The following is a 51,971-nucleotide window of genomic DNA, read 5'->3' as shown; positions in this document are numbered from 1 at the left end:
GGAAATCAATCAGAATGTACTACGTTAGCGGTATCGAGCCACAATGCAAAGCAAAGGGATGACGTGGCGCATTTTGATTTGTCTTTGGACGACATTCAGCATCTTCACAAAATAATTAGTCCTAATATTCATCAATTTCTCTCATTTCTGATCTCGAAGATTATTTTAATTATCTTTTTTATCTAAAATTTTAAAGAAATTTAATGTATATTGAACTTAAACATATATTATTTATAGATAGTTACTCTATAATTTTATGAGTACATGTTTATCTTAATGAAATAGTTCATATTTCTATAAAATAACTTAATAATTTTGTTTTATATAGAACAAAAAATATAGCATGAACACAAATGTATCATAGGAAGCTTTAACTAAAAAAGTTTTATCTCTCACTAATGAAACTATTATATTATCAACATCATCTCTATAAAATGCAAAATAAGCTATCAGTCACACCATATTATTGCACATTAATTATGCTCTTCTTATAATCTAACTATTATTAATTAAAGATGGATTAATTAGTGCCCATATCTCTGAATCTTTTCCTTTTTACATTTGTTTAACACTATGATTTGATTCCACAATGCCCAACTGATCTATATATTATTGCAGAAATTATATTAATTCCTGCATGTTCTTGCGCTTGATTAAGATTTCTATTCTCACTAATCGCACTCGGTGGCCACTAATTAAGCATTATCTAGTTTCATATAATAAAAAATGAAAGCATGCAACTTTAATACATCTGGGAATAATAAATGCTGTATTAATATAAATTTTGTTTAGAGCATTTATTGGTTTGCTTAGTTTGTGCCTGCTGGAGGGGGGTTGGCTGCTCTTGTTTTCTGCAACAGTTGTTGCTGAAGTGCTTGTGGGTTGTCTGGGATTAGGGCCATTGCATGAGAAGGCCACTTCCTTGTTTTCTGTCGCTTGTCTCCATAGGCATGAATCATTGGGTTTCTCAACAAGAGAAGGTTTGGGGGTCAGTTTGTCCCCTTTATCTCATCCAAATAATTCCATTTGAGAATTAATGAGAAGAAGACCTGTTGTTTGGATTTTGCAGGCCTGCTGTGGACTCACATGATTCTCATATTACCTTTGGCTTCTTTGACTTCTCTTCTATTCGTATTCTATCTAGGGGTGCAACCGAGTCGAGCTGACTCGTGAGCTGACTTGGACTCGGCTTGATAACAGGCTCGACGAGTCGAACTTATCGAGTTCGCGAGTCGAGCTCGAACACGATTTATAGCTCGACGGCTTATCAAGCTCGAACAGGCTGCCGCTCGCGGGCGGGAAATCCAAATTGATGTGAGTCGTGAGTGGGAAATCCAAAACGACGAGGAGACGAACGGGAATTTCCGGAGCACGCGGATCTCGACGGCAGAAGAACTCGGGTCTCGGGACGGCGACGGCGGACGCAACTATGAGCTCGGAACGACAATGGTTATGTTCGGGACGACGACGGATGAGCTCGGGATGATATATGGATCTTGACGGCAGACGTGATAACGACCACAGGATGATGGATCTTGACGGCGAAGCTCAGGAAGACGAAGAATGAGCTCGAGACGACGATTCTTGACGGCGGACGTGACTACGAGTTCAGGACGACGGTTCTTGAGGACGAACGACCTCTGGATGATGATGGACCTTGACGACGAATGCTACGACGATGGACGGAACTCGAGATGACAGACTCGAGGAGCCGCTCGACATGAAGACGAGTCGATATCAAGCTCGGATTTTGAGCTCGACTCGAGTTCAAGCTCGAGCTCAGGTTTTAATAGTCGAGCTCAACTCAAACACCCCTTGGCTCGAGCTCAACTCGGCTCGTTTGCACTCCTAATTCTATCTAACTCATTTCTATGCAGCTGATTCCTTCTTTTGTTCTAAAAAAGAAATATTGTTTATATTTTTAATTTTTTTTCAAAAAAAGAAGGCAAAAATTATAAAATTTAATGAGGGAGAATGGTATTAACATTATATATATATATATATATATATAATAGAAATTTGTGTACAATAAAGAAGATTTTAGGGAACTTTTATTACATCTAGTGAACGTACGCTCCTCTACGTTCGGTTTTAGGCAAAAACACGCTTACAACTCGGTACAAGCATTTTTTTTGCCCAAACCGAACGTAGAGGAGCGTATGTTCACTGGATAAAATAAAAGTTCTATTTTAGGACGGGAAGGTGCATGTTCTATGCTTATAAAATCGTCATATATTGTGGCTAGCCGGTGGCCTACCTTTTCATTATCCAGAGGCCTTTTTCATACCGTTCAAAGGCCAGAGAAGCACTATTGCTGAGTATGTTGATGACTTTTCTTTACGAGACTATCATTTGATAATGTGAAGCTGGAGAAAAAGAAACTACCGGACATTTAAGCCATATTGATTAGTTTAATGCACTTGTTTGTTTTTTCACACTTCATTACTGTTTTAGGGACTTCTTAGGGAACTGCAAGCTCTGAATTTCGAACTTTAGCCTAATTAAAAGCGGGGGATTTTCTTTATTTTTTATATAAATAATAGACATGGTTGGATCTAAATTTATCTATTGATGTCATCCGCCTTAAAAGTTGGTTATTGTGTGTTAGAGCTAGAAACTTAAGCGAGGGGGTGAGTATGAGGAGTCAGGTGAGAGCTAAAGTATTTTTCTAAATATTCGCATCTTTACACTTTATATATATAACTGCCAAAAAATAAGGCTATCGTATCACTAAAATAAGTTCTTTCCCGACAATTTTAACTGCCACAAAATATGCAGCAGCGGTTTCAAAATTGTTAGATGACTGTTGTGATTACAATGTGTTGCAATGACATTTCACAATGTTTTAGGAATCAACATGATAGTTTTAGCGAGTGCTGCTTTTCGCAATGGTTTTAACTTTCACATTTCAACATTAATACATCTGAGTTTCAGAACTGTGGCGATTATAACCAAGCTCTCTTTAATGTTCAACCAAGCTCTCTTCATGTAGTGATTACATGTAAATTTATAGCTGTTTTTTTAGAGTGACATTTTGATAAATCTGATAAATTCTCAAAACACTTCATTAAATGGTCCGTATTGATTCCCTTGATCACGAGTCATTAATTCAACATTTAAGTGTCTTAACAACCATAAAGTTGAGTAATCTTTGGTTAATTGAATTTCTCTCTTTAAGATGTTCAATTCGATCATAAACATGCAAGATTCAATGATCATTTGCTCATTTAATTAATTTTACAATTTTTTTTTACCATGCTTTGAGTGTTTGATTTGAGCTTATTTGGAGTAGGATCATATCAACTCTAGTATTGATGGGTTCATCTTTTCGAGATGGTCAATTCAGCAAGAAATTTGCTAAAGTTAGAGATAATATATATGATTTTGAATTTAATTATGAAAATTTTCAATTCAAAAATTGTATTAAGATCCATTTTTTTATTATTAATTTTAACTATATTAAGATCCATGTTTGACCGAATGGATATTTGAATGACATATCAATAAGTAATTAATTTATCAAGAACAACAAGAAATTTATCTATGACATGCTTACATGCATTACCTCAAACTCATAGTAATACATTTAAATTAACAGGCCACAACTTAAATGAGAGTGTAAGAACAAACTTTTATGTTCAAACATAAGGCTAGATTTTTAAAAGGTGTGGATTACTCTTTTAATTTAGACTTCATATGAGACGGCTTTTTTATTGATTTTTAAATCAACTTTCTATTAAAAAAATTGAATTTTTTATTAAATAACTATTTTAAAAAGCAATAAAAAAGTCATTTCAAACAAAGCCTCAGTTAAAAGAACATAATGAATATTATTATGCTACTTAATGTTCTATAGCGTTATAGGTTAAATATTTTATTAATAAAAATAATTATATTAAGCAGTTAAATTTTAAAATACAAAATTAATATATAGAAATTCCGGTTTTATTAGAATCCAAAAGAATGTTTTTCAGAAAAATGTTGCCATTGAACAATCTGCATGAAATTTGGTACGATATGTCCACCTAGAACGGATGAGTTAGAACGTGGCTTGACTAGGCTCCATGTCCCTTGCTTTTGGAGATAAAAAAATTTAATAGTCATAGCTTGACGCCATTCAAATTGTTTAACAGCTTCCGTATATGATGTAGGATCGAGAATGCAATTGTAAGAATTTTGATGATGAAAAATGTTTAATCTAATTCTAGGTTTGAGCGAACATGTTTTCTATCTAGTTACCATTCGATAGGAAGGTATAACAGGTTGAGATGGTAGTTGAGATGACGCAATTTGAGTAACCTGATGAGATGAAGAGGAAGTAGAAGTAAAGGTTTGAGTAGGAATAAATACTATGTGAGGTTGTTTGCTGATTTGGTGTTCATCTAAATGAGATGATCAAATTTGTCATGGAATAGGATCGATTACACCGCTTTTGATACCATGTAGAGATATAGAAAACAACTTTTTGGATGCAAGATAGAGAAGAAGAAAAGAAATCTATTTAGATTACTATACATTGGCAAATACATAGAGGACATATGTATATATAGGTAGAGTGAGTGGCCTCTATGCAAGATAACCTATTATCTAATGCCACCTCATATCCACAATCACAATAATAATACATGATTTATTTATTTATATGCTCTAATAGATATAACTAAATATATTTATTTTAATAAATATATATTAGTATAATTTACATAGCTTAAGCTGATATACTTAAATTGATATATAAATAAATATTGAATATATATATATATAGATACATAGATACAATGTATTCAACAACAAAAAAACTCTAAAATCATCTTTAACTAACTTAAAAACTCATTTTTCATTCCAAATATAGTAATACTCAAAAGTACAATAACAACACATTGATCAAACTTACTCTGACTTTAAAGTTGATCTGCCTTCTGAATCTTACTACTGGATGGCGCCTAAAGAGTATGAAGAGAGCGATGCTAGACATATCCTTCTTTTTTTTTTTTTTTTTTTTTTTTTTTTTTTTTTGAGAGAATTTGGGGCATAAGCCCATCTATTAAAATAAAAAGGTTACAAGTAAGAAAATCCAACCCCAAAATTAAAAAAGGGGGGATAAAAGAAAAAAATTACAAGTAAGAGAAAACCTATACCACCCATATCAACCAATAGAGAAAGAAAATGTGGTATACAAAAAAAACTCAGGACTCAGGAAAAAACTGCAGCTAATCTCACGGGTCAATCAGGCAATCAATGAATAACCCCTGGTTGCCATAAATGGCCCTCCAAGGGGTTTTGCTGCAGCGGTCATCATCGTCCTGCAAAAATCGTCAATTATAACTACCAGCCAGGAATATAACTGATCCCGGACGTTCCAAAATTTTTTTTCAGCAATCCAGCCATCCAGCAAACTCCCGACCAAATCAGAAGTTGAACGAATCGGCGTAGTAGAGGAAATGGAGCTTGACCAAGTCAATGATTGACTTGGTCAAATCAGTCAAGAAAGCTAAGGGAGTCATTGGATTAAGCCATGTAAGAGATTGAATTTGATTAAAAGTGATTTGGGCTCTTAATGGGCTATGTGGTCAACCTAGGTTGACTTGGTCAACCGGGTTGACCCAGGGTCCAAGCCCGGGCTCAACAGACTCGACTCGACTCACTGAACCCATTGGAGAGGGTCTTGGGGTCTGGCTTGGTCTATTTGACCAAGTCAACCCTTTGACCAAGGGTCTGGGCAAAATCGAGGTCAACAGATGTTCCCAAAACAAAGTAAATAACCTCAAAGAAGTCAAGCCAATAGGTGTTTGAGATTACAGCCATTTTTCCAATTCTCCAGCTTCAGAAACAGAGCCTTTTTAATTTTAATAGCCACCGTAGTTTGACATTCCAGGATGTTGCCAAAAGTTCTATCATTGCGAGCTCTCCATAAGTAATAAATGGAGGCGTTAATCAGCAGACAATAGAAGTACAACATATCATTAGTCTCAGCAATATCTTCAATAAAATCAAATATCTGATAAAGGTTGGGCCTTAGTAAAAGAGTTTGAGACTGAGGGATGAGCAGGTTCAAAATACCAAAAGAGAAATCACACTCAAAGAAAAGATGAGTGATAGTATCTCTACAGTCATGAAAAAAAATGCAGCGTGGGTTAATCTGAAGACCACGACATATGAGGTTATCAGAGGTTTTTAACCCATTTTTCATAGCAAGCCAACCAAAAGATGAGAATCTTATCGAAGAATGCTTGTGCCAAATGAAACGGTGCCAACTCACCACCGGATGCTGCCTAAAGAATTCTTTAGTAAAATGTTTATTTGATACTTTAGCAGAGTTGTGCCAAAGACAGGAGGTTTCCGTAACCAAAATGGGCACAGAAAGTATCAAATTTTTAATATTAAGAGGCCAACCATCCGGAACAGTCCATTGCCCGTTACATATGATAGTAGATAATGCAGTATATTTAAAAGCCTCCAGCCAACTATAATCAGAATTCGTGTCTCTTAAATCCATAAGAGACTTACCAAAGCACCAAGGATCCCAGATTAAGGAAAAAAAATAGCTCGGCTGAATTTGGAGCTGTAAGCAGTGTTTAATATGGAGGGCAATATGGCTCATATGTTTCCAGTAAGGGGAACATCTTTTTGGAATAGGAAACCAAAGAGAGACATATAAATTTCTCCAGCAAGAAAACAATAACCCTTTATCATTTAAGAATCTCATGATCATGGAACAACTGAAATTAAAAGCTAATGAATCAAGAGAAGGTAATCCCAGCCCACCATTGGCCTTAGGAAGACAAGTATCCTTCCAGGCAATAAGATGAAGTTTCCTGGCAGCAATGTCTCTACCGTATAAGAACCTAGAGCAAAGTTTGTTTAAGATTTTCAGACAAAACTTTGGAAGAATAGAGCCCCTAATCCAATATGCGATAGTGTTGAAGATAGTAAATCTCAGGAATTGGATTCTTCCCCCAAAAGATAACAGTTTGACTTTCCAACCCTCCAAAGCCTTAGTAACCTTCATAATGAGAGGCTGATAATCAGTGTGGGACAGCTGTTTAAAAAATATAGGGAACCCCAGGTATTTTAATAGTCTGTCAGTTTGAGGAATGTTAAGGAGATCAGATATCGCCTCACCCAACTGACAATTCTTGGAAAAGAGTATTGAGCTTTTGGCAGGGTTAATATTGAGACCAGAAGAAGCCGCAAATCTCCCAAGAATTTCTTTCAGACAAGAGGCCTCATCCAGAGAAGCTTTGGAGAAGACAAGTAAGTCATCAGCATATAAGAGATGAGTAGCAGCAAAATTACCCCAAGGGATGCCAGAGAAAAATTTCAGGTTGTTAGCTTCTTCAAAACATTCAGATAAACCATCCATGACAATAGTGAAGAGATAAGGTGATAAAGGACATCCCTGGCGAAGACCTGAAGTGGAGCTGAAAAATCCTTGAAGAGATCCATTAATAGAAACCGAGAAATGAATATCAGAGATGCAAGCTTTAATCCAAGAAATAAAGATAGGAGGAAAACCTTTGGATTAAGAATGATAGGGCAATTCCAATTTCTTTGCTTAAGAATGGATTTAAGCTCCCTAAGTTTATGGTTATGATCACAAATAGGACTGCCAGAGGTCGGGAGGGAAAAAACCTTAAGAACCTCATTCCAAAACGCAGGTAATTTGCTCCAGTAGTTCTTAAACATGAAGCGCTTACTATTGTTAGTGATAGAGTCCAGATTAAGAATGATAGGGCAATGATCAGAAATATCTGGATCACTAACTATATAGTAAGAGTTCGGAAAAGAAGACAATCAATTGTCATTCACAAACACCCTGTCCAACTTAATATGAATAGGATTATCAATCCTCTGATTATGCCAAGTGTAGTAATGCCCAACCGAAGCCAAATCTGACATAGCAACATTAAATACGAAGGTGTTAAGTTCTCCAAGCTTACTGTTAGACAAAGGATGACCCCCAGCTTTATCAGAAGAGAGACGGCAACAATTAAAATCTCCTAAGATAGCCCAGGGCAGAGGGGAAAGATTAACCAAGTTCGAGACATCCTTCCAAAGTTTTTGCCTTTCTTCAACATAATTTGAGGCATAAATAATGGAGATACAACAGACATTTTGAAAACCATCATTAACAACTCCATGAATTACCTGGCTAGAGGTAAAAATAGGAGTAAAAGTGACTTTTTGAGCATTCCACTTAATCCAAATGCGATCAGGAGTGGAATAAGAAAAATTGTTATAGGAACCTTCAACCGGGAAGACAGAGTGAGAGGAGTTAAACCAATTATCAGAGACAGAAGTAGAGGAAACTTTCGCTTCCAAAATAAACACCATATCTAAATTGAATTTAGAAACCAAAGACTTGCACGACAAAACTTTAGAGGGACAGTTAAACCCCCTAATATTCCATGAATCCATGCGAGGATAAGTCATTTATGCTTTGATTTGGAGTTGCCAGCTTTTTTGGCATTCTTGCTTCTGGTATTCTTTGTGCTCGGGATATCTTTGACAGAACTAGTACTAAAACAGGAATTGGAGGTAGTAGGACTATTTTCAGAAGGAAGGACAGAGGAAGCCTTTTGAGGTATCTGTGAAGATTGGTCAGCCAACAAAATAGTGGGATTAGGTGAAGAGGAGGTAGGTTGAGGAGGAGTGGTGGTGTTGGTCTGTAAGGGAGAATTGGTGGTGATTTTGTTTTGTGAGGGAGAATTGGGAAGATCCGTCTCAGGTTCAAGAGATTCGTCCGCATGAGCGGAAAGGAGGTCGAATTTATTGTTAATGGGGAGGAGGACAGGAGGTGGCAAAACCGGCTGGGATTGACCAATGGAAGGAGGGGGGATATCCACAAGCCCCAAGTCACCCGGGGGAGAATTAAGGTTTGGGATATGCAGAGAAGAACAGGAGGCATTGGTAGAAAGCACAGGAGGGTCAGGAGAAGTAGTAGATGGTGGAATTGGAGGTTTTTTAAGAATGGCTGTAGGTGGAGGCTGGGATTTTTTCGGATTTCTGCTTGAGCTACGGCCCCGAGCACGCTGGGTTTGGGTCGAAGGTGGCTGAGGGTTGGGGTTCTTGGAGCATTGTTCTGGGCTATGATAAATAGAACCACAAAAAGAGCAAGGGGATGGCTTCCAGTCATACAGAGAGTGGCATGATCTTACCATCAACAGAAATGAAAATTTCGTCAGGTAGAGGGTTAGAGAACGAAACCTGCACACAAACCCGGGCAAAAGTGAGGCGCGTTTTGGCCGCCGTGAGAGCATCCACCGCCAAAGGTATTCCAACACAGCTCGCAATTTTTGATATCCCTTCCGGGGTCCAACAAGAGAGTGGTAAATTTTTTATTTTTATCCAAAGAGGAATGGTAGCAAAATCTTCACGCATAGGAATGAAGTCCGGCGACCATTTTTGTAGAATGAATGGCTTCCCAAAGAAGAACCATGATCCACCCGACCAAGCCATATCATAATCTTCCGGTGAAGAAAACTTCAATAGAAAGAACCCATCATCAAGCGTTAAAAGAGAAAGCTCCCCTTTTAGTTTCCAAGTCCGCTTGATCACAGACAAAAGGGCTTTGTAGAAGGGTCTTCTGCCAATCGAATATCCGACAAGAGAGAGCGACCACTCCGGAGCTCCAGCATCAAACTGAGATTTAGTGAAATGAGCCGTAAAATTTTTTGTCGGGTGATGAGCTAAAGAGCTCGAGAAATCGTGGGAGACAGGGGATTGAGAAGAAAAAAGAAGCTTCCAGTGTAAAAGGTCTTTGGCAGAGGGTGCCAAAGAGGTGGTAGAGGAAGCCAAAGGAGGGAAGACGGCGGAGGAGGACATCTCGACGAGGCGTCCTCCTCAGGGCGGCGGAGAGAAAAAAAGCACGAGAGGAGAAAATCCTAGCAGAGCAAAATCGCACTAACTTTAACTGATCTCGCTGGAATGATGGGAAAGGAGGCAGAGCTCTAGACATATCCTTCAAAGATGGACAATCTTTGAAAAAAATGACAGACCAATCATTATTCAAAGCTGAAAAGAGACTGATGGAGAAGAGAGACTTTTCAAATTTCAAACCCTAACATTTTTTATATGCCACAATTTAAAAGTGAACGAAGGGACAAAGTGAATGGATAGAACAACGACAAACTTTTTTTTTTTAAGTTATCACAGAATCTGAATACATTATTCTGTGCAAAATCTGAATATATAATTGTGTTTAAATTATACTCACAGTTAGAACATAACTCTGCATCCAACTCCCCCATCAATAATTTCTCTCGAAACTGAACCGGATCATCGGGTCAGGAATTACTATTATTATTTTTTTAATTTCTAAGTCCGGACGGACCTGCGACTCGCAAACGAAGCCTCAGCGAGCAGATAACGATTGATGATGGCGCAGGTCGGTGGTGGCGATCTGGTTGAGAGGCTGCCGCACGCTCTATTGCTTGATATTCTTTCGATGCTCGACGTGGAATCTCTCTGTTCGGCTGCCCCTGTTTGTAGAGCCCTTCGCTCATCGGTTTCTCAAGTCCTCTCATCTCTCTCCACTCTTGACCTCTCCGTAAGCGACATCTCTCCTTTTCATCTTCAGTATTCGTGTGACTGTGTGAGGGATGAGGTGAAAGATTCCGATTGTTATGGTTGATGAAATTTTATGTTTTTTGACGTTTTAAGTCATCCTTTCTTACTTTTTTTGAAGAACTATTGTCTAAGTTTTCGAATTTCCTCCGAGATATCTTGCTTTTGAGTTATTCGGGCAGTTGTACCATATCTATGTTTTCTTGGAGCATTTATGCTTCTTTGGAGCACGTATGATTCTTCAGATGGGTGTGCTTTGAGCGCATTCTGGAATTAAATGAAAAATTGCCCTTGTATTTTTTGGGCATGCTATACTGGTGTTTTTTTGGCGCTGGAAGGTTCGTTCATTTGACCCGCGACTTTAAGATTTTTATGTTTTTTTTTTTTTTTGAAGTAATGTACACATTTTACTTTGCCTTGCTAGTATGGAAAACTGAGCTTGAACAGCTGCTTAGTTGATGCTGATTAGGGCACGTGATGTAGTGGATCGGTGGAAGAGGGATCCATCTGCTCAAAGGAACACCAAAAACAGGAAACAAAGCACAAGCTCAAAAACTTCAAAGGGATATCATATTCTTCATGGCTTCCCTCATTACAGAACAAGGAGATCCATGTCGGGAAGCAGCGAGGTGAAGTTGTGAATGGGGAAGCACAAGATATGGCAAAGGCGGGGAGGTTATGGAGGTCACATGAATGGAGGGATCGTGATTGGTTGGATGCACGGTGGCAGTTCATGTGTTGATGAAAGCTGTAGATATATGGTTCCATGACGGTGAGGGTCATGAAGAGGTTAATGTGGAGTTGGGGTTGGGTGAGTAAGGTAGGGGCTCTTGTAATGTGAGGTCTAGTTGTAGAGCATCCAGTGTGCGGGAGATGGAGGAGAAGTGCATTGGTGTTATTGTGAAATCAATAAGAAGTTAGGTTCTGATACCACTTGATATAATTAGGGCACAAGAAAAAGGGTTTGGGGAGTCAAATCACTGAGAAAACTTGCAATTTGCTTCAATTTTCATAATACCGCAGAACCCTTACATTGCTTTCTTTATTTATAAGAGGATTAACATGTGATAGAATTATAAAAGTATGTAAATTTTTGGTAAGTAATCTAAAGCACATTCCAAATATTAAACCAAAGATTTTTCATATAGGTCTTTTATAAATGATCCTCTAAATATTGTAGCATTCGATTACATCTTTATTACATAAATAATCTTAGCATGGTAGGGGTTTTGGGTGTTGAAATTATCTTTTCATCCATTATTGAGATGTATAAAAGTTGATAGCGTATAGAACTCGGGTAACAATGTATTAAATGCCATGCTGCTATGATATATTTCATTATTTTGAATTATTCACATGTTGAGTGCTATAAGAAGTATCATGTTCATTTGCTCTTTTTTTTTTTGGTGAAAAGAAGTTTAATTTTAAATTTCTACATCAAGCATACAATTTTGCAACTTAATGTATGTAGTTGGGTGTATCACTGTTAATGTACTTTGCTCTTTTTATCTGCATGCAGATTATTTTAAATTCATATTTTATCTGAGCATGAAAGCATGTTTCATTCTGAGGCACCTTATTAGACCTTGCTTATTTTTTAATATTGAGTTTAACCACGGATATTTCAGGGGTTTACTCCTACGACACAGATTCTAAACAGAGTTTTGAGTAATAGTTATGGTCTCCGAAGCCTAACTCTAAATTGTCACCAGCTTGATTATTCTTCAGTCAGCATTTTTACAAAACAACACCTAGAAGAACTTGTGTTACTGAAGGGCTTTCACTTCATCTCTTCTATATTTCGTCAAATTGGTCAAAGTTGCTTAAATTTGAGGTATGGAGACACTATCACTTCAAAGTTGACAACTTTATATTGATCCTTTGTTGAACTTTCGACATTTTTCTACTCCATATCAGGAGATCTGAGTTTAAGTGAGAGACATGTGCGGCAAGACATTTTATCATATAATATCCCTATTATGCAATCATTGCTAGCAAATTATTTATTTTCAAAGGCTACTATAGGAAGTGCTTTCAAAAATGGGTTCAAAGCTTGTTTTTTTGGATTTCTGTTCTGTTAGATATGCTTGATTGCTCGTTGCACTTATTCATGGTTTTATAGCAAGGCGATCCTTCATCTTATATTAGACACAGGAACATATACTTGTGATTAGTCATATTTCATATACTTGTGATTAGTCATATTTTTGGTGATTGAAGAAACAATGATGACACAATGGAGAAAAATGATTCATGTAGCCGACCTCACATAATGTCATAAAGGCTTGATGTTGTTGATGTTGAAGAAACAATGATGACAATTTTTATTCTTCATGATCATCTGGAAAGGTTTAGAAAACTGACTGTGTTGCGATGCTTTAATGTGTTAAATTATAGTGTATTTTATTTATTATCATAATCTTATATAAAAAACTTTTTGGAGTTTGCTTTAAGAATCATCATTTTTCATTTATTTTTGTTCATTTTTGTTGAGCATTGCATGAGGTGTTGAACATATTTTGAGGAAATACTCTGCACTATTTTATTCATGTTATCTTCAATCTACCTCTTTGTTTCCTAATACTTTGACATTAGTTTTTTTCTATTTTATTATTGCATTTTTTACCCTTCAATGTACATGTACAAATCACCTAATTATATTTTTCACTGGCTTATCTTCAGTAGATGTTGCTCCAATTTCTCCATTTGTCTATCATAATTGTTTATCATAATTTTATCGTACTTCCATCTTAACTCTCATTTCATACTAAGCTCAATTTAGGGTATCTTAGTTAAATACACATTAATTAAATGTATAATGTAACTAGAAAAATCATTTTGATTGGACCATGTTCAACTAACTTGATCTTGAACAAGTAATTTCCCAACAGATCATTCTCTTAAAGCTGGGCTTAAAAGCTCCATTTACAGTTTGGGAAAGTGATGAAAGTAAATGCTTATCCATCATGCTCCTGTAGCTAAAAGTAGAATAGTATGATAGAGGTTTGAATTTAACAAAATTTGGAAAGCATTTCAGCAAGGCGTGCCCAAGTTACTGTTAGCAAGCTTGGATGAATTCTTATAAATGTGGAAAGCCCTACAAATTCGGAATATGACTTGATTTTTCTTTTCAAGTTACATCTTGTGAGGGCCATAGTACTGATTAAAGACACGACCAATGGCAAATCCAACTAGTAAATATGGTCTCTTGATTGCTCTAGTTATTGGTGATTTTACTATTTTTCAAGAGGTTGCCAGTTCCTAAAAAGAAAATCTTTGAAGGAAAACTAAAGATAAGCAAGTCATAAGATCAAGCTCTTATTTTGTAATGCTAGATGTTGATAAAATTTTACATTTACTTTTTTCTCATTTTCATATTCAATAGCGTTATCCTAACTGTTAAGGATGTTGACCCAATTTCTTACATGCCTTTGAATTGCTCCAAAGTAGGTAGATTTTTGAAGAAAACTATAAAGAATATCTGGTACGTGTTTGAAGAATTCTTTAGCTTAGCTGGCATTAAAAAAAAAAAAGAAGGTTTTCTTCAAAAAATGGACTACATGCAAAAGGCTCTGTTTATGTACGATACGTTATCTCTTTTTGAATGATCATGGCTTATATGGTAATGGAGGAATCCTTTTTGGATGAAAAAAAAAAAAAAACATGAAAGCACTAATTAAGTGTTACATCTTATATTCCTACAAGTCAATTTGATACAAATATGGAAAATATATTAGTGAATACCAAGGTACATTGCTACCAAGTGTGCTAGATTTCACAAAAGAATGATAATGTAAATTAGGATAATTTTATTGAATTAAATTGAGTGGTTAAAATGAAAAATTTTCTAAGATTTCATGTGATATAAAAATATTATGTAGAAGGTAAATTTTATAAATGGCAGTATGGTTGGGTTATGTTCTATGATTTTGAGTATTGTTCTAGAAAAAAAAAATAACGAGCAAGGGCTTTGTGGTGTGAGCTTGAGTAATGGAGAGTAAGATGCATTAATAGCGTGGGTTGGTAGAATTAATTTATGGAATCTCAAGGAGAAAGCAGTAGACTAGAGGTTATGTGGTTGGAAATGGTAAAAAAGTTAGTTTAAATTAGAATTAGTCTTGCTTGTGACATTCTACAAGGATTAATATAGACAGTGGATTTATAAAGAAAATCTCAAAAAAGATGGATGATGACGATGATGATTCTTGAAAAGGGTTTAGAATTATAAGAACAAAGATTCAGTGTATAATGTTCAATATTATTAGGTATGATATAAATAATTATCAATCAATATTACTAGAATATATATATATATATATATATATATATATGCGAATGAGTATACATAGTAAGTTCATTTGGAGTATCACGACTTAATATATTGTTATGGAGACTTATATATAACAAAAAGTTATCCATATCAAAGTTATGGGTTGCAAAAATGATAATACTAAGTTTGTTACATGATGAAAGTAGGTATGTAGGATAGATTGGGGAATGATTTTATTGGAGAGATAATAGTAATATCATCATTAGAAGATGTTTAGTCGAGAATATCACTAGGATTCATTCTTAAATCATCTCTTGCCATTTAAGATGTGGCATGTGTCCTATAGCCAGCATTTTACCGTCAAATGACACCACATGTAAATGGTTATGATCGGGTGATTTTGCCGCCAAATGGTATCACTAAATTACGGTTAGGACCAGAGGCTATATGTTTCCAACGGCTTTAAATCCTTGAGTAATGAAGCAGTAAGGTATAATCGATAGGTTGCAAATTCCTTTGTTAGCTAAGATGGACTTAAATATGTCTTCTTAGACAAACATTTATCCCAAGTCTATATGGTACAATTGTATAAATCAATCCATGACTGTTGACAAAGATCATTCGGTCAGGTCGGATCGACTACGTCCTTTGATTAAGTAGACTAGGGATCATGATGACCCGGGACGATGAAACCATGATATCTTGATTGGGTTCATCATCATTCCCCCCACCCCCAAACCACTTTAAGTGATCAATGATAAAATTAATTTTCAATATCAAATTATGTTGCTACTATACGTTGGATACTAAGTATTTGTTCAACATCTAGCCTTAATCGAAAGTTCTCTCTCGTTATCGTAAAACCCAATCTGCCTTATAAAAATTTACCCCGAAACATAAACTCGTTAAAACTCTCCTCGACTGAAATAAAAAAAAAAAGGGGTCGCAGAGAGGCTGGGCGCGATTTTCGGAGCCCACAACTTGGTCTTTATTTTCTTGCGGTGATTCTTCTACTAGCTAAATAACTTAAAAGTTGAGACAATTTGATGCAATATGATTGAGCCCAAAACATTTGATAAGTTGGCTCTTATTAGTGATGGTACTTGCTTTTGTTGTTCTTAGTTGTGTGAGATTGTCAAACGGAACATTTTGGGGTGGGAAACAATTCATCCCTTCACAAGCTTCATTGTCAGTTTTGTATGGTAACCTATGGTTCTTGCACTCATCTCGGTGGAAAGCAATTGTTATATGGTTGTTTCTGCACCCTTGAGACTAGCTTGTCAACATTAAAAAAAAAATTTATAATATTGTTGCAATTACACCACTAAATGGAAGCATTCTTTTTTAATTTAGTGTAAAACTTAACTCACCTACCAATTATTGCTTCCTTATAATCAAAGATACACTAGAACACTTGTAATCGATCAATAAAATAATCTAGATTTAACCTGCCTTCAAAATTTGAAATATATTGCTTCCCCTGTGATCTTGATACCATTTTCTTGGAAATCTTATGTAAGATTCCTTTTTTTTTTAATGATTCTTGGAACACTTGATAGAAGGGTTCTCTATCTCCCACTTTTTCTTTCTTGTCATCAGAGTTGAGAGCATGCACCTCACGTTCCCACCTCTCACATACTGCAAGATGCAATTGATGCATTTCTCTTTCCAAGTTTGCTATGATGATTTCTTAGGCCGGACGGTTCTGATACCATTTTATATCCATATATTAACAAAGCACTTCCCAAATTCATGTTGTAAGCAGGGGCGGAGCCACGGTGGGGGCACTGGGGGCATGTGCCCCCACTGGCCCGCCATAAAGTGAAGAGAGCCACACAAATGGCTTGGTCAGCTGAACGGAAGGAAGAAGAACAGTGATAAAGGGGTTCGGCTTCCTGGACGGCAGCGGCAACTGTGCAGTGGTTGGCACCTAGACCTGCTTGGCGATGTGAGCATAGTAGGATGGTGATGAAGAAGACGTTGACTAATAGGAAGGAGAGCTGAAGTGTTTTGAGGAAAAGGGCATTGCAGAGGATGAGCATTTCACACTCATGATTAAAATTCTCTGCGCTCTCTGTCCTTCAATCTCACCTTTTGGCTGAGCTCATCTACACCGTCCAAGCCATCTTTCTTTAGGACTATTTTACTGATATATATACACGTGTAGTTGCTTTTAATGAATATATAGTACTGTTTAATGCTTATTCTACTTAGTTTCCTTTTCATTACCTTTGGCTTTATCAGCCTTCATCTATACAACTTGTAAGTCTAGATCTAATATACTTGATTTCTGACTAACATGACAAGTACTACGAGAGACTTGAACTAGAATTTAAAACAATTCAAGAACCTTCGCCAACCATAGCCTCTTGTGACTTGAATAGAAATTTTACACTTAAAAACCTAACTTAAGATCCCACCTTGCTATGAATTTCCTTTAATAAAGATGTTCTTGATCCCTTGATCCTTGATGTTCTAGTGAATCCGGTCCAATATTCACTTGCTATAAATTTCAATGTATTCTTTGTTCGGTACATCACATGCCTACTCCCTGACCGCCGACCATGATTAGGCTTTTGATGATTGTGAAGATTGTTTAGCTTAATGCAATCATCCATTCAATTTTCTTGCATCTACTGTGCGCGTACGGATGGATTCAGATATATTATCGTCTGCTTCATTTCAGAACACTAAGTTTGGAATTGGTATATGGTGATGAATCTGTCTTTGTTCGTAACTGCAACAAGTCCTTGGAAAATATGTTCAAGGGATGCCCGCACTTAGAGGTAAATTTCAGAAAATTCATTAGAACTGCTTCTATGAAATTATGATTTATTAATTTGTTTGCTTATGTTACTGTGTTCAGTCTCTAAGTATAAAGTTCTATACCCCATATAATCTCCATGGTCGATCTGACACCATCCAGCTTCTTCTTCCAAAAACTCTCAAAGCTTTGCTATTACAACCTGTCACTAACTGGGAAGCTACAACGCTCATTTTGATGAACCAACTTGGTTTTGTTGAAAATCTCCCTTTATCAATCGATGTTCAGCCTTCTTGTCTTATGCTGCAGTCACTGACTCTTGTTCTGGATGTTATTACTGATGAACTTGTTGCAGCCATCACAAATTATCTGCATTATTTGACTGTTCTGTGTCTGGAAGACAATCCATTAGAAAAACTATCACCGTATAATGACTTTTCAAATGCTGGGCTTCAGTTACTAAGCTCCAGAAAAAATCTGAGACGTCTCTCTCTCTCAAGGAGCCGACCAAATGTTTTCGGGAGAGTAACTGATATTGGTATTCTAGTCCTGACCGAGGGATTGAGAGGACTTGAATCAATAAGGCTGGAAGGATTCTCCAAAGTGACAGATGCTGGTTATATATCCATTCTACAGTCCTTCAAAAACCTGAAAAGGTTTGAAGTCATCAACGGCTATTTATTGTCGGATTTGGCTTTTCATGATCTTTCCTTTTTATCAGGCTCTCTTGTTGAGGTAGTGTTGATATCCTGCCATCTTCTAACCAGCGAAACTGCAGAATCTTTATCATTGTGCAAGAACTTGGAGTTGCTGGACCTTGGGGGTTGCAAAAGCATTGCTGATCGTGGGTTGAATTCAATTTCAATTCTTCGTAAGCTCACTTCCCTTGATCTCAGTGGAGCTGATATTACTGATAGTGGTTTGTCAGCCCTCGGCCTCGGTCGATCTCCAATTGTTACTTTGTGTCTTCGCGGCTGCAGAAGGGTTGGCGACCGAGGCTTCAAAAAGCTTTTTAAAAAGGGTAGTGTTATCACTGAAACTCTGTCGAAGCTTGACTTGGGTTACTTGCCTGGTGTATCAGATGAAACAGTAGCTCGGATTGTGAAGATGTGCAGGGAAATTACAAATCTCTGCATCAGGAGCTGTTTCTTTGTTACTGATGCATCTATCAGAGCTCTTGGCTTGATGCCAGATATAGAAGGCAGAAGAAGATCAATCAAAAGACTTGATATTTATGGATGCAGTCGATTGTCAAGTGATTCAATTGAGCTTTTTTCCCATCCCTACTTTCAGGGCCTTCGATGGCTTGGCTTTGGGAAAACCAAGTTGCATGCACAGGAAGGAGTAAGAATGATGGAGCTTTTGAGTAAAAGAAGATGTATGAGCACTTGTTCTTATGGTTGTGAAATGGACTGTAAAGATGGTTGGTTTCTTCATTAAGGATCTGATACTAATGGAGAGAGACTTCCATTCGATGGCTTGACTTTGGAAAGAGGAAGTGTGACAATAGATTAGTCACTTTTATAAATTGTATTTTAGATCATTCTCACAATCTTTTGGTTTCTTCTGTAATATTTTGTTCAAATTCTATTTCTGTATTGTTTTATCTATTTGCACTAAAAGGTTCTAAAACAAATTTTCAAGCATTCTCAAAATTTCAAAACTCGAATCCAATTTTTGCAGCAAGATTATAGCCCATCTTATTAACTTTTGTGTACAATAATGATATATCACATTTTAGGCCATCATAAATATATAAATTATTGTTCAGATTAAGACCATCTCAAGCATATTTTATCCATCTGGTTAAGAGTATATTTTTCTTGAGGGAAAATATATTATTATGGATAAATTTTTTACGTAGTGCAGATACTCTAAAAAATTTTATATAAATGTACTAATTTTGTCTCTGTAGCATCTTCTCTACTTGACCAAAATATGAAAAAAAAAAGGTGATGATTAGCATAGCATTTGAATTGTCTATGTATACCCATATCTGTGTAGTACTCATAAATATCTCGCTTCAGAATGTTGTTGCTAATTTTTCACAAAATTTCTATAATTCCTAAAATATTAATTCAATTATTCGTAATTAATTGAATTCATCAATTAATTTTATGGAATATAATTTTATTAAGTTTAGGGTTTAGGGTTGAGTTTACTGCTCTTGTTAAGTATGCTTCTCACTTGATCTCCATTGCTAAAGAAAAGTTCTATAAGTTTCTACAATGGTTGAACAAGGAGATGTGATATATCCATTAGCGCCTTAGTGGATTCAAATATTTTATGAGTTAGTGGATTGAGCCAAATTAATAGAGATTGATTTGACAGTACCCACATTTAGAGCTCCATGTACAATGTCAGTAGGAGGACTAGAGATGAAATAAGTATGGACAGCGAAATGCTAGTAATAAGAAAAATAGATGCAATGATTCGAGGGAATCGATAACATCTACTGGAAGCTACAGTGCCTGTATTCATTATGGAAAGAGGCATGAAGGTCAGTGCTATCTTATGACAGGGCAATCTTTTTGATGTAGACAGTTGATTGTGCACAGATAGGAAGAACTAATTTAAGAGCAAGATAGTCGAGGAAGATTGAAGGGCAGGGGACTATATGAGCAATACTATATAGTGCTAGTTGTAGTGTTTGATCTTTGATTAATATATTGAGGATGTACTCTAGGTTTTTGACTCATGCTACGACCATTTGGAGGACGAACTATAAGAGAAGTTGTGTATGGTTTAGAAGGACACATGACAAGAAGTTGAGCAAGAGAATGACAACTTTCACACTGGGAATGCCTCCATTAGTATTGAATATTCAGGTTCATAATTTTCCCCGATAGAGAAATAGGAATCCCATCCGAATATGATGTTTTATTCATGACCTAAATACATACACGCACATATGTGAGGCAAGATTTATTTGTTATGAGAGCATCAACATGAAGGGGACTTCCAATTTTACTTGCAATCCTAAAAATTCCTTCTAAGGATCAACAACAAAAGGGGAGATCATGAATTTTCAACCATTTGGGAACGAATATGAAATCATCGCATTTGGACTGAAAATGAGGGTTCCACCTTTGGAGGGTAAATAACTTACCAAGGAAAAACCAGACACCCCTAGACCATGTCATATCAAATTTTTCGGCGTGGAAAACTTGAGTAGGAAAAAATAAACACTAAAGGACAAGAGTAGCTAGAAGGACTTCATAGTAAGGCCTACGCCCAATCAAATAGGCAACCAATGAAAGGTTCTAATATTCTGAAACAACATAAACTTCTTTCTGAGAAAATAAGATAACCTCCTGATGAGAAGGGAAGGAGGAAAGGGGAAGGTCATTTGCGAAAGAAATTCAAGAGTAAAGGAGACATTTTCAGTTAAAAGAAGAGAAATTAGGTCACGAAGTATTCGGGGCTGAGTTTGAAAGAATGGGAAATTCATAGTTACGAAGGATCCATGGGATAGTAAAGGAAGAGCTCCTTGGCAACGCCGAAGGAGGAGAGAGAGCAAGGGATCCAGAGAGGGGAGGTGGATAGGGCATCCTCATCATGAGATTTGAGATATTTACACAATTCTAAATCCAATCTTATTTATAAGCATGGGGCGATAAATTTTTTTGATTATTTTTGCGTTCATAAGCGTTGTTTGGGACTATTTTTTTGTTGCTTCTTGAAACAACTTTTGAATGTAAAAAATTAATTTTTATACTAAAAAAATTGCTTTAATAATAATAAGAAAACCTACCCAAAGAAGCCTTAACACCAATATTATGGATTATGAGAAGTGCCTATGGTCTAGTAGATTTACCCCGAATAGGGGTGTCAATAGGGGTGCCAAAATGAATTTTCAGGTTCGGTTCATGTCAAACTTGGAATTGACCACTCTAAATGAGTTGACTCGAACCCAACCTGCTTTTTATAAATGGGTTAGAATTTCAGATTTAGACCCGACCCACCAAGTTACTTGGTTGACCTGACCCGTGAAGCTGAACTCGAGCGCGGTACGACGGAGATTGGGTGCTGGATTGCATTTTGTAGGCGTGGCGGGTGGACTAAGGTGCAGGCAGGGTTTGGACTCGAGGCGAAGCGGGGTCTAGACATGAGGCGAGCGCGCCAACGCAATGCGGATTCCGAACTTGAGGTGAACGCACCAGCGTGGTGGATGCTGGCTGTCTGGGAGGTTGCCTACTAGGTGCAGACTGTGGAATCCAGGAACAACGCGGGCAGGGTGCGAGTTTCTGGGTCAACTAGGATTGATTTCAAATTTTTTGAGTCAACCCGAACCCAACATGATTTTACAAACGGTTTGAAAAATGAAATCCGAATCTTATCCATTTGACAAACGGTTCACCCCAACCCGAATTTTCGGATCGGATCCCGGCCCGACACCCCTAACCCCGGAACGCCAGAACTGAGAACCCTATTTCCCAGAAGTCTGTCCTCCCAGCACCACCACCGTACCCATGGCGGGCGAGTGCTGCAGAACTCCTTGACTCATCCTCGCTCACATCAGCACTGGTACCAAGATCAATACGAAATGCTTCCAGTAATTCGAGGCCTCCTGAACCTCCGGCTCTCTCGTCGCCTACCTACGCCGAATCATTGGGTTTCCTCTTCGATACCCTTCCGAACCTTCTCTTCTGGTTCCGGTGCCGGAGGGTCAAAAGATGACTCTTGGGATAAGTCCTGGAATTCCTCTGGCCAGACCCCCCCGGAAGGTGGTTCAGAACCTCTCTCCAGCTTCGACTGGGGCGAGGCATCCTCGTGGTCGACTGGCTTGACGAAGGACCATTTCGATGGGGAAGCCGTCGGCCGTCAGCTCGTCCCCGGGCAATCTCCTCCGCCGCAGACGGGAAAATCGACGGCCATGGAGGAAGCCGCGCGGATGGACGACTTGGACGAGTTTCTGAGAATGGTGGAGAAGGATAATAAGAAGGATAAGGCGTTCGTGGATGGTTGGAAGGATCGTATGATAGAGACTTGTCAATTTCTGAAGCAGGTGAGGGAGCCGGGGGTGAGGGGATCGTATTTAAAAGATTCTGAGAAGGCGGAGATGTACAGGCTTCATAAGGAGAATCCGGAGGTGTATAATGTTGAGAGGCTGGCGAAGGATTTCAGGATTATGAGGCAAAGGGTACATGCTATTTTATGGCTGAAGGAGATGGAGGAAGAGGAGGAGAAGAAACTTGGTCGGCCGCTGGATGACTCCGTAGAAATCCTTCTGGACAACTTTCCCGAGTAAGCTTAATTAAGAAGAAATGTTTTTTTATAGGTGCTGAGGCTCTAGGTCTACGGACCCCTTGGGTTTTTGATATTTCTTTCTTGATGTCGATGATCTTGCAATGTAGAATTTCTGTTCATGTTCTGTGAAGATTTTGGCCATACATTAGATAGCTGTGAAGATATTGGCCATGCATTAGATAACTGTGGCCAAATGGTTATAGTATTGAAGGCAGTATACGATATTTTTCTTTGCTATTACCATAAAATAGGAGCAAAATGTACCAAATTATTTTCCAGTTATTTTTATTTCTGGGTTTTAAATTTAAAGGTAGTGATTATACGATAAAGTACATTCTTAGCTAGAAAAGTGAACCTGGTTATGCCTGATTTGTTGATATCGGGGATTTAGTTTTGGACTTTAGGGTTGATCTGTTGATTGTGTTGGAAAATTTTATTAGTTTATGTTGAAAATGATGTTTCACAAATCCAAACCTAATAATTCTTGTTTCTTGGTAGTAATAAAAACATAATCATGCAGGTGGAGTATTTGACAGTTAAATAAGGTAGTGAATGTTGATAGAAGACCAACTTTTAGCATACTCTTTCTAGGTGTTTATGTTGAGTCTCTTAAGATTTGCGATCCTAGTATTGTATGCATTCTTTAATGCCTTTATCTTAATGGGAGAAGTGGTCTTATTTGAGAATATGAGCTCTTCATGTTTGAGAATTAGCTTAAGTTTTGAAGGACTATAGCAGGAAGCTACCATATATGATCCAAGGAAATTATTTGTTTTATATCAACATTGAATGAGTAGCTCTATCACTCTATGAAAGACTAGGATTGATATTTTAGTGATTTTTTTTACAGGTGGAAATTCATTTGGATGTATCTAAATGTGGTATAATAAATTGGATATTGGTAGACATATTGAGAAGACCAAATGAAATGAAACTATGGAGAGGCGATTAAATCTTGCTGTAAATTCTTGCTTGAAGTAGGCAGAATTAAAGAAAAAAGATCTTGAATCAAATTTTTGGGTTTAACAACTGGTTTCCTCAGTTAATTGTGTTGGGTAATTTACCCATCAAGTTTCACAAAAAAGAGGAGTGTATTCAAATTAATCAGTTCATTCATAACAACACAATCTTAGGTCATAAGTAAATCAAGCCTTTTCTCATTCTTTTAAGTGTATGTATTATTTAAGAAGAATTAATGTTTCAACTTTCAAAGAGAAAGAACAATGCTCAAACATTAAATGGTCCCCTTCCCATTCAACTAAAGTAAGAAAGAGTAGAAGAGATAAAAAATTTGAATTCTTAGTTGACAAGGTGGCTCAAAGACAAAAGAATGCATCTTCCACCTTGTGGTAATGACTAGTTGTAATAAGGGCGTGTGCACAACATATTACATGAGGAAAGAAAAGAATTCTATAAAGTATTCCAAAGGAAACTATACAACATGGAACTCTTAATGGCCTTCAAAGCTTATTTAATTTATGGAAAAGCTATTTACTCCCATGGAACACCACTATAGACCAACTTCATTTCTTTCAATGAAGACGAGGCATCTACATTCTTCAATCTTTTTATCTAGGATTTGAATTGTATTGTTGGATAAAATAGGAGCCGAACATTATTACAAGAAAAGTTTGATTCGAAAGAGAATGAAGTGCCCATAGCATCATTTGAAGAATAAATGCTTACTATTCGATAGGATAATATAGAAGTGTAGTTTTATAGGTAGCACTCTACAATATAATTCTACCTATTTAGGCTCCTATTAGTTTTGGGTGGGTGACCCTTTACACACTTTTAGAGGAGTTATATATTCAGATGGAAAGAAAGAGTGTTGAGGAAATGAATCAAACATGAAAGTAGCAACCTTCTATGTTGTCTAGTAACATTTTCATGTAGTGATTTTTTTACAAATAATGTTCTTATTTGAGCAATGAATTTATTTCTAAACATTGTTTTTTTTTTTTTTTATCTTCTATGCAATAATGCTTTGTTTATGTCCTGCTATAGAAAATTGATCTTTGTTTGATTTTTGTGAAGTTAATGGTGCTAAGTAGCACATAAGGCCATAAAATAGAAATCATGGATAATGGGAGCCTCAAAGAACGCATGGAATGGAATATAGGGTAGTTGTAAGCCCAACTAAAATAAAATACCAGACCTGACTTAGGAATAGTAGGCCACATCAAATCTATTTATTTTGGAAAACTTGGCTCTGGAAAATTGTTTATTGCTATTCTAATAGATTGGGCATAATATTTTGATTCTCTTTAGAGAGATATATAAATAATCACATGCCATCTTATCTTTCCATTTCACAAGGTAAATTTGATACCTGGCATAATATTAAATATTATCTCATTGTCAATAATAGCATCAAGAATTAGATTAGTATGATTGTATGAAAAATGTTCATATGATATAATGAAAGCTTAAAAAAGCAATAATTCAAAATATTGGTTAATGGTTCATTGAATGAAGCTTAGATGCATTAATAAGTAGACTAACACCCTTTTTTTTTCGGGATTTCTATTTGTATGCATATATCAATAGTTTCATGACTTCATATATTCCTTTCTTTCTTGAGTTAATTTCTTGAGAGTTTCTTACATGAATCTTTATCTACCTAGACGGATGGATGATAGGGTTATGACTTTGAATTTCACATATCTTCATTTCACATATATTGAAGACTTTATACTCATTTTAGCTAATAGCAAGCTTCCAAGAAATATTTTCATGCAAGCATGCATACAAAATATGTAATGTAGTAGTATGCAGTGCTTATAGGGGATGCTTCTATGCCTCTAATGGATATGTTATAGATGATTCCAAGTGAAAAAGGATGGAGAAAAATTAAAATAAAGATTTAGAAGATTCCATACAATTTTCTTTTGATAACTAGTAAACCACACAAATATGAATTGTTTTCATATGAATTATGATCTGTTGGAAAAAAAATTCAAATGATTTAATTATTCAACATAATGACTTATGCATTAATGGAGATAGGAGATAAGCGAGAAGATAGAGAGAGACGAAAGAGTCAGAGCAAGTGCCGATGACTTCAAGAGAGGAGACGTGAAATCTAAAAAAATTATTTAACATTCAATAAATGGAATCCTAGGTCAAAATGTTTTCTTATATAAATGCAAAGTTTGGCAATTAAAACTAAAAAATATCAATTAAATTGAAACAACTAATTATCTTGTATCAATTCTCCTATGGTTGAGAAAACTATTTCAAATAATTGTAATGTTATTGGAGGAGAAGTTGAAAGCCATCAACTATACTAACATCTTGGTAATATCCATTTCGAGAAGATAGAGGAAGGTTAAATAGATCTAGGTATAGACCTGAAGGAAAAATTTATCCCAGGTAAATAGATGGAGAAAAATTCAAACCATTAATAACAATAGAAGAAACTTTCCTTAGATCCTTCAAAACACTAGCAAAATTCAATGTAGATATTTTTGGACGCTTAAAAGTTTCATGAATTTTATTAAATTGACCTTAGATGTAACTTGAATAGGGAAGGCTGGTGAGGTGTGCACTGAACAATTGTACTGCATGGTTATTGTGGTGGGTGAGCGGTGGCTTTGACTATACTATAATTTTAGCGCTTTAGGTGGTGGCATTTTGGAGGCCAGGAGATCATGGGTTCTTAAGTAGGCGCATGCAAAGGGCTCATTACAATAATGGTTGTAATAAGCTAGGTCTATATGTGGAAATAAGCTCATCGGGAGCAGGTTCTGTGCAATGGGATGCACACAACATGATTGTACAACAAAGTAGATTTACTTATGATTGATGATTGAGGGAAGGCAATTAGCATTGTCTCAAAAGTAGGCGAGAGGGAGTAGTGACGGTTGTAAGGGATGGAAAGTCTTCGAGGCATGCACAATCACAAGGAGGGCTAGCATGAGCGCTCGATGGCCAAAAGCACGCTTGCGAAAGAGGGATGCAATATAGTGTTGTGGTGGAACCTACGCGTCATGACCCGACCTAGATACTCGAATTAACGAGGCGGGAATGAAAAGTTGAACATGTGTAACATTTCATTCAATTTCATAAAAAAAATTATATTCAACTTCTCAAATAAAACTGAAGAGCCATTATCACATAATTACTCTAAAACTATTGATACCATTTTTCAATCTAAATATTTACATCAATCATATATTACCTGTTTTCATTTACGTGCCGTCTTCTATAGACATACTCCTCCCTTTTAGCCATTTCTATTTCTCTGGAGACTTACCTGAAAATGTCATTTTAATGGGTTGAGTTTACATGGTAAACTCAGTGGATAATTATGGTTGCTAAAATAATCTTAAAACATATATAAGATACAATGCATGTTCTTTTTCTCATATCTTATACAATATTAAAACTTATATGACACTTGATATGTATATTCTTATATCATTTATTATACATATTTAATATACATATACATTTCATATCATTTTCTATTTCATTTATTTATTTATTTATACATTTCATATATATTTGGTATTTATTCATTTTTCATTTCAATTAGTACATGAGCACCACCATCATTTCCTTTTTCATTTTCATTTATCTTGCATGGGTATGTTACTTCTCCACCAAATACCATACGGGATTGAACTCATGTACTTTGCATGCATATATATTTTCCCTTTTTCATTTATGCTTTCATTTACATATTATAAATCTTTCATATATCTTTATATATTTTACATCATATATACATTTTCAAACATATACACATCCAAATCCACTTCCTCTTTCTATATATATATATATATATATATTTCACATTTTCATATACATTCATATTAACATGATAATAGATAAATATCCTTAGTGTCATAATAATTTAAAGCCAAATATTCATCATTCACATGTACATTTAAATGAACATAATTTTTCATTTAATGACATGCAATATAAATAAATAATTATATAAGACATTTTTTTTAGAATTGAAATGAACATGAAATAATAAAATTTCTATACACAACTGTAATTATCCATTTTGAATATTTTGAATGATCAGATTCCTTCTAAACCTCAAGATTTGCTATGCATTTTTCAACACTCGGTTTCAACTCAATTATGAAGATCTTCCACTGTTCAAATAACATGAATGAGATCTTAATTAATATAAAATTTAAATTTGGAGTACTCAATTATATCTTCAAAGTAATATCAAGTATTACTACTCTAGTTACGATAACATAAATTATTTCAAACATTTCTAAAGGAAACTTTTACCTAATCGAACATCATTAATCATAACATTAAATGGCTCTAATTCATCCCAAAATTTCAATTGTATCGAAATAATTACCTCATCAGTGATTTCCTTCTTTCATTGTTGGATTTAAGCTTGCTGTAATTCAATTCTTCCTACAACAATAATGTCTTTTCAATTAAGAGAATTATAAAATTTTCTTTTTCTTAGTTTGAATAGAAAATAAAAGAATAAGAATGAGAATTTACTTGCACTTTCTTGTGAAGAAACTTTCCAAATCCAAATGCTTCCGCTTTCTCCTTTAGATTTTCTTCCCTTGACCTTTACAAAAGATATTCTCCACCGCCTAGATAAATATTCTACAAAATAATTTCATAGGAATAAAAGAATCACAAATCAAATCTTTCTTATTCACCTTCTTCTTCCTTTTTGTCATTTTCCTTCAACACGCACGCGATTTCCTCTTATAGGAATGAGCAAACAGAAGATATATCGTGTGAGGAGTCGTTAGTTTTTTTCCTCGTACGTGATTATCCACTTAAAATAGCGAAATGATCCATCTAGGAGGCGTTTCTACGCTCGCGGTGGCCGCTCAGGTCATGTCTGAATCGCGGCTTCGTCCGCTTCGTTCGGCTTGCTCTTGGAGGTTATAATTTAGGGTTGGCCGGTTTAATTGAACCGGCCAATTTAAACTGGGCATTACACTAAATGAATGATAACTCAAGTGGGATACATGGGCATTGTGATTACTTATGAAAAAGGGCACACAAACATGTTTATGATCACAATAGCTGAAAAGATCACATACATGATGCAGTTAGGTTAATGTGAACGAGCACGTGTGAGGGACTAGGTGCATAGTTAGAAATTGCTTTTCACATGCGAGAAATTAATTCGGTGAGGAACAAATAAGGATGACATGAGATGCTTTTGACATAGCAGAATGGGAGACCTGCATGCGTAGTTAATCGATTTGCTTTTGATACTGTTTAATAACAGAGAATTAAAATTGAAAAATAGAAAATACATTGAAATAACTTTTAATTATGTTGCATCATATTCATTTGGAATCAACTAGAAATAGAGTTTAAATTCAGTCTTCATGAAGGCAATTATTATTAATAAATCAATAATGTATTGATGCAATTCAACATCCTCAACAACAACAGCAACAACATCAAGCCTTTATCCCACTACGTGGGGTCGGTTACATGAATCATTTTTCTCCATTGTGTCCTGTTAAAGGTCAAATTCTCGTTTAGATCTAATAAAGAAAGGTCATTCCTAATATTTTTTAACCAAGTCTTTTTAGATATGCCTCTACCTTTCTTAACATAAGCAAATCTAATACCTCTACTCTCCTAACCGGGTCATTGGAAGGCCGCCGTTTTATATGACCAAACCATCTAAGGCGACTCTCTCTAATTTTATCTTCTACTGGAGCTACTCCAACCTTTTCACGTATATGCTCATTTTGTATCCTATCTCTAAGGGTAAAGCCACTCATCCACCTGAGCATCCTCATCTCTGCCACACCTAACTTAGTATTATGCTTCTCTTTTAATGGCCAACATTCAGCACCATAAAGCATTGTAGGCCTCACTACCATCTTGTAGAATTTTCCCTTAAGTTTGAGGGGTACTTTTCTACACTCAACAAGCTCGATGCATTCCTCCACTTCAACCATCCAACTTGAATTCTGTTGATAATATCACCATCTATTTCACCATCACTCTGAACAATAGATCCAAAATATCTAAAACGTATACTCTTATTAATGACTTGATCGCCCAAAGTCACAATCCCCTCACTAGGTCTATTACTACTAAAATTACACTCCATATATTCCGTTTTAGATCTACTCAAGCGAAAATCTTTAGTCTCTAATGTTGACCTCCATAATTCAAGTTTACTTTCAACCTATGATGCACGGACACGGACACGGCGACACGGACACGACACAGACACGGGACACGGGTACGGCGCAGACACAGCAATACATTTTTTTATATAGTGTATATATATTAATGTAATATCATATTAAAAATGACAAACAATAATAAATGAATGCATGATAACTTTTCTAGCTTATAATCACGTGTCGGAGGAGTGTCGGACGAGTGTTGTGTCGGACACGGTGTCGGACACTGCACGCCTCTTTGAGGAGAAGTGTCGGTGCATCATAGCTATCAACTCCCTCTCTAGTCTTTTCAACAAGAAGAATATCATCAACGAAAAGCATACACCAAGGTACATCCTCTTGCAAATGTATATTGAGAACATCCATGACTAATGCAAAAAGATATGGGCTTAAGGCTGATCCTTGATGTAACCCAACCAAAATAGGAAAATACTTGGTCAAACCACCTTGTGTTTGAACACAAGTAATAGCTCATGCATACATATCTTTAATGATTTGAATATAAGCATTATTAACTTCTTTCTTTTCAAGAACTCTCCATAGCACTTCTCTTGGAACTTTATCATATGCTTTTTCTAAATCAATAAATATCATATATATATATATATCCTTCTTATTTTCTCTATATTTCTTCATCAAGCATCTTAATAAATGTATGGCTTCCATAGCCGACCTACCCGGCATGAATCCAAATTGATTTTGAGAAACATTAGTATCATGCCACAACCTATGCTTCATAACTCGCTCCCATAGTTTTAAAGTATGACGCATTAACTTAATTCCTCTATAATTCGCACAATCTTTTGCATCACTTTTATTCTTAAAAATATGAATTAACACACTCATTCTCCACTCATCTGGCATCTTTTTAATCTTCAAAATAGTATTAAAAAATTTAGTAAGCCAAGAAATTTCTTCATCTCCTAAGCATTTTCACACCTCTATTGGAATATCATAAGGTCCAACATATTTTCCATCCTTCATTTTCTTTAAATCTTCTATAACTTCGATTTTACTAATATGCCGATAAAACAAAAAATCTTTTTTTTTTTTCATTTAGGGTGCTAAGGTCACTATAATCAATCTTATTTTCACAATTTTCATTAAAAAGTTTAGCAAAATATTTCATCCACCTTTGTTGAATATCATCTTTTAAGAAAATTATTTTTTGATTTTCATCCTTAATACACTTCACTTGAACTAATCCTTACTACTTCTATCTCTTTGTATGACTAACTTATACATATATCTTTCTCCCTCCTTAGTATCTAATATATTATATAAATCACTAAAAGCTAAGGTCTTTACATCGCATATTGCTTTCTTAGATTCCTTATGAGCCTCTTTATATCTTTCCCAATTATCAGAATTTTTAAAATTAAACCAATTTTTATAACAAATTTTTTTATTTTTAATCTTTTCTTGCACATTTGGATTCCAACATCAACTATTTTTTATTATTATGAACTTTTTCCTTTGATACTCCAAGCACATCTTTTGCAATATTCTTAGTATCACTAGCCATTTTTTCTCACATAATATTAGCATCCTCATGCATAGATAAGATCTTAAGATATAAAATTTTACTCTCAAAAATATTTTAATTAATATTCTTTAAATGCCCAAATCTAATCATAGAATATCGTTTTATTTTATTTTTTATTTTCAGTCATTTTATCTTAAAGTCTAAAACTAGTAATCGATGTTGGTTATATAAATTTTCACTCGGAATAATTTTACAATCTTTGCATTATAAACGATCTAATTTTCTTATAAGAAAATAGTCAATCTGGGTTGTACTATATCCATTTTATAAGTGATGATATGCTCATTCCTTTTCTTAAATAAGGTATTAGCAATTGAAAAATCATAAGCTAAAAAAAATAATAATAATAATAAAAAATTGAAAAATCATAAGCTAAATAAAAATCTAATATGGTCTTGCCATCTTCATTTGTCGTTCCAAAACTATGACCACCATGAATGCTTTTAAAATAATCTACCTCTACCCATGGGCAATCTAATGCATACACAATATCACAAGAAAAGTATATAAAGTATAATAATGAAATAAGCATCACATCAATCACAGCATAGCAAAGAAAAATAAGTCAATTAGTATACATGTCACACACAATCACATCTCATCACAAAAATAGAAAGCAGAAAAAGTAAACATCGGCCCTAATCCTAGAGCTAGAAGTGGTACCCTAATAAACCTATGTGTGTATAATAAATGTTGATTCTTGTTGAATCAAGATTAGGTTGTTAAACCTAAACTAATATCCCAAGTCTAATCAAGAGGGGGGTGAATTACTAATATAAAAATTCTATTGGATTTTAAAATTTGAAATCATTGATTTACAAAGCAAGTTAATTAAAGTTTTAAAATAAAACTTTTCAATCACAAAAAATAACTTACAGTAAATAAAAAATATAAATTTAAAAGACACAAAAATTTATAATCAAATATGACTTACACCCACTCCTTGAAGACTCCCTCTTCAGATATTGCACTATTATCAAAGTGGCTCTCCTTTTGCCTCTATTTAAATCTTCTCTAATAAAAACTATTTTTTCAAGAGGTATTTTTTTGTAATAATTCTTCTAAGTCATTCCAAAAATTTAATTTAGAACTCATATTCAAACCTACTTGAGGAGCATAAGCACTTATAATATTAACAATCTTATCATAAAAAACAATCTTTAAAGCTATAATTCTATCTCCAATCCTATTCATTTTTATAATATTATCCTTCAAACTCTTAAGCTATAATAATACTTACACCATTTCTAGTACGACTCCTACCCGAATATCAAAGTTTAAATCATAAACTATCAATTTCCTTAGCTTTCTCTCCAACTCATTTAGTTTCCTCAATGAAAATAAAAAACCCAATAACTAAAAAGAATGTAAATATTGGTTTTATTGATTGATATAGGGATAACATCAATAGATAAATTTTAAGGATTGTTAATGATTTTATAATTTCAACGTGTATGATTAGTTTAATTTTAAGATAAAGGATAAATTTGAGTTCTAATTCAGATTTAGTATCATATATGACCTCATATTCTGTTTTAGATTCAATTTTTGACTCTTGTTCAATTTTAAGTTTAGGTGAATAAATATTTTTCAGGAAAAAATTAGTTCTAACTTAATTTTAAATTCTACTTCAAGCATAAAATTAGTTTATACATATAAATTCTTTTTAATTTCTTCATTTAAAGAATATTCTTAGCTTGGCTAGATGGCTATAATTTTTTTATTGATTTTCACTAAAAAATGATATAACATGGAAGCTCGCAATGTTTAGGTAATCTCCTAAGTTTTTTTTCCCCTCTATTTATCCTCTATTTATATGCTCAGGAGTGTTTAAGAAAAGTCTTGAAAAATGCCTTTAAAAACCTCTAAATAATTCACCTCAAAAGCACCCAACATTTCCAAAAACTATCAGATATAAGGTTGTTTCAGATTGAATTGTGACGTTGATATGCACACACTTACATGTTTTCGATATTCAATATTTTGCCAAGCTTTGAGAGGAAATAATCAATTTACATAAAATCGTAATAAATTTATTTTTAATAGAAATATATTATATCATATGTTAAATCATATGTAAACAATTGAATGAACCCAATGGAATATAAATAAATTATAATTCATCAAGTATAATACAGTTCCGTCATCAATCTTAATTAATCTATAATTTTCATAAACTTTTAAATATATTAAATGAGCTCCAAAAAATCCTTTTTTGTGTAGAAACACAAATTTGTTAGAATACTATCATAAAAATTAAAGCCAAAATAAATTCTAGACCTTTAAAAAATTTCACAAGGTATAAGCTAATTATCCTTAATAGGCATAAATAAATTTAATAATATAATTATGAAATTTTAGATCATATAAATTTAATAACAGTATTAGTAGTAAATCCTAAGTTGAAATAAATTTTTAGCACATGATTGCTAGTTAATATAATTTATATAAATAATAAATATATATAAAATAAATAAATAATAAATAAATTCCTAAAAATCATAATTGAATCAAGTTCTTTTTCGATTTTTTTGTTCATCATAATTGAGACTGGTAAATCCTAATAAATCAATCTATATAATGAAAAATATCCTAAACACATATTACATTAAAGTAGCCTTAGATTTTCATTTTGTACTGCTTATGAATGTTTCAATTGAGTCTAAGAGTGTTAATTTAGGTGGGTAGGGTGCAAAGTTAAACCAACTCGAATTTCTTAACTTGAATTTGATCTGTTCATTATATAGGTCAAAATTTTTGACTTTACCCAAACCCGCCTATTTTAAAGCTCATCTAACCCATTTATTATTGGATTATGAGTTTTTTTTATCAATACAATTCAATTAACCTGAATATGACTTGTTTAACGCAATTAGCTTGGCTTGAACTTATGTAACCCAAAGCTAAATAATAGCCAGGTCAACTTTGAGTTATTTGGGTCAACCCAAAATCTGCCCTAATAATAATTGGGTCTATAATTTAGTCTTGAACTTAATGTGAATGGTAATAGAGTCAACATTCTATGGAAATTAGTCATTGAAAGTTCCAGTGAAATGTGCTATCATGCTTGTCTATGGAATTGTTTCTACCGTATTAAGAAAATACTCTAAGATAGCAAGAAGACCGTTTTCTTAAAGAAAAATTTCTCTCCCTACCTCTTTTTAACAGATTCCTCTCAAGGCCCTCCCTGTTTAATACTTCTCTTGCTCGAAGCAAACAACCAAAATTTCTTTTTATTGGATCTCTCCTAAGATATTTGCTGACATCCTTTTTAAATTATTGAGTCAACATTCTAGTAGTAACGCTTATGACTAGTAAACTTGGCAGTGGGAGAAGTTGTGGAAGCAGCACCTACCACTTAGGTTTTTTGGTTGTATTTATTTTGCAATAAGTGCATTAGTAGGACCGGTAGAAAGCATTTAGGTGACTTCAGACTAAGTGTCTGGAATTTGAAGTAAAAACATCCTTCTATGGTGGTTTCTGCGTTGAACTGAGTTCTGATTTGGTTGCCAGAGCAGTCTCAAATGTCACACTCGGACCAATTCCCTTCCACAATGAACTTTTACTATCAGCTCAACATATATTCCCTGGATGGGAATCCATTGTTGAGTCCTGAATGCATGAAGCAAATGGAATTATCATTGAGGGAGATAACAATAGTGTCATCAAATATCTCCAGAAGAGCATAACAGATGCAATATGGCAAAATTTCTCCAGAAGAGCATGACAGATGCAACATGGCAAAATCAACCCCCGGAGGCTTTTGATATTTTAGCTTTCTCAAAGCTTTCAAGCAAGTTAAATTTCATCATGTAGTTAGAACAAGCAATAAGTTTGCTTATTTTTGTGCTCAGTTAGCTTTAGATACAAATTTTGTATGGAAAAAAGGAAAATAGTGAAAATCTTCGTTCTGTTCTTCCTTTTTTTTTTTTTAATTGAAGGAGGATTGTGATCAGTTTGTACACCGTTAATTGTGCTTTTTTGTATGTTTTGATATAGTAATGCAAGAGCACTTTTCAAGGATGGAAATGGAGAAATTAATTTTGAGAGTTGAAGCCCTTGGGCCTTTCCCTCCTTTTGGCTTTCAGTGGTTGGGGGAAACACAAATCCATCAGCCTTACCAATTGTAAACAATGATATCACACTATGAAGTGATCTTTTTATGGGCCTGAGGAGAAATGCATGCATAAATTGTGCATCCATCGTGAATAATGCAAACTTAAGGAAATAATTGCTTTTTTCATGCGGCTATTTTGTTGAGTTTTTACACAGCATTTATTCAGGACTTAAGAATCATACAACATATTTCAAACCAATTACTCATGTTACATATAATGCTATTGACCGTTCTGGTGCAGCTTTCAATTATTTATATGATGTGCTTTTTTTCAATTGTTTGTACGGAGAATTACCTACATTTCAACACTATCATGCATGTTTAAAAATCTAACACCTAGCCTAAAACAATGAACTGCCATACTAAATCATTGAGAATTTGATGAAAACTAAAAATTCGACTGATTTTATTATGAATTTTAATATTTCGGTAGGAATTTGATGAATGGAGATAGGAGGGTATTTGTTTTTATAAATAACACGATTGAGTTTTAGGTGTGAAATTGCCCTTTGTTTATATGTGTTGATATAGATGATTAACTTTTGAATTTTTTGTTGCATGTTTTAAAGATTTATAATTTCAATTTTCAATTTTTTTTGTAGATTTTTCAAGTCCCATGACAGAGAATTCCATGTTGCCCGTCTTCCATACAAACCAGATTTTAAAGTGATGCCAGAGGACTGGGATGGGACAACGAGAGATCCTGACGAGGTTCATTGGGAGATCTCTGTTAAGGAAGACCAAATGTTGTATGAAGAATTTGTTCAGCGCCTAAACTTCAACAAAAAGAAGGTAAGTTTATGTTTCGATATCATCCATGTCCCTCTTTGCTTTGTATTTTACTAATATCAAATTTCCTCAATTAGCTGGTTTTAATGAAACTAAATTGTTAATTTGTCGACTAACTTGTAAACTATCTGATTATTGTTTGCACTTGAGATCCTTATCCTCTAATGGAGTAGCACTGCCATCAGGGGTGGAACCAGCTTCAATTTTGAGGGGGGCAAATACAACAAAAAAATAATATTATATATCTATATATTACGAAAAGTTTTTTTTTAAATTAAGCAAGAAAATTAAAGGAAAAAGTGTAATTAAACTGTCATTAAAAGCATGAAAGAGAATATTAGAACTAAATGTGAAGAAACATATAGATATTTTAGGACAAGTTTGGACAAATGAGTTTTTTAGGGGGGGCAAAAAAATTTTTTTACTCTCCTATAAATTTTTTTTTACTCCTATGAATTTTTTAGGGGGGGGGGGGGCAATATCCCCCCTAACCTACTAGTGGTTCTTGAGAAGAAACCTGCACAGGAAAGGTTAAAAGAAAAGGAAGAAGATGAACAGTGAATAGTATTGTAAAAGGCTTATCTCAGTTATGCTTCCGGTAGGCTTTTATAAGCCAATGGGAAATCATTACAGACCGTTATGGTCAGAGAAGTGGAGCAGACCATACGGTCAGAGCAAATAAATAGCGAAGTGGTTTGAGCCTTTAGCCATGTGGCATTTGGGTTTCATCATTAGCTTTACATGCCCCCTCAAATTGAGCATCCAGTGAGCTGATGCTCAATTTGTTGCGCAGATTGATGAAACCGAGTGACTGGCAGTGGCTTGGTAAGGATGTCGGCGAGCTGTTTGTCGGACGGAATATGAGAGACGACCACGGATATGATCACGGATGAAATGGTGATCAATTTCGATGTCTTCGTCCGAGCATGGAAAACTGGATTGTGGGCAAGAGCTAGTGCCAATAGATTGTCGCAGAGCATCGTGGTAGGTGAGGTGAGAGTTATTTGAAAGTCAGACATCAAGCGTCTTAGCCAAATCACGTCTGATAGAGCGGAAGACAAAGCTCTGTATTCAGCCTCGGTGGAGGACTTGGCCACTGTGGTTTGTTTCTTCACGCTCCAGGAGACAAGGTTGGGGCCAAGGAAAGTGCAGAAGCCAGAAATGGATTTCCTGTCGGTTGTGTTAGCTGCCCAGTCAGCATCACAGTATGCTGTGAGTTCAAGTGGGCCTGAAGAGATTGGGAGACCAAGGTGTTGAGTGCCCTTGATGTATCGTATTAACCGTTTGAGCTTCAGAAAGTCGGTGATGGTAGGATTGTGCATAGATTGGCAGATCACATTGGCTGCGAATGACAGATCGGGTCGAGTGATAGTAAGATAGTGCAAGGAACCTGCAAGTTGTCGGTATAGCTTAGGATTGTCGTACGGTTGAAGATTTGGAGCTGCTGAAGGTCCAGAGGCAGTGATTGGAGTGCTAGCAGGTTTGCAGTCTTGAAGACCCGAAGCTAGTATGATGTCCCGTGCGTAGTGAGATTGACGAAGGAAGGCTCCAGTCTTAGTGTAAGCAATCTGAATCCCAAGAAAAAGGTTCGCTTGCCCCATTTGTCTAAGATCAAATGTATCGTGTATTCCTTGTAGTAGGACATTGATGGTGGCCGTATGATTGCCAGTCAACAATAGGTCATCAACATAGATGATGATGTATAACTGTGTAGTGCCATGGCTGTATACCAGCATAGAAGGATCGACACAGCTGAAACAGAACCCGAACTGAACCAGAAAACATGTCAGCTTGTGAAACCACTGGCGAGGGGCCTGTTTAAGGCCATAGAGAGCCTTGTGAAGTTTGCAGACATGGTTGGGTCGAATTGGATCTATGAACCCTGGTGGTTGCTGCATATAAACATCTTCCTTGAGGTCCCCATGAAGAAAGGCATTGTTCACATCGAACTGAAGTAGTGGCCAGTGACGTTGAAGAGCGATGATTAATAGGATTCGGATTGTGGGCATTTTGGCAACAGGACTAAAGGTGTCCCGATAGTTAACTCCGTATTGTTGAGTGTAGCCTTGAGCTACAAGTCGAGCTTTGTACCGATCGAGTGTGCCATCTGGTTTGGTCTTTGTTTTGTACGGCCATCGACATCCAAGAATGGGAGCTTTAGGTGGAGGTGGAGTAAGGGACCATGTGTTTTGTTTGTGGAGAGCCTCTATTTCCATTGACATGGCATCTCTCCAATGTGGAGAGGTAGATGCAGCCTTGTAGGTAGACGTGGTGGAGGAGATATCTTCAACTGCAAGGAGATCGTAAATTTTCTTGGGTTTTAAGTGACCCGTTTTAGATCTGGTCTCCATATGATGGGTGGTTATGGGTTGGGCGATAGGGTCAGGGAGAAGGGAATGTGGGATAGAAGGAGGGGCTGAGGGGGAGGATGTGGATGGTGATGGGGAGGTTGTAGTAGGTGACTGGTTAGGGTGCGGTGGAACCAATGTAGACGGAGTGAGTATGTTAGACGTAGGGATGAGAAGTGATGGAGGAATGTATGCACTGGTTGTCTGAGGAGAAGAGTGTAGTGCAGGTTCAGGGGGAGAAAAATGTTGTTCATGAAATTTGACATGTCTGGATATGTAGAGTTTGTTGGTAGGTTGGTGAAAGCAGCGATAGCCCTTGTGATGAGGAGAGTAACCCAGGAAGATGCAAGGGAGAGATCGGGGAGCGAGTTTATGAGGGGAATGAGGTTGAAGCCAGGGGAAGCAGATACAGCCAAAGGATTTTAGATGGTCATAATTGGGGGATCGACCATGAAGAAGTGTGAAAGGAATTTTAGAATGGAGTGCTGAAGTGGGAAGACGGTTAATTATGTAATTGGATGTTTGAAGAGCTTCGGCCCAGAAGCGAAAAGGAAGATGAGCCGCGTGCAGGAGTGTACGAGTAGTTTCAATGAGGTGCCGGTGTTTATGCTCGGAGACGCCGTTTTGCTGAGGGGTATGAGGACAACTGAATTGGTGGGATATCCCGTGAGTGAGAAGAAGGTTTTTGAAGGCATGATTGGTATATTCTCCTCCGGCGTCGGATCTGAAGGTTTTGATAGTGGTATTAAATTGATTTTTAATCATTTTTAAGAATTGTAGAAATTTGGTTATAGTTTCAGTTTTGGTGTGCATTAAATAAATCCAACTGAAACGAGTAGCATCATCAATGAAGACCACATAATATCGAAAGCCATTGATAGAGGGAGTCGGGGAGGGACCCCAAACATCAGAATGTATTAACGTAAAAGGTGTAGTTACATGGTAAGCATTCCTAGGAAAGTTGAGACGATGGCTTTTAGCCATGTTACAAGAAGTGCAGACAAAACTAAGAGAACTATTTGTAAGAGCTGGAATAATGTTGGATAGAGATGCCATCGCACGAGGGTGAGCGTGGCCCAAGCGAGCGTGCCAGAGAAGAACTGATGTTGGTGTCGTGTGAAGAGCAGAGGATGTTGCAGTTGCGGATGTTTGAAGCGGATAGATACCGTTGCGGTTAAGGCCATGATGGAGAGTTGTGTTGTCCCGAAGGTCCTTGATGACATAGCCACCGGGATCAAATGAGACAGAGCAATGATTGTCAGTTACGAGTTGAGAAATTGAGAGAAGATTGTGTGAAAGGGATGGAACATGGAGGAGGTTGGAGAGTTTGAGCTTACGGTTGGTGTCGGGGAGAGGAAGAAGACCAGACCCACTGTTCTGTATTGGTAAAGACGAACCACTCGCAGTTGATATGGTATCTCCTCCATGGTAGGATGCTGGCTGTTGGACATTGACGATGTCGGGTGTAAGGTGAGTAGAGGCCCCAGAGTCCAGTATCCATTCAGTAGTGTTTGGAGGCTGTGACTGAGCCATATAAGCCCTGGAGGTGTTTGTTGGAGGCTCGGCATAGTTGGAGTTATATCGATGCCAGCAGGAGAGAGTGAATGACCTGTTTTACCACAAATTTGGCAGGTGGGGCGTGAGGTGGGGCGATTGGTAGAGGGAGGTGTTCTTGGATGCGTGGTCATAGAGCTTGAATTACCACCACGACCTCTGTTAGTTCTGGACGCAAAGCTTCTACCTCTTCCGCGTTAGGAATATAAAGCTTGGATGTCGCCTGTGGAAGTTAGCTCTTGTTGAATCTCTGACTGGAGATTTATCTCCTCGCTGCACAACAAGGAGTATAAAGATTCAAGAGTAATGGTGTGGGGTGAGATACGTATTGCAGCTTTGAAGGGGTTATAGGAAGGAGGCAGTCCCTTTAAGGTGTAGAGCACAATGTCCTCCGTTTCAATGTGTGATCCAGCCGCGGCGATGTTATCGACCAGAGATTTAATTTGTGCTAGATATTGAGGAATGGTTTGGTCGCGCATTTGTACGTTGTGAAGTTCATTTTTAAGCTGCAATACCCTTGATCTGTTTGATGGTTGTAGGCGGAGCTCCAGAGTTGTCCAGATGTCATGACAGGTCTTAAGGTGAAGTATATACGGTAGTACCGAAGGTGAGATGGTAGAGAATAGTGTAGATATGAGATTCTGGTCGATCAGTTTCCACAGTTTTTGATCGTTGTGGGAGGTAGGATATGACTGTTCTCCTGTAATGTATCCTTCGAAACCGTTGGCGGAGAAGGCTTGATAGATCTGCAACCTCCAGATCGCGTAGTTCTCTGCCGTAAGCTGAGTATGAACTAATGATTTAAGGTTTGACATCAGGAATTTGAGCGGAGGGACGGTGAAATCAGCCAAGGACGCGGACAAGGTAGGAGTGCTCATTGGCTGAGAAGCTGATGTTTGAGTTTGCGAAGATCCTCCCTGTTCCATCTTCTAGAGCTGGTGTTGCTGTAAAGCTTCACAGCTCTGATACCATGAGAAGAAACCTGCACAGGAAAGGTTAAAAGAAAAGGAAGAAGATTAACAGTGAATAGTATTGTAAAAGGCTTATCTCAGTTATGCTTCCGGTAGGCTTTTATAAGCCAATGGGAAATCATTACAGACCGTTATGGTCAGAGAAGTGGAGCAGACTATACGGTCAGAGCAAATAAACAGAGAAGTGGTTTGAGCCTTTAGCCATGTGGCATTTGGGTTTCATCATTAGCTTTACAGTTCCGCCATTGACTACCTTGCCAAAACCTAATTGTGTAGCTACATTAAAGCAGACGCATATGAGACAACAGGAAACACAATCATGTTCCATCTTTGCTTTCTTGCAGTATTTAAAAATACTAGATTGTATGGCTTCACGTGGAATTCATTTTTAAAGCTCTGTTTTCATTATTGATCATAAAAATTGTTTATGGGCTGTTTGGTTTGTTGAAAAAGAAATGTTGTTTAAAGTAAATACAGTGTAAAGTAAATACTTTGAGACTATTTAATTGTCTATAAAGTAAATGCAGAAGAATTATTTTTTTCTATTTGGTTGAGTGTATACAGAGAAAAGTAAAATATTTTTGCTAGCAGTAAATCCTCACTCTGCAGATCACAGAGTGTTGGCGGCCTTCTCCTTCTTCATTTGTTCATTGTCCTCCTCATCGCCACCGCCAGGGGGGAAAGCTCTTCCAATATCAATGCTGATTCCCTGCACTAACCATTTGATCCAACGACACTCCATCTCTGGCACCAAAAATAGACGAACGACATCATGAACGGAACAAATCCTGCGAACAAGAAGAAACTCCCGAGTTTGAGGCTGCAGAGCATCTCCAACACACTTTGCGCCACCGCAAAAGTGCTGAAAAGTTCACCGCCACCTGAATGCTCTGCCCTGCCGACCTTATCTCGAGAGGAAAGATCTCACTGGTCGCTAGCCAAGCAAGTGCCCCCATGACAAACATCACCATTCCACCTGTGAGAAACAGAGGCCTTCGGCCCAATCTGGTCGCCAAACCCAGCAACGCCACCACTGTGCAGGTTAAGGATATGCATTGCGTGATCATTGCTGACAAGAGAGAAGTGCACGGGATGCTAGTCGACATGTCTGAAGCTCGAGCAAGTAGCAAAATGCCCTAGAGGCTTCAGTTGCGAACACATGCAGCATCTACAGACGATTCACGCTTCTTCTCCATGCCGTGAGCATCCAAATCTGAAAATCGCGGCCGCTTTACGCTTCTCCCTAATGCTGCGTCGGCATCCAACTCGGAATAAACGACGCAGATGAAGAGATGAAGATGCTTCCCGCGGGCTTTTCTCTTTTTCCCTCGTGTGATTTCTTTTTTCGCTCAAAACGGGCGAGTTTCTTTTACGAGGAAAAGGAGCTGCAATGGGGTTTTTGGAATGCATTAGGATTTTATTTTACTTTACATTGTGTCCAACCGTATGCCAAAAATTAAAAAAGTAATGTATTTGGTTTACTTTGCATTCACATTTCCTCCAACCTAACTGCCCCTTATAGAATAATCATAGCCGAGGATTGTAATTCATATTCCTAACAGAAAATTTTATAAATACTTTCTTCTTTCTATTTCAGGTTGCAGGCGAGGTCAAATGCCACAAGTATAGCAGGAGGCGACCACCAGAAGGATGGAGTTTCACTGTCGAGAAGCTGGGTTCCAAGGGAAAGCGAGGTGCAGGTGGTGGCTGGAAGTTTGTAAGCTTGCCAGATGGATCTAGCCGCTCATTGAATGAAATGGAGAAAATGTATGTTAAAAGAGAGACCCCAAAGCGCAGAAGAAGAATTATTGCACCATATAAATAAAATCGGTACTTTTTTAGGGTTTTCATGCAATTCATGAATTTAATATTATGCTAGATCCCTCTGAGACTATTTTGCCCAGCAGCACACTAGCATTTGCTTGAAGACCAACAATTCGTCTTGAGGTCTTCTTTCGTCAGTGCTGTTTTAACCGGAGAATTTTGTAAGGCAAAATTTATCCAGTCTCTTTCTGAATCAAAAACTGAATCCAATTTGTTCGTCCAAGGTTTGATTTAACATTATTGATGCTTGCTTTGGCTTGCCTGCATTTCTTCTAAAATGCTATTTTTTATGATAAGTAGAGAACGTAGTACCTGTTAGTATCCACCCCTTTTTTCACTTCCATTTTGCTTATATCGTTTGGGCAAATTTGAAGTAGAATTCGAAAACCAATTAGATCCAAGACCTGCTTGTTTGTCACACTTCAAATGTTTTTCGCTTTATTATCTCTCTTTCATATTTTTAATTTGTGCAGATCTTCATGCACCATTCCTCTCTTGTTTCTCCATACTTAAAAATCTTATTAGGGAGCTCTTTATATTGCCGACAAGAAAGAGCTCATTATCCCTTATTTTCTGATGAAAGAAATGCTGCGTAAATAGACTCAACCATGTAAAAACTATTAATGATGAGCACTTTCTTATGAGGATTTCCACAAGGTATTCCTAATAGTATTTTTGTCATGTTTCTCCTGTGTGTGCGCTAGTATTTTACACATGCGTGGGCCTGCTTTTCTTTTTGAAAATGGTAATGGAAGAAATACTTTCTTTTGTAAGTGGTAATGGAAGCTATTGCCTTCAAGATAAGAAGTAAAAAAAAAAGTTGTAAAGTTAAATTATGCTGTTCCTGTCTGATCAAATGGATACCATTGTGTAATTTTATTTATTAAAGGCAACTAGCTTCATATTTCGCAAAATTGTAGTTCAGATGCATTAATTTCTGAGAATCTAAATAAAGGGAAATTGTTACAGAACTAGCCATTAGCTGTTAGCATTTGAATTCTTCTCTGCTTTCACCACAACTATGAATGTTTTAAGTAGTTCTGGTGTCATTAATAATGGGATTGCAAACTCATTGATGCATGAATTGTAATAGTTTGCTAGATTTTCTGGTTCTTCTGAACTATAAGTTAATAGTAAGACTTTAAAGAGTGCGAGAATCACTTGTGATTAAGGCTTCGTTTGGGGCGGTTTTTTTATTGCTTATTAAAGTAGCTTCTAGTACAAAAATTTTAATTTTTATACTAAAAAGTTGCTTCAAGAAGCAGTAAAAAAGCCGTCCCAAACTAAGCCTAAATGTAGGCAATGCTACCTAACATAAACTCCACTCACAAAGCTTGGTTTTGATGGATTGTGACCTCCATTGCTGTTCTCTTGTTTTTGGTCACTTCTGGCTTGCCGGCTAGGAATATATAAAAGTATACCTACCCCTTGCTGTTTTGAGGGATTTAAGTGATTGAGAACTTCTTTTTGACTCATCATTTGATTGGTTTTCTGGTTTTTTTTTCCTCACACTAAAGTTATTTTATGAAGCATATTCTTTTTCAATTGTCATAAAGTAACTTTTGTAAAGAAAATTCTGAAAGTATCTATCATACTTTTTTTCACCGAAACAACATTGCTTGTCTGGTGATAGATTTTTGTCAGGAGTTTGCCGCACAAAGCATAAAAAAAAAGAGAGTTTGAGAAGCTTTTATGCACAAGTTTTATCAAACGGTTTCAATGTTTTTTCATATCAGTCGAGATGTATTTGTTTTGCTCAGCTTTTTCTTGTCATGATGGAGCTGAAAAGCATTAAAAAATAAATCTTCAGTTTCATCACTTAATTTTTATATCTTTGCAGCCTAGACAAATGAAAAATCCCATTGTCAATCCACTCTACATAGAAGGCTTTCACTGTAGTTCCATAGCTAAGCTTGAATTTAAAGCTTGGCATAACCGTGAGAGAATCATGAAGAAAATAAAATCTTCTGAAATAAAGAGAACAAATCCTAAGTTGAATCCATTAGAAGTATTCTAAATATAGTGGTTTTGAAAATTTTGATGTTTGATTGAAATACAAAGTGGAGTAAAATAAATATAGTGTAAATTATTTTAGTTCATTCTTTAAGTATATCAAATTTGTCCAGCTTTGAGCGATGTTCACACACAAGTAAACTTGCTTGATTATTGTCACCCAGCCACCCTAATCGGCCATCACCGCCAAAGACCTGCCACAGGCTACCACCACTTTTGGCCATCACCACCGTTGTCTGCCCTGTCGTTGACCACAACGTATTGTCGATCACCACTCCTATCTCCCCTATTGGTCATATCATTTGTAGACTTTACACTACATTTATTATTTCCAAAAAAAAAAAAAAAAGATAATCATTCAGTTGTAAATACCTTACATTCATTTAAACAAATCTAAATTATTATTTTTATAATTCATTCATTTTACACTATATTTATTTTATACTGCATTTCTTTTTTATCCTTTTTTTAGCCAATCAAATAGCTCTAAATTTGTTGTACTATAGAGTTATGTTACTTTCAAAATTTGAATTACTGAGTTCATATTCTGAATAAACAAAAGATCAACAATGAACAATAATGAACTTTACAACTAAGAGAAGAAACTTAATTTTCTTTTTAAGGAAATTTATTAAAAGGTCAAAAAGTATACAATGAGTATAATCTAGGAAGAAGCATAAAAAAGAAACCTCCCAAGATAAAACAAAATAAAAAAGTGAGAAGCATAGAACAAGCTAAAACTTCCCAAATATGCCTATACTTCACAAAAAAGGGACAAAAAATCATTGTTTTGTTGTCAAAGTGAGGACACACCAGAGCTCCTAGCAAGTATCAAACAAATAGGGTAAGGTCCACTCCAAAAGGGGGAATACCAAGAGAATTGAGGCGCCCCTTACAAGAAGACCATGTAGAGACCCCCAATATTGAACACCTTAACGAGAGTCGTCCCCGCCACCCTCCTTCCACTTCCTAGGATTATTAGTAATTGGCCCCCAAACGATGAAGATCCTTAGCAAAACGAGTCTTATAGACTCTATCATACCTTGGGTCAGATCTTCTTGGATGCATGAGGAAAGCCTCAGTGGAAAACTTGAAGGGTATGTTGGAGATATCACCATCCCTAGATGAAACAACTTGCTTGGTTGGAACATTAACTTCCCCACTTGAGATTTGCAAGGAAGGGAGAATAGACTTCTGATCTCCAATACCTACATTGGAATTCTTCTTGTTATGTCTCCTAGATTTTTTGTAACAAGACTCCAAGGCCCATAGGTTTCTGAAATTTTCCCTTCTTTTGCACTATGCTTGATAGTAGAAGGAGAGTGCGCAATTTCCAACCGGAGTGGATAGAGAGTTGGCTGGATCATAGAAGATGAATTTGGGTCATTAATCGCCATTGGAGGGCAACTATTAGTGACGAGAGGGTCACTAGAAGAGGGGTGCTGCTAATCTTGCACAAAACACATGGAGGATTCGATCTACATTGAGGTTGTTGTGTGGGCAGCTTGGAGGATTGAGGAACATTGGGACAATTACTTATGTTGTGTCGAACAAAGCCACATTGGAAGCAAAGGTGAGTGATATCCTTATATTCCGCCCTTTAAAAAAACTTGCCATGGAGCCCAGAGATCCAAACTCCTGGAGGAAGCTTGGCACCAAATCCATCTGCACGCAAATACGAGCAAAAGCATTTCTCCCCTAGGAGTTTGTTTGAGCATCAACTCATAGAGGTGGTCCAAAGAAAGAAGCTATCAGAGCAAGATTGGTGTTGTCCCAATACATTAGAGGCAAGTGAGGCAAGCGAATTCAAATAGGAGAAGATAGGCCTACCATTGATTGAGGAGAGAATGAAGGAGACCAACGATCAAAACCAACAATATACCCACCAATAACCCACAGTCTACCCATAAGGACAGCATCCAAAGCCTCAGCACTTTCAAAGAGGCAAATGAAAGAATCCAGGGAAATGGAAAGGAGCTGAAAATCTTCAAATATTGACCATTCAAACTTTAATTCGTTGTTTAGCACAAAGTAAGGTAACCTTCACCCAATAAGCTTGCACACTAGCCATCTTTCAAGCCTAACTAAGTTGGCATGGACGGACTCCATGTTCAAAGTCACAGAACTTCCATCATCTAACATAACTGCCGCCTTAGGAACATCATCAATTTTGATTACGTCCAACCTATTCCATACATAGGATAGGTCATGGGCAGGTTTAGCACCATTTGGATGCTTGGAGGATTGTTGAAAATAAGTAGTTTGGCCATTCAAGCAAGCAGTTATGGTAGAGGCATTTGCACAAACACCTGATTTGTAATTTGCAGTTACAAATAACATGAATGGCTTCATCTAATGTATTTACATGCATGCGATCAATCTCAGAACAAACAGTAGAATCCATAGGATCATTCAAATACCTACAGTCCTTCGCAATTTCTGATCCACCATTGCTCATATTGACTGCAAAACCAGCAGTCGGACTAGCATTGATTTGCAAGAAAACCAAAGCTGCAGTTTGAACCTTCCCTGATCCAGAAACGCCTGGTTCCATAGCAGAAGTCGGACTTGCCTGGGCCTGATCGGAGCCGCTCGAGACGCTACTCGCCGGAGGTTGTGGTTCGATCTCCCCAGCCTGCAAGAACGAGATACATTCGAACTCGAATTCGCAGACGGAAAGGTCGAGGCAATGACGAACGAACGAAGAAGAATCCCGTTCCAAAGCGAACGCAAAACCGAACGGAACTGGCTCACCCGACACCAGCTCGTCACCATTAGCTAAACGATCGGACTCCATTGAAGGTACTTGAAGCTGTTCATCCCCAAATGAGTTAAAAAACTGCTCGTGTTCAACAGACGAAGCATCAACAATGAAAACATCGACCTGCTCTGCCGCTAGATCAGCCTTCAAAACCTGGTCGTAAACATCCGATTCCTTGTCTTCCAGAACCGATGACCACTTCTCCTCACCATACTTCTTCCGTTGATGCTTTCTTCATGGCGCTGAGCAGGGAGAAGAGCTCACAAAGAGAAGAAACTTGAACCTTAATTACTCAGTTGGCATTAAAAGCAATCATTAATTACACAGTTTTAGAGAGAATAATAAGCATCTCTAAGGGCATCTCCAACCGACTTGTTTGCCGTTCATGTTTTGTTCCAACCGAATGTCATTTTTAATGACATTTGATCGCGGATGCTGTTCATCTGCACCATTCTTTTATCTCTACCGAACTTTAGGAAAAAGGAGCGAATGAAGAAAACGACGGTTTACGGGGCAAAATGCCGTTCCATTGGAGATGAATCATGGCATTTTTTAGTTTCACTATATTTTGGAGTGAAAAATGAGATTTTGGATTGGAGATGCCCTAACAATGAAGGAAATTATTAGGCTCATCACTGTGTTGTTCTTCAGTTGTGAAAAAGCACAACAGTTAGGATCGCATCGTCATCTAATCTTGGCTCATCACTATCTTGATCTTTCATAAAGATTCAAGAGATCGTTTAGATAATTTTCTCTTTTTTTTTAATTTTTTTTTAAATTTTTGAGTTTAATATGAAAGTAAAATATATTTTATAACCAATAAATATATTTTTAATTAAATATTGCATGTGACGATGATTATAAGTGATAACAATTCATAGTGAAGTGATTCGTAACCAGTGGTCAGGTGGATTTCAATTAAAATTTTTAAAATAACTAAAATATTATTTTGAGTAATTTTCAAATTAATTTTATTTATATACAAAATAAAAAATAGCTAAACATTACAAATTAAATATATTAAAAAAAACAACAATAATTTTCCCTAAGCAAATACTCCATTACAATTATCATAATGACAGTAATGCTACAGCAGAACTTTATCAGGCAGAAATGCATCTGACCGATTTGGCTGTTTATGAAAAAAAAAAAACTAATATTTATTTATTTGGGATGTTAAGTGCCAAAGAATAGTATTCAGACAAACTCATATAAATTGAGTGAAAGGACCTATTAATTAAAGGATAATTTATATTTTTTTAGATTAAAATTTTAATTATATATTTTAAATTTTATTATTCATGATTTAAAAATTTTAAAATTGGAATATAGTAAAATGTCGAGAACATCGTACGTACCGGATGCTCCATTTGACTAGTTGTATGGTTGACTTTTTTTATTCATATTATAACTTTATTATCATAATTGATAGTAATGATACTCTCTTAGGCTTCGTTTGGAACGATTTTCTTATTATTTCTTAAGCAGAAAAAAATTTGTCTAAAACAAAACGTTAATCGATCAATATCATGATTCGTCGATTTTGAGATTTAATAATGTTTGGACACCTAAATTTGAGATTTTGACTTGAAATATTTAACAAATAATAATGATATGTTTGAGATAGTTTTCTTATTGCTTTCTAAAATAATAATTTTTAAGGATAAAAATTTTTATTTCAAAAAATTTTTGTATTAAAAAATTGTTTTAGAAAAAACTGTCACAAATGAAGCCTTAATATTTGAAAGGCACACTTCTAATTATTAAGAAAATTAGATGAAATGAGAATGGCACATTCGTTAGCCCTTCCATTTAAGAATAGCGAGACATTCATCATCTCAATTTATTTCTATTTATTTATCCAAAATTTTCATAAATTCGTAAATCTAAGCATCTTGTAAGAAAAAAAAAATATTAATATTGCATATAATATAAAGAAAAAAAGGAGAATATATTTTGAACATAATTGATCGAGATGATTTTTAAAATTCATAATTTTTTTTTTCAAATTTAATATATATAAGTGTTTATTGAACATTCATTTTAAAGAAAATTTAAGAGTTTCGATCAAATTTTATTTTGATCAAATTTTAATGAGAATATTTTGCTTTAATTTTTTTTAATCATAGGATCTTTTTATAATTAGTAGGGTTCACATATTCTGTCAAGCATTTATATATAAAAAAAAAAGTATAATATCCTAAAATTAAAGGATTCGTTGCCTATTGATTTAAAGAGATTTTTATTTCTTTGAAGTTATATATTCATACACATATTTTATAGACTATACAAAACTATTGCATAATATACAAATACATTGGCTTCATATCTATTAAACTATATATTAAAAAACACTTAAATTTTAAAATAATTTTATTGCCACTAATAAAGCTTCTAAATAATTTGATTATAAAATTTCTTTTATTTGCTATACATCATCCATTACCAAATCATGCCTCCTAATCATTACTTTTTTTGAGATAATTTTCTTACTGTTTTCTAAAAGAGTTTTAAAACAACAACAACATGAAGCTTTTATCCCACTATATGGTGAGATAAGCACTATCGTTGTCATATCTCAAGTCTTGGATGAGAAAATGAAGGGTTGCATTAGGTACTCGACAGTTTGGAAAAGCTTTTTGAATAATCTTGACAAAAAACTTTCTAATTCAATTTTTTTTATAAAAAACTACTTTAGAAAGTAATAATAAAAATGTCTCAAATGAAGCTTAAGGGGCTGTTTGGAAAAGCTTTTTACTGCTTAATTTATTTTTCAGACTATAATCACCGTTTCTATTTGACTATTATGTTTTCTTTATTTTTAAGAAATTTTTATGTTAAGAAATAGTTTTTTTCAATAACTTTAAAAACATTTGTTTTCAAACAACTTTATAAAAAACTGCCAGCATCACAAACATATCATAAATATAGCTCTTACAAAATATACAATCAAACATATTTTTTAATTTAAGCTTTTTTTTCTCTTAGAAGTAATCGTGAGTCATTCAGTAATTAAATTGATTTTAAAATAAATATAGTATTATAAATTATAATTAAATTTTTATTTACTAAATTAATTTCATATTCGTACGAATCAGAATTTCATAAGCCAAAATTTGTCGTCTTGCATACGCATTAATGCGCATCCGGCCGTCTAATAAATCCAAAGACTTTGGCTTCCCTACCGTCCACTAGCTCTATTTTTAAAGCTTCAAATCAAGCACGAATAAACCACATTCTTCTTTGTTAAAAAGACTGGTCACCATCACCACTCTTTTTATTCATTAATTAAACAACAATTACTTTTTAATATCTTAATATCTGCTCAATCCGCTGAATTTGATAAAATTATGCGGTGCGGACGTCGGATGTATCTGGCGGCCAATTCAGACGCATCATATCATTCAATGCACTATGCATTGGATGACATAATGAGTCCAAATTGACCTCTTGATACGTCCGGGCGGTCCGACTTTCGCACGTAATAATCTCTCCTAAGTTCGACCATGATTTATTACGATGATTTGAATTTGAAATAAATAAAAAGGTTGTGCACAACTTACTAAGTTTGGGTGTTAGGTTTGTGTCGGCAGAGGAGTGCAGAGACTAATTGTTTGATTAAATAGGTTAAATGAGATAAGGTAGGTTAATGGGTGCATGCATATGACACATTGGGCCCGGCAGGGTTGTGACTGTCAATTGGTGATGTCCTTGTCTTATACATTATTCATTAATCAGGTGCATGTGCACGGGTTCATTGTGATGGAGATTGAATATATAATTGGAATTAATCTAGAAGCATCCATATATTTATATAAAAGTTTCAACTATTTTTCTCATATTAAAGATGTTTAATTATAATGTTCTTCTAATGGTTCAAGTTTAATATTTGTTGGTGCAAAAAAAATTTTTTTTTGGTGTTTCGATATTTGAGTATATTAATTTTTATGGTATGATTAGTCCAGGGGCGGTTAATGGATTATATGATTTTTTTTAGGTAATTTATATCTTTCATTCATTTTTTAGTCTTTATTACAA

The 51,971-nt window shown here is 35.8% G+C and overlaps 3 protein-coding genes across 3 annotated transcripts; 2 read left to right on the top strand and 1 right to left on the bottom strand.

Annotated features, from left to right (window-relative positions):
• Positions 1-10,242: 10,242 nt before the first annotated feature.
• Positions 10,243-19,236, top strand: LOC110099043 (F-box protein At-B). The gene is made up of 4 exons (XM_020826058.2): positions 10,243-10,549; positions 12,195-12,400; positions 17,523-17,622; positions 17,703-19,236. The coding sequence occupies exons 1-4, from the start codon at positions 10,376-10,378 to the stop codon at positions 19,038-19,040; spliced, it is 1,818 nt and encodes a 605-aa protein (XP_020681717.1). The 5' UTR covers positions 10,243-10,375; the 3' UTR covers positions 19,041-19,236.
• Positions 19,237-21,955: 2,719 nt separating this feature from the next.
• LOC110099056 lies at positions 21,956-43,421 on the top strand. Its single transcript, XM_020826078.2, has 3 exons — positions 21,956-22,847; positions 36,276-36,465; positions 42,933-43,421. The coding sequence occupies exons 1-3, from the start codon at positions 22,147-22,149 to the stop codon at positions 43,158-43,160; spliced, it is 1,119 nt and encodes a 372-aa protein (XP_020681737.1). The 5' UTR covers positions 21,956-22,146; the 3' UTR covers positions 43,161-43,421.
• Positions 43,422-45,780: 2,359 nt separating this feature from the next.
• On the bottom strand, positions 45,781-48,229 carry LOC114581259. The gene is made up of 2 exons (XM_028701052.1): positions 47,927-48,229; positions 45,781-47,807 (listed from the first exon to the last, which is right to left on the bottom strand). Exons 1-2 carry the CDS (start codon positions 47,945-47,947, stop codon positions 47,391-47,393), a joined length of 438 nt encoding a protein of 145 aa, XP_028556885.1. The 5' UTR covers positions 47,948-48,229; the 3' UTR covers positions 45,781-47,390.
• Positions 48,230-51,971: the final 3,742 nt, after the last annotated feature.

Source organism: Dendrobium catenatum, unplaced genomic scaffold (genome assembly GCF_001605985.2).
Source record: "Dendrobium catenatum unplaced genomic scaffold, ASM160598v2 fragScaff_scaffold_1632, whole genome shotgun sequence".
Taxonomy (NCBI): domain Eukaryota; kingdom Viridiplantae; phylum Streptophyta; class Magnoliopsida; order Asparagales; family Orchidaceae; genus Dendrobium; species Dendrobium catenatum.
Note: the sequence above shows the minus strand (reverse complement) of the source record. Positions and strands in the feature narration are given on the sequence as shown.

Excerpts from the sequence above, each read along its gene's own strand:
- LOC110099043 (XM_020826058.2), top strand. The coding sequence starts at position 10,376 with ATGATGGCGCAGGTCGGTGGTGGCGATCTGGTTGAGAGGCTGCCGCAC. Across the intron at positions 10,550-12,194 it reads TCTCCACTCTTGACCTCTCC|GGGTTTACTCCTACGACACA; the intron begins GTAAGCGACATC and ends CGGATATTTCAG. Across the intron at positions 17,623-17,702 it reads AGGGATGCCCGCACTTAGAG|TCTCTAAGTATAAAGTTCTA; the intron begins GTAAATTTCAGA and ends TACTGTGTTCAG.
- LOC114581259 (XM_028701052.1), bottom strand. The coding sequence starts at position 47,947 with ATGGTGACGAGCTGGTGTCGG. Across the intron at positions 47,808-47,926 it reads TGGTGACGAGCTGGTGTCGG|GCTGGGGAGATCGAACCACA; the intron begins GTGAGCCAGTTC and ends TCGTTCTTGCAG.
- LOC110099056 (XM_020826078.2), top strand. The coding sequence starts at position 22,147 with ATGCTTCCAGTAATTCGAGGCCTCCTGAACCTCCGGCTCTCTCGTCGC. Across the intron at positions 22,848-36,275 it reads CTTCTGGACAACTTTCCCGA|ATTTTTCAAGTCCCATGACA; the intron begins GTAAGCTTAATT and ends TTTTTTTTGTAG. Across the intron at positions 36,466-42,932 it reads TAAACTTCAACAAAAAGAAG|GTTGCAGGCGAGGTCAAATG; the intron begins GTAAGTTTATGT and ends TTTCTATTTCAG.